Genomic DNA, 72,089 nt, shown 5'->3' with positions numbered 1-72,089 from the left:
CCTGGAAACTATTGCCCCATAAGCCTGACTAGCTTGGTCTGCAAAGCTATGGAAAGGATCATCATGGACCTCATAAATAAAGATATTGGGGACCTACAGACAATGTATCCTACCCAGTTCGGCTTTGTTAAGGGCAGATCCTGCCTCTTAAACCTGGTTGATTTCTTTGAAACAGTCACCAAGGCCATTGACGAGGGGAAGGTGGTCCACACAGCCTACCTGGACCTCGCAAAAGCCTTCAATATAATACCCCACTCGGGCATTATAGATAAGCTCACCAGCTTAAATATAAACCCCTATATCACTAGATGGGTTGCAAACTGGCTGAAGGACAGAACCCACATGGTTAGAATTGCTGGAGCCATGTCAGACTCCAAACCAGTTACAAGTGGCGTCCCACAAGGCTCAGTCCTGGGACCTCTCTTGTTCGGTATATATTTCTCGGAGGTACAGGCCAACATGGAAGGACTGTGGCTGACCAAGTTCGCAGATGACTGCAAACTGGGCGCCATAATCGACTCTCCAGCCGATACAAGCATCCTCCAAAAGGGCCTCATAGAAACAGACAACTGGTGCCAGAGCCATGGCCTCAAGCTAAACGCCAAAAAGTGTATAGTCATCCCCTTTGGCAAAAACAAAGTGCCCACAAATTACCACATAGGTGGTAATCCATTAAGTAGAGAAGAAGTAATTAGGGACCTGGGGACCCAAGTTGATAGCAATCTCTCATTTGACAACCACGTGGCCAAAGTGGTTAGAAAAACATTTTATATAGCCCACCTAATCATGAAGGGATTCACATCTAGATCAGGGGGGGTCATCGTGCCTCTTTACTCATCCCTCATCAGGCCCATAATTGAGTACAATGCCCCTTTTGGGATGTACCTTACCAGACACTTGCAGCAACTGGAAAGACCCCAAAAGTATCTCACCAAGAGGATCAAAGGGCTCAAACAGATGCCATATGCTGCCTGGTTAAAGAATCTCCAGCTCTACTCAGTGGCATACCGCCTGCTCAGAGGCGATCTGTGCCTGACGTATAATGCCATGTCCAACCCGAAATTAATGGACATGCTGCGCCTCAGAAAATCCAAATCCCATCTAGCTACGCTCTCGAAAGACTTGAATCTCAGCACTGAAATAAATAGGACATGCTGGAGGGACAGATTCATAACCCAGAGGCTCCCTTCACTCTGGAATAAAATCCCAGTCCAGGTTAGGCAGAGTCCCTCATTGACTCTCTTCAAGAGGAATCTTGATGAGTGGATGGGAGATCGTAGGTTTACCCCAGGTATCACTTCTGTGTCACTGTTAGACAGAGGCACAGTATACTAACCTCGAAAAAGGGCATAGCAAAATTAATTTAAAATGGGTGGCGAAAGCCAAACACACTCTGGCTAGGCTTATAAATGCCCTAGGGCAGATAGCCTAGTATGAACCTATGAACCTATAATATTGTTAATGGGAGAGCTTTATTAGCTGCTCTAGCATCCCCAGTAAATCCACCACTGACTAACACACACATACTCTTAACCCTACTTTATCTATTCCATAATAAAACTCCCACTCACACAAGATCGCTCTCACTGTCTCTCGATCTCTCACACCCACATTCTCTTCTGCTTTCATACATACATTCACTCACATTAGATTGCTCTCACTCTTTCTCAATCTCTCACACACACATTCTCTTCTGCTTTCATAGATGCATTCACTCACACAAGATTGCTCTCACTCTCTTGCAGTCTCACACACACACACACACACACACACACACACACACACACACGCACTCTCTTCTGCTTTCATACATGCACCAACTCACACAAGATCGTTCACACTCTCGATCTCTCACACACACATTCTCTTCTGTTTTTATACATGTATTCACTCACACATGCAGACAGAAACGTAGACATACATGCACACTTTTTTTGTTTTATTTACTTTTTTTAGCTGCTTAGTGAGTGTAAAATAATAACGTGAACAATCTCACTCTCACTCTCTTACATCTATAGACAGCATAGGACAAGGGCTATGACACAATCTCAGTTTGAGGAATGAAGAAACTGCACTCTTCCTTGCAGTTTTCACCAGGTTTTTTAATAATTAGGACTCTGCTAACTGTCTGCATGCAACGGTCAGTCACCTGATTCAAGAACAACGATTCACTACTATAAACATGTCAAGGGCAGCAAAACATAATCTTGACTTGAAGGGACCACTCAGGATTTCGTGGCACCCTATTATTTCACACCCAAAAAGGGAAATACAGTGGAAGTCGGTACAGTTTAGAGGTACTGGAATGGGTTCCATGGTATCAAGTTCCTTCCATGCCCAGCAAGACATGACATGAGAACTACAAGGTCACCTGCTGGGGGGGTAACCCAAGACATAGATGGGCTAGACCAGAAGGCTTCTAGGAACACTGACTCCTCCTAGAAAGGGGGATTGGAAGACCATCCACCTTTCTTGGTAAGGATGTTTAGGATGTCTCCAAAGGAGACATCTTCAAGTGAAAATCTTGAAGACCCCCTCCCTTTCATCAAAGTTGGTGCCTTCAGTTAAAGATTCCTGAGGGAAATTTATGTGCCCCCTTTTATGCGGCCTCTTCCAGAGGACCTCCTCAGTGGCATGATCTGGAGGGGTATCGGAAGATAGGGAAAGTTCACATGGGAACTGCCTGGAAGCTTATATGGGTCAGCTGTCCCTGAGTGATAGGTAGATAAGGCTCAGAACTTGGATTGTAGGAGGTATGGAGGTAGGATCTGAAGATGCAAGAGTAGAATGAACTCTTGGGTGAGAGAAAGCCCCATCCACTACCTTGAAAACAGAAGGACAGGAAGAAGCAGTTGCTAGCCTCACCGGAGCCAAAACTCCAGGCACTGCCAAGCTCCAACCCTGAATGGGCTCCTATCATGAAGGAGGAGTTGAACCCAAGCTATCCAGCACTTTGGTTCTGAGGGGAAGTGATGGCTCTGAAAACTGCAGAGTCAAAGTCATCCCCCCAGATCCGGCAATGATGCTTCAGCTCTGTGACTCATCCCACTGTACCGTGATCAGCACTGAATGAGTCAGGGATGCAGTCAGAGTCAAAGATGTAACTGTCTTTGGATCCAACACTTCAGCTTTCAGAACTCTTAGATCCAAGGGCTTCAAAATTACTGGACAGATCAGAAAAGAAGAGACAATGGGATGGGATGAAGGCTGGAGGCTCACGGATCTGACGGGAGACAGAGACAGTAAAACCCCGATCTGGATCTAAGCCCTGAAGAACTTCCTCATCATCCTTTCCACTTCTGTTTCAGAAAGACTTAAGGAGGACCTGATAGATAATGACATGGAAGAAGAATGGGACATTCATTTGGGTATTAAATGGAGATTGGAGGCTAGGGGGAAATAGGCTCTGGAGAAAAATGGGGACTTTGATGCTGAGGAGACCTGAGTGTCCCCGTTATTGGAGCCGAAGATGTTGGATCTAATTTCTTAGGTTGTTTAGCAGGCAACTCTACAGCAGGATAAGGTTTTAGAGACCAGACAGGAGACCATTTTTTGTGCTCCTGGACTCCGAAGATGATTTCAGCTTCTTAATGCGTGGGGGAGGGGGGGTGGCAGAATTGTTAACGTATTTGCCTTGCAGACACAAGGTGCAGGGTTTGATTCTCACATGGGGTAATTGGCTAGGCTTAAAATGGCCCACAAGGGCAATTAGCCTAGTATTAATCTATGTACCTATGTACCTATGTATGTAATGGGTGTTTCAGCCCTTGAAATAGAAGCTGAAGGGGAAGGAGAAGAAGTAGGTACCAATTCATTTAGTGCTAATTTATTATGTTGCTCACTTAAAGGGACAATCCCAACATTTAAAATTTGGGTCCACACTACAGCTGACCAAAGTCATGCCCACTTTACTATGTCACTCACATTCCCATCCACGGTGTCCTTTTACTTTTACATATTCTGTAAATATTCAACTCCAATCCTATTTTTGCTCCCATTGCCAACTATGCTTTGTTTTTATGGTTTATGTTCAGATTTTTGCCTCATATTTTTGGTCAATTTTTCATAAAATTGTGGTTTTCTGCCAAATTAGTCGCAAATCATAACCAATTATGTTATAAAATAATGACAGACATTTCAGTTTCCAATTTCATACCCTTCAGAAAATTCATACTAATGCAAAACCTGTTATTCTATAAACTTTCTAACTTTGTAAGTGCAATAATTAAAAAATGTCCAGATTTCTGTATCTCAGAGGCTGAGAGGTATGCTAAGGTTCCTCCTGATTTGCAATTAGTTTAGTTTTTAGAGCGATCTTTCATTGTGATTCATTTCTATAGTAACCGCAATGAACAATCATTGTAAAAAGAAACTTTTACTGTCTGGAGCTGTTGCTTCCACCATTATTTTAGGCTTTGTCCAGATTACTTGCTCTAAGAGGCTGACAGGTATGCTAAGGTTCCCCTGCTTTGCAACTAATTTAGTTTTTAGAGAGATCAGTCATTGTGGTTCATTTCTATAGTACACAATGAAAAACTCTTGCAAGTATGGCAGGTGCATGGCCCCAAAATTACTAAGTCCACAAAAAACATACAGGCCAGCACTCACAGGCAAAAGGTGTACAACAACAAAATGTAATTTATTAAAGCATATAAAAGCAAAACAGACCAGTTTTTGCCCAGTTATTAAGCCTTCCTCAGTATAAAGTAAAATCACAAAAACAAGCCTTTTATGCTTAATAATCATCATATGATAAAAAGACAATCCCCATGGTTGGTTGGCTATAAATGTTCATTAAGTCCTGGGGGAAATAATCCTCCCAGCTTGATTATCTACTTCTTTTCTTTTTTATTAAGGATGTCATGCCAACCAATTTTATTAGCCTGGTCCCCACTTATCCTATCAATAATGGTGAACCTAAAAGATGCAGTAGGATGGGTTGAGTGTTTATATAATGCATTTCTAGGTTTCTTTAATCTAACATCACTAAGATGCTCAGATATCCATATCCTAACAGAGCGAGAAGTCTGTCCTACATAAAAAGCAGAACACTTACAGGTAGCTAGATAAACACCCAATCAGTTCCGCAGTTAGCAAAAAAACTGATATCAAAAACCTGCCCAGTGTTTTTACTAATAAACTGTTTGGACTTGGCCACCCTAACACAGTGTACACAATGTCCACATGGAAAACATCCCTGCAACAAATCCCCAGTTAACATAGTCTGTGCTAGTACTCCCAAAGTTATCCCGTGTTTATAATGGTTAAAGTATGAACCCATGGTTTTGTCCCTACAGCATGAAAAGCAGCATTTATCCTTTAAAAATGCAGATAAATCTATCATCCGCTAATAATATATTCCAATGTTTGTTCACAATATCTTACAAAACATTGGTGTTGTGTCCATAGGTAGTAACCAGTCTGAGTTCAGATGTTCCTGATTCTTGTTTATCTTTATATGTTAGAAGATCATTTCTATTTATAGAAGATGCAAAATTGCTAGCTGTAAGTATCGTGCCTGTCTTATACCCATGGGATTTGAACCTATTAATAATGTCCAGCTTATAGTTTTCATATTTCTGAGGATGGGAACAAATACGTCTAATTCTCAAAAACTGTGATTTTGGAATGTTACGTGTAACATATGGTGGGTGGAATCTGGAAGCGTGTAGTAACGAGTTGTATTGTGGATAATTGCTGAAAACCTGGGTGTCCGGAGTGTGATCCAAATTTCTTGTAACCAAAACATCCAAGAAAGTGATTTGATGAATATCATAACTAACAGTAAACTGGATACCCCACTTATTACCACTGATGTATTCCATAAATTCACACAAGTATTCCTCACGGTAGCGTCTCCACATATTAATTTCCCCAAGGTAAAGATTATGAGGTACATCATATATCAACTGTTCTTCCACATAGGCCATAAATAAATTGGCATATATTGGGGCAAAGGACGCCCCCATGGCTGTGCCCTGAACCTGCCAAAAACATTTTCCCTGATAATAAAAAGTGTTCTTGGTAAGAACATGTTTGGCCAAGCCAATAAGAAAAGTATTAAAGCCTGGTGGATAAAGCTCCGCTTGATAAAGCCAATATTCTAGGGCCAACAGACCTACCTAATGGGGAATATTGGTATATAGAGATGCTACATCAATGGTGCACAACAACCACCCTGGTTCAAGTTGGATATCCAATATCAAAAATTCCACTGTATCCTGAATACGTGCTCTGACATATTTGAGAAGGGGTCGAAGGTGTATGGCTAGAAACTGTGACAAAGTTTCAGAAACTGATCCACACCCAGAAACAACTGGTCTACCTGGGGGTTCCTGTAGATTCTTATGTATTTTTGGTAGCAGATATAGAACTTGATGCCTGGGATCAGGGACAGTAAGGTGATACATGGTAGATTGGGAAATAATCTCTTCATCCTTAGCTAACAAAAGGTACTGATCAATTTCCTGTTTAAATCTTGAACCAGGGTCCAAAGGTATGTACATATAGTACCTCCCATTGTTCAATTGTCTCTTAGTCTCAGCATCATATTTACACCAGTCTATTACTACTATTGCACTCCCTTTATCAGCGGATAGAATAACCAAATCACGATTACGCTGTAAATCATAAATATTGGAAAGATTGTGTGATTTACTTTGAAATTTCCGTGATTGAAAGTGTAGATCTTTGAGAACCTTATGTTGAAATAAATAAACAGAATGGTGCATGGGAGGCATGAATGTGGACTTGCGAAATCGGAAACAATCAGAATCAACAGTATTAGGAGCAGAATCAAAATATAGCCGGAGATTAAGTAAACGATAAAAATCTATGACTTGTGCAAAAGAATCTTCCGAGACATAAAATGCTGGTACAAAGTTGAGTCCTTTATTTAAAAGCTGTATTTAAGCTTGTGTCAGTGACTGTGAAGAAATATTCAAGACATTAGTACAGTTGTTTACTTCTTTGTCATCACTTTCAATAAGGTCTCTACATTTCTGATGCCCATGATGCTTTTTCCCTCTGTACTCTGCCCCTAAAGGAGTTTTAGAATTCCTACGTTGTGGGGCTGGGGGGCACTACAGTATATGATGTTTCAGAATCCGTCATGGAGGATGAGTCCTCGGCCGAGTCCCACTCACAGAACTGGGGCTTCTCTTCAAAATAGACCTAGATCTCTTTCTTTTTGTAAATTTCCTATCCTTATTGGCAAATTTAACATTCTTGTTAGGGCCAAAAGGTTTTCCCTGTTCGTAATCATCCTTATCCTGTTGAAATTTTTTCATCTTCCTATCTCTCAGTTGCTCCTCTAAAGTAAGTAACTCTTTACTGAGCAAATTTAGACAATTAGTATAGCAAGCCTGTCCTTCAAATTGTCAGGTATCTTCACACAAGGCAGCCAGCTCTATGATATTCGCATCAGTCAGACAGTCATAGTGAGCAACCAGGGAATCCACAAAACCCATAGCTGCTTTTTGTTGAAGTTGGGACCACTGTTCTAACAATTGCTCATCTGGATGAGAAACAAGGGGTTGAATACAGACTCTAAGGTCCCTAGGGGAAATGCCTTTTAACTGATATGCTTCGAATAATCTTAGGTGCCACACATTAGTCCACAAAATTCTCATGCTCTTAGTTAATTGTTCAAACAATTTTGAACAGGTATGGTGCGGCTCCACCCTATCCCCCATATCATTTTGGTTCCCACTAGGTCCAAGACCAAAAATCCCCAAGTCATCCCTATCAGCAGACAGCCCCTTTATCAAAGATGTAAGATCCATAATAAAAAATATATTGATGTATCAATATATAATTTACTTGATAATATCCAATGTGTCCGGAACAAGTTATACCAACAAACTCAATATAATAAATCCCTTATTACTGTTATTCACTGGGGCAAAGAAAATAATACCTCAATAGAATGGAAACAAATCAATATGCAAGAAGGCAGGCACATTATATGTAACCCATAATGGGGTTTATATTCTTAATATTAAGTTTGGTTCACTGTCAACTATACCCAAATTGGGACCATCAGCAAGCATAACCAACCATAGAGCAATATATAAGCAACATACAAATTGTTGGGGGGCAATAATAGCCAATGTGTAAACACTGTATACCTAGATTCAAGCACTAGAACATAATAATTACAAACTCAAAAGGCAGTCCCTTAGTATGTCCGGCTAGGATCACCTACATTAATAATTCTATCAATAATCCAACCCATGGTGAACCAATATATCCCTGGCATACAATAAGGCCTATCAAAAAAGCCATCCATCAGTAATTAGGACTTTCCATTGTACACATTACTATCAGTGGTGGCTGGTGACTTCAAATCAAAGGGGGGGGGCTGCAGGAGACAGCTGAAGGGTGGGGTCAATTGGAAGGGGGTGTGACCAATGAGAAAGGGGAGGGGCTATGCTCAAAACCACAAAAACTGTAACTTTAATTAAATACGCTGCCCTGGGTGCCAAACCGTCATTATGAGAGTCCAATCAAGACAAAATGAAATGTAGAAAAAAATATTTCAATGCATTGGCTGCATGACAGCTTACTTAATATCTAGATGGAAACAAAAAGGTTGTGAGGCATGAAAAAATAAATTACTTTTTAAATACATTACTAGAATGCCAGTCAAAATCAAGTATAAGAAAAACAAGCAGCACTCAACTCAAACCACCTTTCCTTGCACTGCAGTTCTAATTATAATTTATATTCAGCTTTATTAAAGTACCAAGTAACATGCTGAAAGTAGCAATATCTGTGATGCCCCCACTTGTAAAAATGTTTCTTATCAAAAAAGACCTGCTGCCTGACAACTATCTACTTGTTTCATGGGGAAAACATGATTATAGTAAAAAATGAAAAGCAAACAAGAAACAAGCGCAAGATACATTGCTTAAAAGATTACTGCACAGGTAATGGACCACACATGCTAGATTGGCATTCTGTTTGGTTTACAGGTAAAGCCTGCAAAGATGACTGCAAGTCTCCACAAATGTAATGAGCTTCTTAAAATAATGTAATCCTGTTCTTTATTATAAATACTGTCATATGCATTTCAATACCCAAGGTTTATACATTATCTAGTTATGTAAGTATTCTCTGCATAGCAACAACAGAAAGGCTTCCAATGCTGGCAGTTCTTTAACAATATGCTTATTAAAGCTTACTTGCATCTTACAATCTCAGACAAGCTTACCTGAAGGTTATTAAATTTTTGCTACTTAAACACAGAGCAACAGGCACTTTCTGAGCAATAATAAGCATAAATCAATAGTATAAAAATATGACAGAAACCAGAACATTCTGCAAAATCAAGGACAGAATAAAAGTAGCACTTGTGTCTACCTTGGATAGGGGGATACTCTGCACATTTACACTGCATAACTGCTCCTTGCCTTGCCTTGCTTGGACACATCTAGCGTCACTACATGGAGGAGTGGGGTGCAACAAGTATGTCACAATTTGAAATGTCTCTGGATGACTGTGATGGCCCCGACACATTTGTCATACCTCTCAACCTCAGAACAAGAAATATGGACAGAGCTATACATAGAAGTGGGACAAAGGCCCAAAAATAAGGACAGTTTTTAAATATTGCTCTTATAAACTTAGAAAGATAATAGAATAGTAGGTCTTGCATTAGTATAAATTTTCTGAAAGGTACGAAATCTGAAACTCAAATGTCTGTCATTATTTTCTACTTCAGTCTTTAATGATTTGCCACTAATTTGCAAAAAAAACCACAATTTTATGAAAAATGGACCAAAAATACGATGCAAAAATATAAAATAGCCACACAATACAGCTGGGAACCTATCAAAGAAGGAACACTTTTTTAATATTAGTACTGCTAACTTGAGCAGCTGACAAAATAAAAGAGTCTACATGCATTTCTGAAATAAAAGTAATCTCTAACTCTGATTATTACAGTTATTTCTTAATTATAAGCCCTCCACGTTTTCTTCCAAAATTGCCATTTTGCGGCAAGATTATTAGGGGAAGAGCAACATTTTGAGCCAAAATTGGGGACAGTTGATAGGTTTGGATAGGCCTAATTCTATAAAGCAATTTATTTGCACGTACCTCTCAACCTGTTAATGCAGGAAATCTGGACAAGGTCAAATATACTGGGGGAACATATAAACAGCACTATAAATTGTTGTATAAACTGAGACAATTGATAGAATAACAGGTCTTGCTTTAGCATGCATTTTTCTGAAGGTTATGAAGTCTGAAACTCAATGTCGGTCATTATTTAGTGACTTAATTCCTAAATAATTTGCCAGAAAACCACACATTTTACAAACCAAAAATAAGAAGCAAAAATCTATTTATTCTGTGAAAATCTGGACAGTTGAGAGGTATAGTTCAGCCAGGGCTGTCTTTGAGTTTGCCGCCTTTCCCCCTCATAAAATCATGGTCGAATGGAGTCTCCGCCCTGCAGCCATTCCAATGAACCATTACTTGGCTATTTCACCCCATTTACCATAAACACTAATGTGCATACTGCTTTACTTCTACAATGATTTGGACTTCATTTGAAAGTTTTATTTTGCATTTTACAGCACAAACACTAAGACATCTGCTAAATAAAGCAATGCAATCTCACAATGAAAACAGACTTAGCATTAAAACTTCTCTGTCCTTGAAACTCACATTCTTTGAAACAGCATTGAAACCCACATTCAAAGAAAATACATTTTGACAGTGGCAGATAAAGATTAACTTTGGGCTGTTTTCAAACATTAGGCCCATTGCACACAAAACATACACGTGGTCTTTGATACACCTTCCTGATTGTATTAAATTATATTCCTTGTACAATATAGTGCACTTGTTAGAGGGCGTTTTAAATTTGTTTTGAACATTTTTCCAGTAAACAATGAAACAAATTGCATGCACCAATAATGACAAAACTGCCCAATTCAGAACATTTCTATCATAAAAGTCTACTAAAACTTCTACAGTCCACCAGTATCAGTAAATATGCACAATCTCTGAAGAAGTAAAAGTCATCTAAATAATTCCACATTAAAGAAATCTGTAGCTAATGAAGAGGTTGCTGCTAGCAAACAACTTTATATTTCATTGTTTCATCTACAAATAAAGTGCCTGTTGCCCCTGAGGAATAAATTGCCTAAGTTGCATTAAAAGAATGATAAACTAGTAATATTGCAATAGGGAATGGATGGCAAACTGATAACAGGTTCATAGTTACTAGGTATCTTCACCAAAAAGGACCGCAGCCTCCACCCCCTTTACAATACAGTACAGTATCAGCAATGCATCTACCTACTGTGGGAGTAAAACCCACAATCTTCTGCATCAAAACAAGTACACTACTTATTGTGCTACTAACAATGCACGCAGACTTGGCATAAGCAGCACTAAACTTTTGTTCCCCTGCAGCTCTCGGCTTCTTGTAAAATCTATTTAACACTCAGCTGTATCTCTGAACTTTGCAGCACAAGAAATCTGGAAAAATCCAAAATTTAGGGGGGGGGCAAAATACCAAAAAACAGGGACACATTTTAAACATTGCTTTTATAATGTTGGAAAGTTGTTAGAATAAAATTCTGTGTTACCACCATACATTTCCCTACCAAGTATTGAACCCAGGACCCTGTGCAAAACAGTCAGTGCAACATACCACTATGCCAAATCATCTATTTTATAAAAGAAAGGAAGACTGAAACTTAAATGGATACCATTTAGTGAATTCAGTTCTCACCATAGCTGTCAACATCTTAGCACAAATCACCTGAACAAAGCCAATAATGGGAAAATACAGCCCCCAAACATATTCAGTGAGTTCAGTTATCACCACAGCTCTCAACCTTGGCACAAAAGACCTGGATGAAGCCAATAAGTAATTCCTGCTGCTGGTTGGATAAAAACATGAGCAATCATTGAAGTGAAAACATATTTGTCAAGTGTTGCAGTATTTCTGGGCTTCTGTATGTGGCTGCAGTTAGAGACACGCAAGTGTTCCGGCTAGTAAGGTTTTCCCTTAAAGTGCAAATTTTACAACTTGCAAATTTAAAGAAATTTGTGTTTTTTTATTATTTTTATACATACCAGGCAATTTATGCTTTAGTCTCTAATCATTCTCCAAATCCTTAGGCAAACTAAGTAAAATATTAAAAAGAAGTTATGTCGTTACCATAACGTTCCATGTAGAGTGTTCATCTCGCCTTTGTTCTTACACATGGGTTTGGAGCCGATCCTCGGCTCCGAGTCGGCTGAATTGCAAAGCTCTGAATCTCAGAGAAGCTCGAGACCAGCCCATATCCCACAATCCCCCCTGCCATTACTCAGATTTAGTTTGCAAGCAAACCAGATGAAAGGATCCAACACCTGCGGTGCTAGAAGCATACACTCTCTTCAGCCATTCAGAGACACTCTCTCACCATAGCAATAACTAATGGTCTAAGCATATATCCGATGTCACACGGGACCATATACCCCGCAAAGGGTCAAGACACGTCGATCAGACTTTAATCCTGCCAATTCTTCCAAACACATGGGGGGGGGGAAGGGAGGGAATGTAAGAACAAAGGCGAGATGAACACTCTACATGGAATGTTATGGTAAGGACATAACTTCTTTATGTAAGAGTGTTCAATCTCGCCGTTTGTTCTTACACATGGGTAGCATCCCTAGCTCCATGACCCCGAGTGACTCATGGAAGAACGTTCCTAAGCACAGTGGAACCAAATGATGTCCTATCCTTGGAGACCTTGTCCACTCTATAATGAGTGATGAAAGTATGTGGTTTAGACCACGTGGTTGCTGCACAAATAGTGTCCAAAGGCAAGCGAGCCGCATGAGCTAAGGAGGTGGAAACGGATCTGGTAGAATGGGCCTTAGGTTTGTTTGGTAAGGATTGGTTTGATTTAGAGTATACAAATGTTATACAGTCAGCAAGCCATTTAGATAGTGTATGTTTAGTAATTGCCATGCCCTTTTTATTGTCTGCAAAAGCGACGAAGAGTTGATCCATTTTTCTGAAAGCTTTGGTCCTGTCTAAATAAAATCTTAGCTGCCTGTGAACATCCAACTTGTGCAACATATACTCCAGTTTGTTAGTATGGTTTTTGAAAAAGGTAGGGAGTTCTATAGACTGGTTAATATTCATAACCTTTTGGAAGGAAAGATGGATTTGTACGCAAAGGAACCCTGTCTGGGTGGAATATCAGGTAAGGTGGTCTGACCGATAATGCCTGCACCTCTGAGACTCTACGAGCTGAGGTCACGGTGATGAGAAACAGCGTCTTCCACGACAAGAACTTTAGGAGGCATGAGGAAGCAGGTTCAAAAGGTGGCAACATGAGTTGTGACAGCAGCAAATTCAGGCTCCATGGAAAGAAAGGTTTTCTGACAGGCGGTCTAAGATGGAAGGTTCCTTTCAAAAAAGCTTTACAAAGCCTGTGAGACATAATGGAAGAACCTCCCTCACCAATATGGAAGTTTGATATGGCCGCCAACTGTACTCTTAGAGTGGAAGTAGAAGCTCCTTCGTGAAAAAGGATGGATAAGAATTCTAAAATTTTATGTAAAGGAGCTACCAAGGGATCTAAGTTTTGACTAGATGCCCAATATACAAAGCGTTTCCACTTACTCGTATAGAGCTTTGTAGTAGAGGCTTTATGAGAAGCAACTAGGATGTGTTGAACTGACAGAAGGAGTAGATGAGACCTGGCTAGGCAGGGAAGCGGAGCAGCCAAGCTGCTAGTTTGAGGGACTGTAGAGACGGGTGAGGAACTCCAGACGAGTGTGTCAGCATCTCTGGCACTGGGTCCAGAATCCACGGTTCCTCTATTTGATGAGCTCGAAGAAAGGGAAACCATATTTGATGAGGCCAGAATGGGGCTATGAGTATTATAGTCCTTTCCAGGCTCTTGGCTTTCTGTAGAAATCTGGGAATCAATGGAGTAGGTGGAAATGCATATAGGAGACCCGGGGGCCAATCGTGTATGAGTGCGTCCCTGGGGACATCCCCCGGAGGGGGTAGAAGGGCAAGGTAGCTTCTGCATTTTCCATTCAATGGGGAAGCAAACAGATCGCAGCAAGGCTGGCCCCATTTGCAGAAGATCTTTTTCGCCGTCTGTGAATTCAGGGACCACTTGTGAGGTAACAGGATGGCTCTGCTCAACCTGTCCGCAATGACACTGGATGACCCCGGGATGTGCGTTGCTATCAAAAAGTGACCCGTGGACTTTGCCCATTGCCAAATTCTCATGGCCTCTCTGCATAACGGGTAAGACCTGGTTCCCCCTTGCTTGTTTATCTACCAGACTACAGACATGTTGTCTGTCTGAACTGCTACTGTCCCTAGAGGTAAGAGGGCTTGGAAGTGTTGCAACACTAGAAACACCGCCCTCAACTCCAGAACATTTATATGTAGAGTGTACTCCGTGCTAGACCATTCTCCTTGGACTGTTCTTCCCTGAAAAAGACCCCCCCACACCCTATCAGGGAAGCGTCCGTGGTTATTGTGGCTGTTGGAATGGATAGAACGAACGGATGACCCACAGTGAGGTTCTGGTCATGCACCCACCATGAGAGGTCCCGTCTGCAAGATTCTGTTATCCTGATCTCGTGCGTTAGGGGTAGGTGTTGGAACGACCACTGCACAAAGAGCAGCCATTGAAGAATCCTCATGTGTAACCTTCCCAAAGGGACTGCAATTAATGCGGCTGCCATCAGTCCCAACACTTTTAACACCAGTTTGGCCGGGGCTTTCTTGCTGACTAGAAGAAGAAGGACCTGCTGTTTGAGCATTGAAGCTCTTACTGGGGGGAGTTTTAGTAGTGTCGATCGTGTATTTAGATCTGCTCTGATGAAAGAAATACACTGTGAGGGCGATAAGCAAAACTTTTTGAAGTTTATGGATATCCCTAAGTGGGAACAAAGGCCGATTGTATAGTCTCTGGCTTGCAATAGTTGACACTCGGTGGTGGCAGTGAGGAGCCAGTCGTCCAGATAGGGAAACACCCGGAATCCTTGTCATCTCAAGTGAGCCGCAACTACTGCTATGCATTTGGTGAATACCCTGGGGGCTGAGGTGAGTCCAAAGGGCAGAGCTCAAAACTGAAAGTGAGTGGCCCCCAGCCAGAAGTGCAGGTGATCTCTGGATGGTCTGGCCATTTTGATGTGGTAGTACGCATCTTTGAGATCTATAGAGCACATCCAATCGTCCTTCTGTAAGTATGGAAGGATCGATTGAAGCGTGACCATCTGGAACTTTTCCTTCTTCATGAAGTTGTTGAGATGGCTGAGATCTAAGATCGGTCTCCAGTCCCCTGTCTTTTTTGGAACTAAAAAGAACCTTGAGTAAGTTCCGAATCCTCTTTGGTCCGCCGGGACTGGTTGGATGACTCTGTTTTCGAGCAGCTTTGAAATTTCTACAGCTGCTAGTTTTCGAAGATGGGGTGGCACATCTGGAAATTTTCTTTGTAGAGGTGGTGTTGAAATGAAGGGGATTTTGTATCCTCTGGTTATAATGCTTTTTACCCAATAATCTGAAGTAATGTTTAGCCAGGCCAGTGGGTATAAAGCTAAGTGACCCCCGACTGCCTCCAGAGCAGGACAGCCGGGCCTCCGTTCAGGAGTGCTGGAAAGGTTTCCCAGGGACGGAATCCCTGTCGCCTTGGTTATGCGGACCCCCTCTGCCGCCGGGGCAGCTTCTTCCATTTCTACCCCCTCCTCTGCCTCTGGAGGGGGTATCATTCTGTGTGGTCTGGAAAGATCCCTGATTCTTACGGAACCACATTTTCCCGCCTCGGTGCCCTTTGGGGTACGGTCTAGTAGGAGCGGAAAAACGGACCCCGACACCAGACAGGGTCTTTCCCTCTTGCTCGCACCGAGGGTTGGGAGGGTGGCCTAATGGTTAAGGTGTTTGCCTTATAAACACAAGGTGCAGGGTTTGAGTCTCACAAGGCATAATTGGCTAGGCTTAAAATGGCTTGCATGGGCAGTTAGCCTAGTACTAATTTATGAACCTATGAACCTATGAGTGAGAGTCTCCTTAACCTTGGGCCCGAAAAGTGTGGCACCATCAAAAGGGGCATTGGCAAAGGAAGACTTGAAGGCTTCTGCAAAGGAGCACAGCCGCATCCATGATTGTCTTCGAAGAGCAATCGCTGAAGCTGCAGCTCTACTCGATCCCTCGGCTGCATACGAGATGAGCCTCATGGATGAGTTTACTATGGATGTGAGGGTGTTAAGTTGTGCTGCTACCTTATCTGAAACAGCAGCATCTGTGTTACCCTGGAGGGTATCTGTCAGCTCCTTGATGAGATCCCTCTGCAAACGTGTGAAATGGGTCAGGTAGTTTAGCGAACACATGGAAAAAGTCGCTGAACTAAAAATGCGCTTCCCATATCTGTCCATAGTCCTAGAATCCTTATTAGGAGGATGAACAGATGAGGAAGACTCAGACATCTCCTATTTCGTGGCTGCCGCCACCACCATAGCGTCAACAGGGACTCCCTTGGTGAGATAAGATTTATCTTGGGGGGCAGTGATGAACATGTTTGGTTTCCTAGGTACTGGTTCCACTGTGTCAGGTGTCTCCCACGCCCTTCGAGCAATCAAATCCATTAATTCATCGAAGGGCGGGGTCACCCTGGAGGTAGAAGGTTGAGCCCTAAAAGCCTTCAGCAGCACCGACTCATCCTCAGAGGGGGCTAGGGACTGCCAATCACCCCTCTGTTTCAAGATCTCCAGGATGTCCGCAAATGACACATCCTCCAAGGGTGATTTGGGGGACCCCTCTGCCTCATCAAAGTCGGTGTTAGACGTTAGAGATTCCTGTGGGGAATCTATGTGCCTCCTCTTGCACAACCGTTTCCTTGGGACCTTATCAGAGGGGGCTTCTGGTGAGGCCTCCAAGGAACAGGGGGAACGCTCTGTGGGTGGCTGAGGCAATTGGGCTCAACGCTTGGGATGGATCGTGGGAGCAGAAACAGAAAGTGGCCCTTTTGGGGAAGGAGAAGATTCCCCTGATGATGTGGTTGTCTGTGCAGACAATACCTTCCTCATAATGTCAAAGGCCCCTGAACCCCTGGCTAAGGGCTCCCCCGGTTCCAAAGAACATGGAAGCATCCCAGAACCAGGTGCCGTGGGCTCCGACCCCGAGGACGGAGCCAAACCAGTCTGTGCTGAGGCCTCGAGAGGGAGAGTCAGCACCGACAGGTCAGTACGACTCTCGGTCCCGGAACCGAGCAAAGACCGTCGGCTCTACGACTCCCCTAACGGTTCCAAAGGAGTCAAAGTCAAAGGTGTCGATCGCACAATGGACGGTTTCGGCACCGAGGGCTCCACTATCATCAGGTCATCTTCTCCCGGCTCCGAGATCTGGATGGGTCTCGAAGGAGGACCCGTTGGAGATATGGGGAGGCCTTCTAGTTTCGACACCAACTGGGAGGAAACTGCAATTTACTTGGAAAGGGCCAAGTTCTCCATGAGTTTCTGCACGACACGATCCACATCTGTGTCAGACAAGGGTCTGGAAGAACGGGTCAAAGGAGCCGAAGATGGCACCGACCGAAGAATGGACGGTGGTGGCAGTTCCAACACCGGTTCCAAGATCTGGGGCTCAGTAAAAGATAAATGTTTGACGCTCGGCCCCGAGATCTGTGGAACCGGCGAATGAACCCGAGAAGATGAACTCGGAGCCGATGACATGGGCTCCAACATCTTCGACCCCTTCGAGGATTTAGAAGCCTGATCTGACTTGTCCAAAGCCTCTTGAAAGGCCAGCTTCAACAATCCTCTGTCAATAAGCTTCCTGCGTCTGTCTGTCATGATCCTCCCACTAAAGGAATGACAAATAGAGCAATCCTTTTGGAGATGGAGAGGGCCAAGACAGTAGACACAGGAAGCATGATTCTCAGTAATGGACATTTTCTGCCCACACTGACATCTTTTAAAGCCAGATTTGGCTTTTTCTGACATTGTACAGTAACAATGACAATAACTATAATAATAGGAAAAAAGTTACTAATCCTAGCAATATATGTATACTAAACAGGTTATATATATAAAACTCTCACAAAAACCACACCCAAGAAAAAAAGGTTAGGCCACAAGGGTGCCTGAAGAAGAAAAATGGGTATATATATATATATATATATATATATATATATATATATATATGTGAGCAAACGTTGTCATTGCGAATGGACTGTGCATTCGCAATTCCAACGTTCGCTCATGGGAGCGGATCGCGGTACAGTGCGGTTAGGGAAATACATCCCTTTCCTCACTGTAGTGTGATCTTGGAGTTGGAATATTAAGTTGGGGGGGTGGGGTGCAGGGGGGCACAGCCCCCCTGCATAACTGTGTGTTTAGGTTAGGTAGATAGGTGCTTATGGGAAGGGTGGGCATGCTGTGTATTGCCGTAAATGTCACGAGCGACATTTTCGACAATACACCCTTGTTTTCGAAGTTAGGTTGATTTGGAAATGTTCATTTCCGATGTAAAAATTTGAAAATACAGACATGATTTTTTCTGATTTTTGAATTAATGATAGTAAACCATATATATATATATATATATATATATATATATATATATATATATATATATATATATATATATATATATATATATATATATCACACACAGCACTTCTACAATAACTACTAACTATAAGGAAGTATCAACAAGAAAAAAATTTGAATTCTTATCTGAAGAAATCAACAACAACTTTTAGTTATGTACTTACCATAACCTTGGATGTATGGGATCCATCTCGCCTACATTCATAACTGATGGGTTCGGAGCCGATCCGTCGGCTCCGACTCGGCCACTATACCTAGAATGAAGTCTCTTATTGGCTGGGCTACCCCTTATCCCATAATGCACCACCCTTACTTCCCCAGATCTTGTTTGTTCGCTTTCATACATACATACAGATACAAAACACATATCGATAAATGTAACCAACTAGAGCCCTTCCAGAGGAGAGCACAGCAGGACCAATGTTTCCTCCAAATCCAAAGGTAGGGGGAAGGAGGGTGGGTATGTATGAATGTAGGCGAGATGGATCCCATACATCCAAAGTTATGGTAAGTACATAACTAAAAGATGTAATGGGATCCTATCTCGCCTACATTCATAACTGATGGGACAGCGTCCCTAGCACCTAAAAACCCCGGGTGGCTCACTGGAACACACTCCTGAGAACTGCGGAACCAAATGAAGCTCTACCTTGGGAAGCCACATCAAGCTTATAATGAGAAATAAATGTGTGCAGAGAAGACCAAGTAGCAGCCGCACAGATGTCATCTATTGATAATTTGGAGTGAAAAGCTACAGAGGTGGCCATAGCCCTGGTAGAATGAGCTTTGATTGGGATAGGCAACTCTTTGCCTGACTGAGAGTAAATGAAAGAGATGCAATCCTTAATCCATTTGGCAATTGTGGCTTTGGCAACTGGAAGGCCTAACCTATTCTCTGCAAAGGACACAAACAGTTGGTCAGATTTTCGAGTCTGAGTGGTCCTATCCAAGTAAAAACGCAGTTGCCTGTGAACATCCAACTGGTGGAAGGTATATTCTGCTCTATCAGAAAAATTTGGGAAGAAAACTGGGAGCTCCAATGATTGCTGAATGCATAAAGGGGATGCTACCTTAGGCAAAAAGGATGGATTCAATCTAAGAGAAACTGTCTCTGTGGAAGATCAAATCAGGAGGGGAAGAACAGAGAGCTTGAAGCTCTGAAACACGCTTAGCAGAGGTTATTGCCACTAAAAAGGCAGTTTTCCAAGAAAGGAATTTTAAATCACAAGTGGCTGCCGGCTCAAAGGGACGGGCAGTTAAGGAGGCCAGAACTAAATTTAAGTCCCAAGGGGGCACAGGATGAACCATAGGGGGCCTGAGGAGCCAGGCTCCTCTAAGAAAGGACTTGCACAGTCTGTTGGCCATTAAAGAAGGCTCTATAGCAACATGAAAATTAGATATAGCAGCAAGTTGAACTTTAAGTGTGGAGACTGATGAGCCAGAATGAAACAATGAAGCTAGAAATTCCAAGACCTGTGGTACTGGGACCGTGAGAGGATCAATGCTTCGCTGCTGGGCCCAGCAAACAAATCTTTTCCATTTGCTGGAATACAGCTTAACGGTAGACGGCTTGTGGGAAGAAGACAAGATGTGCATCACTTCTGAAGAAAGGGAAAGATCCCTAACTAAGGATGGAAGTGGAGTAGCCAAGCAGCCAGTCGGAGCGACCGGAGGGACGGATGAGAGTGCCCTGATGGACTGGATAACAGATCTGGTACTGGGTCCAGAATCCAAGGGCCCTGTACCGTATACTTCTGAAGAAAGGGGAACCAAACCTGATGGGGCCAATGTGGGGCGACCAAAATCATGTGGCACCCAACATGAAGGGCCTTCTGAATCACCCTCGGAAGAAGAGGAATCGGGGGGAAGGCATAAAGCAGACCGGGGGGCCAACTGTGGGCTAGAGCGTCCCTGGGAGAGTGTCCCTGAGAGGGTGTCAGAGTGAAGAACTCTCTGCACTTCGCATTGTTGGGGCTGGCAAACAAGTCGCAACAAGGGAGGCCCCATCTGGTGAAGATCCGTGCAGCCACTCTGTTGTTGAGGGACCACTCGTGGGGTAACAGAAGAGTCCTGCTGAGCCTGTCTGCAATCACATTGGCTTTCCCCGGAATGTGCGTGGCTACTAGGAAACGTCGAGAGGCTATGGCCCAGTGCCATACTCTCATGGCCTCCCTGCAAAGGGGGTAGGACCTGATTCCCCCCTGCTTGTTTATGTGCCAAACTACCGACATGTTGTCGGACAGAATCGCAATAGTACCTTGGGGGAGAGAGTGATGAAGTGCTTGTAAAACCATGAGCACCGCTCTCATTTCCAGGATATTGATGTGAAGGTGCGTTTCACAATCCTGCCACGTGCCTTGGACAGACCTGTCCAGATAATGACACCCCCACCCTATCTGGGAGGCATCTGTGGTCACTGTGGCAGCAGGGGGGCTGAAGGGCAAAAGGACGCCCCCGGTCCAGGTTGGACTGACATAGCCACCAACGGAGGTCCCGACGACAACTGTCCGTAATCAGAACTGGGTGGTTCAGGGGGAGTTCTTGGTATGACCATTGAACTGATAATAGCCATTGGAGCACCTGCATGTGCAACCTGGCTAAAGGTACTAGGAGGATAGTTGCAGCCATCGAACCCAATAACTGAAGAATCTGTCTGGCAGGAACAAATTTTGGACCTGCGATTGTAGAATCTGAATTCTGCCTGATGGCAAAAATGCCCGCATCCTTCTTGTATCTAACTCTGCACCTATAAAAGTAATACGCTGAGATGGCCGCAGCACAGATTTTTTCCAATTGAAAGTGATTCCTAGTGAGAGACCCAAGGTTACTGTGGCCATCAGCGCTCGAATCAGTAGATGCTTTGAGGTGGCAGTGAGGAGCCAGTCATCGAGATAGGGAAACACTTGGAATCCGAGACTTCTCAAGTGAGCTGTCACCACTGCCAGACACTTGGTAAACACCCTGGGGGCTGTGGTGAGACCAAAGGGCAGTGCACGAAACTGGAAATGACTGGTTCCTAGGCGGAAGCGTAGATAACTCCTGGGCTCCTGATGTATCAATATATGATAGTAAGCGTCCTTGAGGTCTATGGAGCACATCCAAACATCCTTCTCCAATAACGGGAGAATGAACTGAAGGGTGACCATCCGGAACTTGGACTTCTTCACAAGCTGATTCAAAAGGCTGAGGTCCAAAATGGGCCTTACATCCCCTGTCTTTTTTGGCACCAAAAATAATCTTGAGTAAGTTCCTGATCCAATCTGGTCGGCGGGGACGGGCTGGATGACCCCTTTGCTTAGCAGCTTTGAAACTTCTATGGCTGCCAGATCCCATTGACTGGGTGGCACGTCCGGGATTCTCCTTGTAGGAGGAGGGGGCTTGAAAAAGGGAATGAGGTAACCTCCGGTTACAATGCAAAGCACCCACTGATCCTTGGTTATCGATTCCCAAGCCTGTGGGTGTTTCGCAAAATGACCCCCGACCAGCTCCGGAGAAGCACAGCCGGGCCACATCCTAGGGACGTTGAGGGTAGGAGGAACCACGAAAGGAATCGCGGTCTCCAGAGTTATGGGGGCCTCTGCCACCTCTAGGGCGGCATCTTCCTGAATCCCCCCCCGCCTCTGGAGGGGGGATCACTCGGTGGAGTAGGGAAAACCTTTTGGGCTTTTTTGAACCACATTTTCCCTCCTCTCTGGCCCTTGGGATAAGGTCTAGAGGGAGCGGAAAAATGGGCCCCAACGGCAGTCAAGGTCTTTCCCTCCTGCTCGCACCGAGTAAGCGTGTCCTTCACCTTGGGTCCAAACAAGGAAGACCCGTCAAAGGGGGCGTCGGCGAAGGAAGACTTAAAGGCCTCCACAAATGGACACAAGCGTAGCCAGGCTTGTCTCCTAAGAGCCACTCCTGTGCCCGCTGCTCTACTCGCCCCCTCGGCTGCATAGGAAATGAGCCTCATGGACGAGTTAACAATGGAATTTAGGGTAGTCATCTGGGCGCCTACAGTCTGCGCTATTGCCTCAGGAAGGTTACCCGCAAGGGACTCTCCTAACTCCTTGAGTAAGTCCCTTTGGAGCCTTGTAAAGTGACAAAGATAATTCAGCGACAGCATGGTAAAGGTCGCTGAAGAAAGGGTACGCTTCCCGTACCTATCCATGCTCCTAGAATCCTTATTAGGAGGATGAATAGATGTCGAAGCCTCTGCCACGTCCTGCTGAGTGGCAGATGCCACCACCATAGCATCAACTGCAACGCCCTTGGTAAGGAATTCCTTCTGGGGGGGAGCTGAAAGGAACTTATTGGGCCTGGCAGGCATGGGTTCCGCCGTGTCAGGATGTTCCCACACCCGCCGAGAGATAAGGTCCAATAGCTCATCGAAAGGTGGAGACACCCAGGAGGAGGAGGGCTGGGCCCCGAAGGCCGTGAGGAAAACTGACTCCTCAGTGGTAGGGGCTTTGGATTGCCAATCGTCTCTCTGTCTCAAAATCTCAAGGATATCGGAGAAAGAGACGTCATCCAAGGACGATTTAGGGGACCCCTCCGCATCATCGAGGTCAGTGTCTGAAGTGATGGATTCATCCTGAGAATCAACGTGCTTCCTCTTACACAGTTTCTTCCTTGGGGGTTCATCCAAGGCAGACTTAGCTGGACCCCCCGGAAGAAGGGAACCCCCCCAAGGGGGTATCCTCAGGCCCTGGGGCCCCACTGTCATGGGAAAGAATGTCTCCAGTGGCACCAGTACCCAGAACTTAGGATGGAGAGGTAGACACCTGCTGAACCGGCAAAGCCATGGCCAGCGCACTCCTCATGGCCTCAAAAACAGGCCCTCCAGACTCCGCGGAGAGCACTTGCTGTGGGACCACGGAGGTACCGGGAATGCCCGCGGCAGATGCTCCAAGGGGAAGACTGGGCATCGAAGAGGTGAGCTCTACAGTGTTGCCCTCGACCCCTGCCGAGGAAGACCCGGTACCAAACCCTGACATCGAGGACAGGGTAGGAATGAAAGTCGGAGCAGAAAAACTTCGAGGGGGTCCCTGCTCCAACTGGACGATTCTGCTCCATTCTACCTGCACCAACTCCAATGGCTCCAAGGAGGTCGGAGGAGGAATCGAGTGTATGGGAGGTGGAATCGGCTCCGAAGCCGCATGGGCTGGAGCCGAGATCATTTTGGTAAAGACTGGGGACTGGAACAGCCTCTGGATAACCCTATCCAAATCCGAATCAGATAACCTAGAGGGTTTGGAGGAAACAGATTGGGGCCGAGAAGACTTCTGCCTCGGCTCCGATAAGGCAGGGGACCGGCTCCGAAAGGGTTCCAGCACTATCGGAGCCGAGACCGGGTCCGGCTGCAACAGTGTCGGCGCCGAAGGAGGCTCCGGAGCCAAGGGGGAAGAGTCTGAGCTGCACACCTGCAACAGCTCCGAGATCAATGGAGCCGAGAAAGGTGATTGGCCTCTCGATGCACTCACCTGCAGCTCCGAAACCAATGGAGCCGAGGGGAGAAACCCCGAGGCAGACCCTTCAACCATCGGCTCCGAAGCCATTGGAGCCGAGGAAGAAGACGTCGAGCCTTGTTTCTTAGTTGTCGGGTCCGACGGACTGGTCGGAGCCAATAATCTATGCTTCTTAGGAGTCGGGTCCGACGGACTGGTCGGAGCCGACGATCTCTTCTTTTTGGGAGCAGGAGAGGAAGCTAAAGCTTCTTCAAAAGAAGGCTTAATAAGACCCCTCAGAATCAATTTGTTTTTCTCTCCTGGAGAACCCTGAAAGAGAAAGCATGACACACACTACAGGTATCTTGTAAATGTTTGGGCCCTAAACAGTACACACAGATAGCATGGCTGTCTGTAATAGATATCTTATAACTACATTTTGCACATTTCTTGAAACCCGACTTTTGTTCCTTAGACATAGTGACAAGAAATACCAGTTATTTACACTAAGGCCAAAAAACAGCAAACAGGACAAATGGGCTAAAGCCCTCTAACTTAAACGGGCTTAGCCTGACACAACAAAGAGAGATAACTACGTGGGCTAAAGCCCTCTAACTTAAACAGGCTTAGCCCGAAACTAATACACTCACACCACAAGAAGAAAAAGCAAGGAATAAGTATACAATAAGGGCAAGAGCCCTCTAACTTAATCGGGCCTTGCCCGATACACAAGTAGCACGAATTAGAGAAAAAAATTTAATTTCACGAACGTTAACACAAACGCTCAGAAAGCTGTGAAAACAGCTGTTTGTTTAAATACTGACTGAACCCCTAGTCAAAAAAGACCCAAAGGTCAAGAAAAAACACTTAGCTCCAGCCAAGTCGAGACCACATCCGGCTTGAAAAGCGGCAAACGAGATCTGGGGAAGTAAGGGTGGTGCATTATGGGATAAGGGGTAGCCCAGCCAATAAGAGACTTCATTCTAGGTATAGTGGCCGAGTCAGAGCTGACGGATCAGCTCCGAACCCATCAGTTATGAATGTAGGCGAGATAGGATCCCATTACATCTCAAGTTTCTATCTGGTCTGAGCTCTCCTCGATCCGATCTGTTGCAGCGGCAAACTAGATCTGAGTAATGGCAGAGGGGATTGTGGGATATGGGCTGGTCTCAAGCTTCTCTGAGATTCAGAGCTTTGCAATTCGGCCAACTCGGAGCCGAGGATCGGCTCCGAACCCGTGTGTAAGAACAAACGGCGAGATTGAACACTCTTACATAATAGCTTTAGAAGTTGGTTGTTCTGGTACCTTGTTTTTTGTTCGCCTGGTCTATGTATAAACAGTTTTTAGTATTTCACTCTTTAATGAAAAATATAATTACTATAATTATTTTAAAGTGGAAGTCACTACCTTTTCTCCAAAAGTCTTTAGTTTTAAGAGTGATTAGGAGGGACAGAGCTCAAATTTGAGTCAAAATCGGGAACATCCATAAAAATCAGGGAAATCAGCTGAGAGAGAAGTGACATGCAGCAACAGTAATGCAACGTGAACAACGGTGCTGCCTAATATACATTCACTTTTTATTTTATTTTAGGGAAGATGTTGCTTTATTTTTGGGAAGCCTGTAAAACGAGGCTTGTAACAGAGGAACCAAAGCTCCTTTCATTTTGTAGAAACTACTGCTTGTATGTTATCAATATACATGGTGGCATGATGATATTGTAAATGGACCTTATAAATCCCAAGTGAGCTAGCTTGGCAGCCCTTACACCTTACTTTGTCAGAAGTCTGTATCCTTTGCTAGTGGGCTTCATTAAATCCCTGCCACAGATTTTTTTTTTTCTAAATTATAGTACACCATTGTTAGAGTATTCTAGCTGAACTAAAATAAAATTAAAAAATATATATATTTTTACTAAAGTTCTGGTGAGAAATTGGTCTGAGGAGGCTCATTGTTGATTTGGTTATTTTGTTACACTTTGTAGTCAGACCTACGGTCATTGGGTCGACGTTTTTTTTTCTGTTATTCTGTCTGATCACAGCATCTGTATATGTTAGTATATATATATATATATATATATATATATATATATATATATATATATATATATATATATATATGTATATAGACACACACACACACACACACACACACACACACACACACACACAGACACACACACACCCTACCTCCAGCAGATCCATGGCAGCTAAGTCCTCTGCAGCAGCTCAATCACCTCCATGGCAGCCCGCACAGGCTTTTCTGCTTCCTCGCGAGTAGCTGGAGCTGGCCCCCCATGAGATGTGAGTAGGCTGGAGCCTCCAGTCTGCGGGCGATGCAGTCCGGTGTTCTTCCGGTCTGTGCAGTCATCACCGCACAGACTTCTGGGCTGGCGGGGCTGAGTTCCCTTCCTTCCCTATTTGGACTGCCTAACAGAGCAGTCTGGAGTTCAGGAACTACACGCATGCATGCGTGGAGGTCTGGACTGCCTAACACAGCAGTCAGGAGCATCTTAGTGATGTTAGATTAAAGAAATCTAGTAATGCATTATATAAACATTCCTTGACCCACCCTACTGCAGCTTTTAGGTTCACCATTATCGATAGGATAAGAGGGGACCGGGCTAAGAACTGTTAATAGCAGCAGTCTGCATTTAAAATGTTGAGAGACAGCCTTACAAGACTATCTGCAAATATATAGAGCTGAGTATATTTTTCTGTATTATTCTGTATTATAGAGCTACATTGTTGCTTAGATATCTGTTGTCTTAGTGTTCTGCAAATATACAGAGATCAGTATATATTTTTTTGGATTTATAATTTGCACTCTGATTCCTCACATCTCTGTTGAAACTTTCTTCCCCACCCCCCCTCATTTTGGTTTCTATTATTTGTGTGTTGTTAACTCAAGGTTCCCTTAATTTGAACTGTTAATAGCAGCAGTCTGCATTTATGTGTTAAGAGGCAGCCTTACAAGACTATCTGCAAATATATATAGAGCTGAGTATATTTTTCTGTATTATTCTGTATTATAGAGCTAAATTGTTGCTTAGATATCTGTTGTCTTAGTGTTCTGCAAATATACAGAGATCAGTATATATTTTTTTGGTTTTATAATTTGCACTCTGATTCCTCACATCTCTGTTGAAACTTTCTTCCCCACCCCACCCCTCATTTTGGTTTCTAATGCTTGTGTGTTGTTAACTCAAGGTTCCCTTAATTTGAACTGTTAATAGCAGCAGTCTGCATTTAAAGTGTTGAGAGACAGCCTTACAAGACCATCTGCAAATATATAGAGCTGAGTATATTTTTCTGTATTATTCTGTATTATAGAGCTAAATTGTTGCTTAGATATCTGTTGTCTTAGTGTTCTGCAAATATACAGAGTTCAGTATATATTTTTTTGGTTTTATAATTTGCACTCTGATTCCTCACATCTCTGTTGAAACTCCCCCCCCCCATTTTGGTTTCTATTGCTTGTGTGTTGTTAACTCAAGGTTCCCTTAATTTGAACGGTTAATAGCAGCAGTCTGCATTTAAAGTGTTGAGAGACAGCCTTACAAGACCATCTGCAAATATATAGAGCTGAGTATATTTTTCTGTATTATTCTGTATTATAGAGCTAAATTGTTGCTTAGATATCTGTTGTCTTAGTGTTCTGCAAATATACAGAGTTCAGTATATATTTTTTGGTTTTATAATTTGCACTCTGATTCCTCACATCTCTGTTGAAACTCCCCATTTTGGTTTCTATTGCTTGTGTGTTGTTAACTCAAGGTTCCCTTAATTTGAACGGTTAATAGCAGCAGTCTGCATTTAAAGTGTTGAGAGACAGCCTTACAAGACTATCTGCAAATATATAGAGCTGAGTATATTTTTCTGTATTATTCTGTATTATAGAGCTAAATTGTTGCTTAGATATCTGTTGTCTTAGTGTTCTGCAAATATACAGAGATCAGTATATATTTTTTTGGTTTTGTAATTTGCACTCTGATTCCTCACATCTCTGTTGAAACTTTCTTCCCCACCCCCACCTCATTTTGGTTTCTATTGCTTGTGTGTTATTAACTCAAGGTTCCCTTAATTTGAACTGTTAATAACAGCCGTCAGCATTTAAAGTGTTGAGAGACAGCCTTACAAGACTATCTGCAAATATATAGAGCTGAGTATATTTTTTTGTATTATTCTGTATTATAGAGCTAAATTGTTGCTTAGATATCTGTTGTCTTAGTGTTCTGCAAATATAGAGAAATCAGTATATATTTTTTTGGTTTTATAATTTGCACTGATTCCTCACATCTCTGTTGAAACTTTTCTTCCCCCCTCTCTGTTCTTGGTTGTAGTTTAAATTTGGTGTTTTTTTCAGTTCCCGCCCCACTGTAGATTTGATCAAGGACACTCCCCAAGTCCCATCTCTTTACCGCATTCTACCTAATAAACCCTTTCTGCACTTGCTTTTAGTCCTTTTTAATTTAATTAAATTTTTTCAAACTGTGTGTGGACTAATATTGCTACATACTCAAGTGTGCCAGCTTGCACTGCATGTGAATTGTTTTTACTACTGTTTTTGCTACTTTTCTGAAAAAAAAATTGTAAGCCTGTTTCCTACCTTTCCTGTAATTAGTGTTCCAGATACAGATTTGCTGTATCCAGGACTATTTGTAAGCTTCTGAGCCCCCAAGCCTTTCTGTGTTGGAGGTAAGCCTTCTAGCTTATCAGTGGGAGTGGCAAGCACTAGGTAACCTGTCTACCACATAAGGAGTGGTTCTGGCCCAGAATTTGTAGTTATTGGCCGTTTGGGTGGTCTTCCAGCTCTCTCAACTTTGTGATTTGAAGGCCTGCATTTGCACTTGTTTCTGTCCTGTAACTCCTGGGCCCATCTCATTTGCTCGCTCAAAAAAAAAAAAAAAAAAAAAAATATCTGCTTATACTGTATTTGTGTTTCTTCCTACTATATTTTGCTTTTGCGTCATCTTAAAAGTACTCAATTGTATTTATTACTGCTTGGTGTAACTCATTCTAAGCCTTTTAGTTTAAGCACTTGGGCTTTAGACCAGTTGTTTTACATTAGGAAGGTTTATGGTCTGCACTGTGGTGGCAGGACAGGTAGTTTACATCCTTCTAAGTTGGGAACTGCTGATTGAGGGCTCAGTGTCTGTTATTCTAAAAGTGTATTAATTCTGTTTTAAGCACTTGGGCTTCAGGCCAGTTATTTTACATTAAAAGGGTTTCTGGTCTGCACTCTTGTGGGAGGAGAGGCTGGACTCTGCCCTTCTAGCTGGGAATTTCTGGTTAAATGTTTATGGTGCTTGCATATCTAAACTGCTTCTTACTGAAATTGGTGCACCTTGTTTGCTGTAGCATAGACTAGATCCAGGCCTGCTGAATCTAGCTTTGCTTGTATAACTTGAGCACTAACCCAGGCATTCTTTAAAGTATTCAATTGTATTTATTACTGCTTGGTAGTAACTTGATTAAAGTGCAGCTATCATTCTAAGTCTTTTAGATTAAGCACTTGGGCTTCAGACCAGTTGTTTTACATTAGGAAGGTTTGTGGCCTGCACTGTGGTGGCAGGACAGGTAGCCTACATCCTTCTAAGTTGTGAACTGCTGATTGAGGGCTCAGTGTCTGTTATTCTAAAAGTGTATTAGTTCTGGTTTAAGCACTTGGGCTTCAGGCCAGTTATTTTACATTAAGAAAGTTCGTGGTCTGCACTCTTGTGGGAGGAGAGGCTGGACTCTGCCCTTCTGAGCTGGGAATTTCTGGTTAAAGGCTTATAGTGCCTGCATATTTGAATTGTTTCTTACTGAAATTGGTACACCTTGTTTGCTGTAGCATAGACTAGATCCAGGCCTGGTGAATCTAGTTTTATTTGTATGCTTGTTGTTTGTTTGCTTGTTATTTCCCTGAAATGCTAATTCCACCTAAAACGTGGCTTTTCAGCACTTCTGTGGATCCCTAGTGATATCTGCATTGCTTACTGTACTTATTTCCTTGTTTCACTTGAAAGAAAGTTACTGTTTGTCGTTTTTGCATTTAAGTTACCTGTAACACATTGCATTTAAGTTACCTGGCACTTGCTCACTAAAGCAATTATATAAGTCAGCACTAAAATATTAAAAGCACTACACCCTCACAAACTCCCCTTAAGTACCTCGTTCCCCATTGGCCCTTTTTTTGCAATTATAAAATAATTCCCAATACTATTCTAGCATGTCCAAAGGTCAGTTGTCAATCTCCTCTCTCCGGTCCAGCTGGTGAATCTGGGAATCTTGAGGCAATGTTACAACTGCCTCATGTACACAGACAACCCTCTCCTCCTCCCAACAAATTCCAACACATGGGAGAGATGCAACCATATAGCCATACTGGAGGCTAAGCTCTCTCAACTCGGTACTGGCAAAACCAGTCAGGAGGAGAAGGAAACCACACTCACTACAATTCCAGTCTCACATAGACCTACCACGACAGCAAACCAAACACATACACACACAAAAACATACTCGGAGGCTCTAAATAAAAATCTGCCTAAGCAGCAGTGACCTCCAAAGCAGACACCCAAGCAACCACTACCCCAAAACAAAACACGTGCAACACATAGCTCACAAAGCCAGTGTGCCGAACAGTCACAGCCCTTAAGGCTAAACAACACACCTGATACACTTGTAATAGGTGACTCTATTGTCAGGCACACTGATGTCCCGCTCACCAGGCTGAACAAGGAGAAGGTCACGGTGAGCTGCCTGTCGGGCGCTAGGATCCGCCACATAACACAAGCACTCAGGTCACTCCAAGGCAAGTACAAATATGACTCAGTCATTGTCCATGCTGGTTTGAATGACCTGAGATGTACCTCCCTGGACTACATGAAAAGAGACATAGAGGAGCTCTCTGAGCATGTAGCCCAGGCTGGTATGACCCTGACCTTGAGTAGCATCTTACCCTCACCAAGAATGATGCCACAATATGAAGACAAGATGATCAGTTTCAACAATTGGCTTAAGCATTGGTGTCATTCAAAGGGGATCCAATGCCTGTCAGCCTGGGATGACATGCTCGACAAGCCACGATGCTTCGCTAGGGACGGCTTGCAACTGTCACCCCTGGGCTTTCGGATATTGACAAAGGCTCTTGCTACCCCCATAGTGCCTTTTTTTAGGCAAGGCTAAAAAGACAAACCTACCTCCATAGGTATCACAAGGGATAAGAAACTAAGAGTAATGCTACTCAACGCCAGAAGTCTAAACCTCAAGATGCACGCACTCGAAACTCTCTTTAGCATGGAGAACATTGATATCTGTGCAGTAACAGATACCTGGTTCAAGGCTCCCGAGAGCACCCCAGCACTACCAGGTTATACCTCATACCATGCTTTTCAGCCCCAAAACTTGGACCGAACCATAAAAGGAGGGGGAGTATCAATATTCGTCAAAGATACCCACACCTCCAGGTTGGTGGCACAGCATGAAGCATCAGAGACTATCCATGTGCAACTAACAGTGGTTAAAACTGCCTTCCAGTTTATAGCCTGCTACAGACCACCCTCCCAAACCCAGGAACCCCACTCGGCCTTCCTGAGAACACTGGAAAATGTGAAGGTCTCTCCAAACACCATTATATTGGGTGACTTCAACTACCCAAACATAGACTGTGAGCATTGCTCTAGCTCCAACACCCTAGCCCAAAGGTTCCTAGAATTTATAAACTCAAATGCTATGGAGCAACTTGTTACCACTCCCACAAGAGGGGAAAACATACTGGACCTGATCATCACCAACACGGGGACTCTATGCTCCAGACCAGAAGTGTATCCCTCACTGGTAAGATCAGACCATAAACTAATCTCACTGGATATTCACATCCCGACTCCACCCCCTACCCTGAAAACCACAGTGAAAAACTTCTCTAATGCAAATTTCACACTCTTCAAAACCGAGGTGGAATCCTTCAAAGCCCCCGGGCCTGTGGAAAATATGGCCCAGACTGCAGAATCCTTTATAAACACATTCTATGAACACCTTCAGGAATGCATGGATCATGCAATCCCAAATAAAACCAAGAACCAATCCTCCAAAGGCAGACGTCTTGTCTGGTGGACCCCAGCCATAAACAAACTATACAATAGAAGGAGGAAGCTACTACATGATAGAGCAAAATCCCAAAAAGGGAAGGCATCTCTGATCATTATTAGCAAAAAACTACGGGCACTCATAAAATCGTCTAAGGCCAGCTTCGAGAGAAAAATTGCACAAGACACTAAGGATAATCACAAGGCTTTCTTTAGTTATGTTAGGAACCTGGGTGGGAATTCCCAGATATGCTCAGAATTAGTCCAAAATGACAAAAAATACACTGAACCCACAGACATTGCCAACACCCTAGCTGACAGGTTCAGCGCAAACCCCCCCCCCAAAAGGGCAAATATCTATCCCAGCAGAGTGCTGCCCCCCTGACATCTCAGATGCTCAGGTAAGAGCTGTCCTCTCCAAAGCAAAAAACACAGCATCAATGGGACCAGACGGTGTCCCGGGCTGCGTCCTACATGAACTCCAAGAAGAGCTAAACCCAAACATAAAACTACTGTTCAATCTCAGCCTTACTACAGGATATGTACCCAAAGAGTGGCGTACAGCAACAGTGGTCCCTCTCCACAAAGGTGGTGCCTCAACGGATCCTGGAAACTATCTCCCCATAAGCCTGACTAGCTTGGTCTGCAAAGCTATGGAAGGGATCATCATGGACCTCACAAGTAAAGATATTGGGGACCTACAGACACTGGATCCTACCCAGTTCGGCTTTGTTAAGGGCAGATCCTGCCTCTTAAACCTGGTTGATTTCTTTGAAACAGTCACCAAGGTCATTGACGAGGGGAAGGTGGTCCACACAGCCTACCTGGACCTCGCAAAAGCCTTTGATACAATACCCCACTCTGCCATTATAGATAAGCTCACCAGCTTAAATATAAACCCCTATATCGCTAAATGGGTTGCAAACTGGCTCAAGGACAGAACCCACATGGTTAGAATTGCTGGAGCCATGTCAGACTCCAAACCAGTTACAAGTGGTGTCCCACAAGGCTCAGTCCTGGGACATCTCTTGTTTGGTATATATTTCTCGGAGATACAGGCCAACACGGAAGGACTGTGGCTGACCAAGTTCGCAGATGACTGCAAACTGGGCGCCATAATCGACTCTCTAGCCGACACAAGCATCCTCCAAAAGGGCCTCATAGAAACAGACAACTGGTGCCAGAGCCATGGGCTCAAGCTAAACGCCAAAAAGTGTATAGTCATCCCCTTTGGCAAAAACAAAGTGCCCACAAATTACCACATAGGTGGTAATCCATTAAGTACAGAAGAAGTAATTAGGGACCTGGGGACCCAGGTTGATAGCAATCTCTCATTTGACAACCACGTGGCCAAAGTGGTTAGAAAAACATTTTATATAGCCCACCTAATCATGAAGGGATTCACATCTAGATCAGGGGAGGTCATCGTGCCTCTTTACTCATCCCTCATCAGGCCCATAATTGAGTACAATGCCCCTTTTGGGATGTACCTTACCAGACACCTGCAGCAACTGGAAAGACCCCAAAAGTACCTCACCAAGAGGATCAAAGGGCTCAAACAGATGCCATATGCTGCCCAGTTAAAGAAACTCCAACTCTACTCAGTGGCATACCGCCTGCTCAGAGGCGATCTGTGCCTGACGTATAAAGCCATCTCCAACCCGGAATTAATGGACATGCTGCACCTCAGAAAAACCAAATCCCATCGAGCTACATGCTCGAGAGACTTGAACCTCAGCACTGAAATAAATAGGACATGCTGGAGGGACAGATTCATAACCCAGAGGCTCTCTTCACTCTGGAATAAAATCTTAGTCCAGGTTAGGCAGAGTCCCTCATTGACTCTCTTCAAGAGGAATCTTGATGAGTGGATGGGAGATCGTAGGTTTACCCCGGGTATCACTTCTGTGTCACTGTTAGACAGAGGCACAGTATACTAAATTCAAAAAAGGGCATAGCAAAATTAATTTAAAATGGGTGGCGAAAGCCAAACACACTCTGGCTAGGCTTATAAATGCCCTAGGGCAGATAGCCTAGTATGAACCTATGAAGCTATGAACCTATGACATCCTTAATAAAAAAGAAAAGTGGATAATCAAGCTGGGAGGATTATTCCCCCCAGGATGTAATGAACACTTATAGCCAACCAACCATGGGGATTCTCTCTCTATCATGTGATGATTATTAAGCATAAAAGGCTTGTTTTTATGATTTGAGTTTACACTAAGGAAGGCTTAATAACTGGGCCAAAACCAGTCTGTTTTGCTTTTATATGCTTTAATAAATTACATTTTGTTGGTGTACACCTTTTGCCTATGAGTGCTGGCCTGTATGTTTTTTTGTCATTTCTATAGTAACCACAATGAACGGCTGATCGTTGTAAAAAGAAAACTGCTACTGTCCAGTGCAGTTGCAAAGAAATCAACCACTGCTTGTTCCTGGGTGATATCATAGCTGCTTTATTTTTCCAGAATACTGTGAAGCACATATTCTACTTTACCTGAAGCTGCTTTTGAACTGATTTTTATATCAAGCCACTCAAATATGGAGATTCCACTTTAAATATTCATGCCATCCCCTGATACAACTCATGCTAAATGCAAACTGCAGAGTACAATGAAAAAAAAAAACTGTGCTTCATCATCCCACCAATAGTAAATATGGATGAACCTTGTTTCTCAGACTAAAACTGCAACGACTTATAAGCCAGCAGGTGGTGCCTTCTAATTATAATTATTTTCTAGACTGTTTCTATAAGATAGGCACAATTATACAATTTTTGTAAATGCCTAAGAATTAGGGAAAATCAGAGTTCACGTTGCAAACAAGTGTGAGTTGCAGTGTTACTTGAGGTCTAATTAACACTAAAGAATAACTGAAACTGCTATTGTTTTATGCAGACTTCTTCACTGTCATTAGTTTGACAAGTCTGATAGAGAAGGTTATGGAAAGAATTTACTTAAGCTGATTCCACCTCCAATGAGTGAAATGCAAGTTCCTCCATGACACAGCTTTGTGAGCAATTTTAAGCCGCGGTGGTGCAGCGGTAGCATTGTTGCCTCACAGCAAAAGGTTCTTCTGTTCGATTCTCGGCTGGAGCGCTTTCTGTGTGGAGTCTGCATGTCCTCCCTGTGGTCAAGTGGCATTCGAAAGACATGCGTAGAATGGGTGTGCCTTCGTTGAAGGTTGGGCATCGAGCTGGCACCCCGGCACCTGTAAAAAAATCTACTACCAATCATTAGCAGACAGGAGTTCCACTGTGGTGACCCCTAACTGGGAAAAGCCGAAAGAAGAAGATTTATACTTTATTTTCCTTGTTAACTGTCATAGAATGCTGATCCCTATGGATTCTTTTCAGATTCAGCTTGGGATTACAAGTAGGAAGATTTAATTTAATAAAGCACATTATGACACATTAACAATAAAAATAAGCAAGCTTATCAGTAATCTGTACATGATAGCATTGTTTTAATATTTAAAGTCTTTTGAGTAAGAAACTTTTGAAGTGATGGAATTTACTGGAGAGTAGTGTAGAGTGTGAGACAGATGTGGAAAGTTGGGGGTATAGACTGAAGGTGATTAGCCAGAATGGAAGGAGAATCAGGAAGAAGACTGGGGGGAGAGAATAAGGAAGAGTCCTAGTGGAAAATTATGTTAGTTTTTCCTTTGGGCAATATAGAATCTTAACAAGTTATGATATACGTGAAAATATGCTTTGAAATTAAGCTCTAGGTAACACATTTAAATAGCTATTACTTAAGCTGCCCTCTGCATTTGTGGTAGAATTCAGTAGCCATAACTGTAGTGGACAGGTATTCCATTTACCACTGACCTGATTCATTTTAAGTGGGTTTACTAGATATTAACCATAGTGTTCTTTCAGTAGACAAGAGTATTTGTAGATTTTAAGATAGTCTTTTATACTGTTCCATATAAAACTGACTTAACAGCCTCAAACCACTCCACATAAAATAATTTTCTGGATTCTTTGCTGGTTAGTTTTAGTCTTTTAGAGAATTGTAGAATTTTTGACGTATTCTACAAGGGTCTGTTTTGAGCCCCTTTTTATTTAACATTTTCTTGACTACTTTAACTTTTTGTTCTCGGGTATTTAAAATTTACTGATGACACTAATGTAGCTCATCTGATGTTGTTGTTGTCTTTCGGCTTTTCCCGGTTAGGGGTCGCCACAGAAGAACTCTGGTCCGCTAATGATTGGCAGTAGATTTTAACAAATGCAGAGGTGCCATCTCGACGTTCAACCTTCAACAAAGGCATGCCCATTTACGCATGTCTTTCGAACGCCCACTCAACTGCAGGGAGGACATGCTGACTCCACACAGAAGGCACTCCCCGCACTCCAGCTGAGAATCGAATGGGAGAACCTCTTGCTGTGATATAATGTTTTTCCATTATATACAGTTAGCCTCGTAATCTTGGTTGAGAAGTGTAATCCAGAACTTAACATTAAAAATTTGTGGTTATGGACATTGGGTGCTTTAAAAATGTTTTCCTTATGGCACTGACTCAAACATTGGGTTTGTTTCCAAAACACTTGTTGTTGGTGCAAGTGACTTGATCCACTGTAAGCCTGCCCTATGGATAGGCTTTACATTGGTATTAGTCAATTATGCTGAGAGGAAGTTTTCTGGAATCAGGGTAGGCTTACACTGGAGTAAGTCACTTACACCAATAGCAAGTCTTTTGAAATGTGGCCAATCAAGCTCACAGTGCATTACAAGGATTTTGGAATAATTATTTCTGCTGACCTCTCTTTTGATGTGCATGTATAGTCAGGTTGTAAGAAAACATATTCCATTTCATATCTGTTACATAGATTAATAACCTCAGGAACAGCTGAGATATGGGTTATGTGTCACAAATTTATTATTCAACTGATTATTGAATATGGCTCTACCTTTTGCTTATATTCTATATACAACTTAAAAAAAATAAAAGTGTATATAAACATTATTCAGAAGGATATTCATCACACTTAAGCAGCTATATCAAATGGGTGCTTTTAAATGCATCAAAATTATTTTTATGGGGACATGAAAGTTAAGATCTTTGCAAGATGATTACAGACTCGTGAATAGCCAAGTCTGGATGATGAGTCTGATTTTGACCTATAAGACAGCATTAAGTTTCAGTTTTCAGTCACAAGTCTAATTGTGATGTATGATGACAGTATAATTCCCACACTACAGGAAGATGCCAAAATTATCCTTTTGTGTTTTTGCAAAAGCCTGGTAAATTTATGCAAAGCCATATATACTCTACTTTGAAAAGCTTCTTAGCTAATATAAGAATTCATCCAGCCAGGCATCCATCTATCCACAACGCATTTTTTCCCATTTTTGCACAAGGGGTCAAGGTGTCACTTCAATAATGACAGTCATCTAGAGTGGCAGGCAAAATAAAAATATGTATGAACACATCTCGTATTTTGGTTGTGACAACCTTATTTAGTCATATTCTGCTATGTGATATTGGTAGCTCTTTTCTAGCTTTTACTGCCTTGTTTCCAAATTCTTACACTATGGTTTGGAGTACCCTACTATTTGTGCCCAGATAGTCGACTGATGCACAGAACATCGAACCTAAAAGATCTCTGGCATCCTATCCAGCTATCTAGCTATCTATCTATCCAGTTCATTGAGGAGGCTTGCTCTCATGTTGAGGAGTGCAAGGGGGGTTGCCCCAACAAAAATACTTTTACTATGGGGTATTGAGTCTTTGTGAGTGTCACTGGTCTGACTATTGACCTCCCAAAGTTTTACTTGGGTTTGAGTAATTGTGTGATGATTAAATAAGGTGAGATTATTCAAAGTGGACCCTATCTCTTGCTATATTACTCTTTTGTGCCTCACATTACCCATGTTACAAATACCCTTTGTCTCTTCACTGTGTTTGTTGCTCACTTCTTCTGCTGAACTGATCTCCCTTCCATTCACCCCTTCTTCTCCTTGTGTATGCTTCCCATTCTATCTTATTTTTGTTTTCTACCTCTCAAGTGCCTTTGCTTTCTCTACTGCTGCCTATGCTATCTATAGATGTGCAGTCTGTTTCTGGTGAAATTATGCAAATGTACATTCCTCAAAAGTCCCAGCCTTATTATATCCATTTAAAACACTTTTCATTTCTTGCTCCCTTTCTTTAAATGCTTACACAATGTGTTTCATTATTATTTTTCCATCTCACGATTTGTTAATTATGAACTGGTCATTTCCTTTTACACTCACTGCCAGTATAATGTAGTACATTTTCCAGGAATTACTGAGAAAGAGGTGCATTCATTGCCTGCAGACATATAATCAATAAATGTTCCACATAAATGCTGCACTTTCTTTTGTATTAAGCAGAAGACCGATAAGTTATAGAAGGCAGAGATTGCTTTATAGATAACCTTACCTGAGGATGGGCGGAATGACCGTTGACAGGCTAGTCACATGTGGCACTGGGTTAAGACGCTGACTTGCCCACATCCCCTGATTCTGAATACATAACACTAGTATTCTGCACACTGACTCATTGACCTCTTTTGGCAACAGATCAGCAGCCTAAAAAATATCCTAGCAATTTCACGCTGACCAGTGTTGACAATGTTAACAGCAGTAAAATAAAAGAGCACAGAGTTACTAAGGAGCTTCTTATAAAATATACCACTTATGCATTTTCTAACCTCTCTTTTATGTAGCTGTAAAGGAGAACAAATGTTCCACTGAGAAAGAAGATCCATTATTACAGGGTAGGACTTGGAGGACATGCAGTGTAGATCATGAGAGGACACGGGTTTGACATTTTTCAAAGGGATCAGCATGTGTAGATGAACTACTGAGTTATTGATTTGGAGTTGTATAATGATCACAAATTATTTCAGCAAACCATTAGAACAAGCATTATTGAAAAGTTTACTCATTCAGCCACCCATTCATAACACTTCATTTGTGTTAACAGTCTTCATTCAGCATATTATAACTATATAATATAAAGCAAGTATTAAACAAAGATGATTATAGCTGCGCATTCTTGCACTGTGGGCTGAAACACATAAAGGAGCTATTTTAAATTAAACATTTATTGCTTCTGCATTTTCAGATGGACAAGTTATGTCATGTAGTAAACCCAGAACTTTATGTGGCTGATATTTTTCATGAATCTGTAATACTTTCATGCTCAGCTGCATACTGAACTGCTTTGCTTTCTGCAGATTATGTGAGCATAAACTGTGCTCTTCTGGGCTGCTTTAAAATGAGCTGGTGTACTCCTGTTTTTGACACTGAACTATCAGGTTAACTTCAAAATCAGGCCAATAACAACTGTGATAAGGCTTTATATATTGTTTGTGCCTGTGATGATTTAAACTCTGTTTTGTGCTTCTAGAACTCAATGTTTTTTTTTTCTTTTTTTTTTAAATAATTTTTGGCTGCTAGGAAGCAGAACATCAACTATAACAGCTGCCTCTGCTCAGTCTAAGTTGGTGTGAGTCACTCCTGATCCCCCAAACTAATTTAAAACTTTCCTGTTATCTGAAAGGAAACTGAGGTGTCTCAATGCAGTCCATACTTGTGTTTATATGGATTTTTTTAATTTATATGCCATACCCATTTCCTCACCCCTACACCCAATACACAAGAAAGACTGCTACAGCCAAAAACATCTGTCATTGCATGCCTGGCAATGGGATATCAACCCCATTGTCTCCCCCAGGGCTGCTGTCCCTGCATATGTCCCATAAACTTGCCCTGGGAAAGTGGGACAGTAAAATACCATTGTCTTTCCAATAACCCCATGGGCTCCTCAAGTGCCAGGCTTGCTAGTTTTACACAGGTTGCCTTGGTTGCAGTCAGATAGTTTTATTTTAGCGACAGTAAAGTTGTTCTTAGTGTCTGATTGCTGGAAGCTATTTAACAGACAGAACTTGTTTCAACTGGTCAGTGTGCCCTTTTGTACTATATTATGTTTTTCTGGGTTGCTATAAGTTGAGCTGGTTTGCTGCTGTTTCTAACCTTGAATAACTGGAATGACTAACACCAGAGCCATAGCAACTGGGGCAATATGTACTACAATCAAAATAATGTGTGTTGGGGGGGCATTACAAGATAGCAAGCATTTTTTTTTCTATTTGGGTTATAGTCTTGCATAAAGCTGTAGATGTCAGCACCTAAAATAATTGTCTTTTCCACCTAGGCTTGCATGATTAACACAGGAGTAACTGTCTGGCCCAGTGCTTCCATTGGTTGTGCACTCCTGCTGTAGTGTGTATGCATAATCGATCCATATAGTACTCAGGTGCTGCTGGGACAGTACATATGCACACAACATATTGCTACATTGTACCTGTTTATTGCCTAACCCATGTAAACTTAGTTTTACAAAGCTGCATTATATCTGTTGCTCCCCAATCAGTTTAAACTTATTTTTCAAACTAACTTACAAATTAGTGTAACATTGTGAGTGACAGCTGTGCCTATTACCATATTGGTGCAATATTGCATGGCATGCATGTCTATCACTAGAAGTGTAGCAAGGGTGGGGGGAAGGGGGCAGCTGCCTTGGGTGTATGTAGTTAGGGGATATGGTCAGGAAGTGCAGTTCCTGTGTTATTTTCTGTACTGGCATTTCTGAATGCCAGTACAGAAAAACACCTCAGCATTTCTTGCGTGGTTATCTGTTGTAGCAAGATGGTTGCTACAGTTTAAATGTAGAAAATGACCTTTTTTTGCTCTTCAACTGAAGAGCTGAAGGTTGGGTGCCAGCCTGGGAATAGACAATGGGCATTAGATGAGCCTATCACCTCTTTGATGTAAAATATTTTGTGGCCTTTGAGGCACCCCCTTCTTTACAGACTATGGACTAGTAATTTTACTGGTTTAATATTGTGCTGTCCTATCCTACACTGTTTTTGAATTATGCTCTTTTTAATGCTACTTTTGTTCACTTGTGTGTACACTCAGTACTGCCTTCCTACTAGAACTTGTACATTTTATATCTTGATATCACCATTTTTTTCCTGTTGGTCCTACATGAACTGTGATCCTACCTGTATTTGAATATCTTGTATATTGTTTTTCACTACTAGAGCATTAAGGTATCAGAAAACTCCTTATACATTGTTTTTGTTACTAGTGCATCAAGGTATCAACAAAGATAAATGAAACCCATTTAACTGTTAAGGTATTAGCTAAGTTAATTAAAACCTACCTTAACCACTGACCTTTTGACATTAACCTACTCAGCCTATTCAGTCAATGTGTTAGTTGGCTTCTTTTACTCTTATTGTAGCCAGCCTTTTAGCACTTAGTGTTATTAGACAGTGAATGAAGTGCCTAATGCTTACTCCTAACTAACTACTAGCGGACCAACATGATATGATTTCTGACAGCTTGTATCAGCACAAAATGGAGACCACACTCTCAAGTAAACAAATGACTGGTAAGCTACACACAACACAATCCTACCTCTATATGTCTGCATTATGCACATATGTTGAGTTGTTTGTCTTAAGAACAAACAAGCCGCAGCAACAAACCAATGATACGTCGCCATCACTCTCACCCAGCACATAGAATATAAAGTCAATTAATACCAGCACACAGCCTATAAAGCCACTTAATCCAGGGAGCTGCAAGGTTGTTGACCCTAAACCATCTACTTCCACTAAGCCTGCACACACAAATGGAAATGTGTTACTCCTTTTTGGCTGCATTGTTAGTCATACAGATTCTACGGTCACCAGGCAGGATAAAATTAAAGAAGTACTGTTGTGTTTCCAGTATTAGGCCCCTTGATGTTTTGAGGACTCTAAAATCCCTTTCCCTGGACAAATACAACAGTAATCTGGTAGTGGCCCATGTAGGAATGAAAGAATGATGAGTATTCAACCGAATGAGACATGCAGAAAGAACATGATAGATTTTGATGTGCATGTGTCTAACACAGGCAAGAATTTCCCAAACTACATTGCAGTACTTCCTCCTCCATACAGCCACATCTGCCACCTATACCTCAGCATTTTACTTTCATTTACTAAGACGGACAGACTATGCAGTCTCAAATACAATGAAATATAATGGGAAATCTCAAACTAAACCACCTTGGTGGTCTACCCACAATAAATAAAGCATCTTACATTGATATCATTAAAAAGTCTCTGGTTAAAGCCTCCAAGGCTTAGTAAATCTACCATCATCTAGAATGACACCCAGATTCAAAGTAAAGATAATTGGCTTTAATAATTGGCTAAGTAGCTGGTGTCACAGGTGTGGGAGACCCAGAAGGTGTCAACATAGAAGAAGATGACTGATAGTCCTACTTGCTTAGAAAGAGATGGTCTGCACCTTCATATCATGGTTTTCACATACAAGCCAAAGCCTTTGTTGTTCCCATATTGTTTTTTTTGGTCAAAGTCTGTCTTCTGGAGTGTCTAACATGGCAAAATAAACATCTCTGAATTCCAGTCCTGGCAGTATCTAGGTTGCCCTATCTAATTTCAGAAGTCTAAATAATAATAAGCTAGCCTGTAACATGAACACATCCATACCGGTGTACTAACAAAAACAAGCCTGGAGATTCAGAAAGAACTCCAATGATGGTGGTATGACCTATGTTCAAAAGAGACTTTTTACACAATGCAGGAATTTGCAATTCATAGCCATGTTAGCTACAATGAGGAAAGCTAATTTGCACATCTCTGAATTGCTCTTAACTACCACTAGACTTCCCTGTGGTAGTTAACACTGGTGGCTCATGCTTTCCATTGGCATAGACACGCTCTCTATTAACTCTCTCTCTCTCACACACACACACACACATTCACACACCAACAAACCCCTTATCTCACCCAGAGTTGACAGAACATCTTAATTGTCTCTTTTTAATCTTTGTCTTTGCCCTTGAAAGAATTATAGATCCTTAAAGTCAGACAATAATGACAGACATTAATATTTCATTCTCCTTGATATTTGTAAAGTGCACTGTAGTGCTAGGCTTATTGTTCTGACTTTTTAAGTGATTCCAAGTCATGTTGAAAAAAATTTTCCCCAGTGTCACCTAGTGTTCCTCCTGACTTTGTCCCGAAGCCTTCCCCCACAAGTATGCATATCCATCCCTCTCACTTATCTCTCTCTCTCTCTTCCTCCCTCTCTGATTTTACAGGCTGCTGCTGTTGACTCTTATAGCTGCCCTGTCCCTCATAAATCATGAACTGAATAATGCCACTGAGTAGAGTTTCTTACTTCATATTATGCAAAAAAAAATCCTTGCTACACTAACATTTGAGAAAGTATAGCAGGTTAATGCAGTTGCTTTCTGTGGAAACGGTGTGGTGTTTGAAGCCTTCCCCCTTTTACTTTACATAACTTTTTAAAAAAGACAAGTAATATTTTTTGTTATATCTGGTGTCTAGTGGTAGTGGTGCAGATGACTAATATCCCCTGTGTAATCTTTTTCTTTTATTGTTTATTGTTATCCCACATCAGTAAACTAGAAAAGAGGAACGAATCCAACTGGGCATTGCTAGACTTGAAGAAAACATATGGCAGGGTCACAAGAGGGCAGTATTGGGCAGTACTGTGGTGGTTTGAAGTCCTAGAAACATTGGTATAATTAGTGTAGGCTGTATACAAAGACCCAATGACCCAAGTATGAACAATGTTTGGTCTTACAGAGGGTTTCCCAGGAGGGAGTGGGTGTGCATTTGTGTTCACCTCTGGGACTGCTACTTTTCATACCGGTGATGGACTATATCAGCAAACAGGTTGGAGGGGACAGATCAATAAAGTGGCAGTACACAGACAATGTGGCATTACAAGCAGATTCTGAACAAGAACTTCAGCAAAGGATGGGGGAATGGAACGTAAAACTGAAAGCACATGAGATGAAACTGAGTATTGATAAGACAGTTTAAAGGTAGCAAATGAGGAAATCAGAAGAAGCTGGTAACTGGGATAGAAGGGAAGATAGCTGAACAAGTCAACAGCTTCAGTTGTCTGGGAGGGGTGGTTTAAAGAGAAGGGAAATCAGAATGAGCAGGTCAATGCTAGATTCAGAGGGGCAGCAGCCAACTGACACAGAGTGTCAAATGTAGTGTGTGACAGAAGACTGCCAAAGAAAATGAAAAGTAAGGTGCATAAAAAGTGGTGCGATCAGTACTACTGTATGGTACAGAAACCCGAGCAGTAAAGGCAGAGCAGTTGAGGAAGCTAGAGGTGATTGAGATGAAGTACCTGAGATGATTGGTAGGATACACACTGTGGGACAGATGAAGAAATGAGGGCATCACAGCATAACCGCATGTAGCTCCAATTGCAGAGAAGGTGAAAGAACAGATTATTGCAGATTGGGCATACATGCAGAAAAGCACAAGACAATCTGCTGTAGAAGATTTTGGACAGACGGAAAGAAGGCAAGAGGAAATGTGGGCATCCAACAAAGAAGTGGAGAGACTGTACAAGAGAAGACCTGCAACAGTCAGACATGACTGTCAGAGAAGGTAGGAGAGTGGTACTGAATTAAGAGAGATGGCAACAGTTGATATGACACCCCAACCCCATGTTGAAAATGGAAAAAAGGGGGTTAATGATGATAATCTCTGGTGTCTAGTGTTTCTCTCTGTCCCATGTCCTTCATGCTGCAAATTGTTTCTTTTATTTTTTAATTATCTCCAGTGTCTAGTGTCCCCCCATCCCACATTATTTATGCTGCAAAACTTTTTTTTTTTAGTTTTTAATAGTTGGCCCTGGTGTCTAGTGTTTTCCCTGTCCAATGTCTTTTGTGCTGCAAAATGTGCATTTAATTTTTTAATAGTTATCCCTTGTGTCTAGTGTCTCCCATCCCACAGCTTTTATGCTGCAAATTTTTTCTTTTATTTTAATATTTATCTCTGGTGTTTAGTGTTCATCCCATCCCACGTTTTTCTTGCTGCAAAAAAATTATTTTATTTTTTTAATAGTCAAGCTGGTGTCTAGTGCCCCATCCCACAAATGTTGCAGGATTTTCTTGTTGGTCTAGGAGAGTGTGGAGGTGTGACAGCATACCCAGACACATTCACACATTCATACATACACACACCCATTGCACTCAAGGACACATTTGTCCATTTACCTATAAACACACACACACACACACACACACACACACACACACACACACACACACACACACACACACACACACACACACACACACACAAACCTACTCTACTCCAAAACTATCCCCTACTGCAACCTTCCAGGCTAACACATACATACTTTCATGCATGCAACCTCACATGTAAACACACACACATGCACACATTAACACAACAGCTACCTGTCCATTAAGCTTCCCAGCACTTACCTCTAATGTGATGGGTGAACATAAGCTTTTGGCCATGCTGATTAACATGAGCAGTTGTGTTACTTTACACAGCTGATTGATTCTGTGAAATGCTCTGCTGCATAACTGCCTTACCATGGGCATTTCAGAGGAACTAATTAGCATAGGCTGCTCACCTGGAATGCCTCATTAACATTTAGCCAGACCACAGAGACAGCCTACCATGATGCTGCACATCTTTGTGGTAAAGCAGCAAGGTAAGGCTGCTTCAGAATTGGAAATCATTACCACAAAGTGTGCATCTTGAGTATACCTCACATTAATCTTTTTGAATCTAGCCCATGGTTTCAATGTAAAAATAACACTCCTAATACACCACAGTTCTACACCACAGTTCTGCACCTATCATAATTTCAGAGTAACTGACAGCTGTGGAGGGGTATTGGTATTTATTAGAGACCTTATTATCTCCAAACAGATTTCTCATGACCCTAAATCAGAACTTAATGAAGACTAGATCACTCTAAAGAAGATACATTATTAATACACAGCCTACTATAGACCGCCTTCCATTCCCCCAATAACCCTATTAAATTATTTCATGTTAGTTGATGGGAGACTTCACTTATCCATTTATTAACTGGAAGACGTACATCATTATACAGCACTAATGGCAAATATGCTCAATGGTCTATTGTCCTAATAAATGCAAATTATCTGGAATGAATGGTCAATATACCCACCAGGAGGCTTAATATTCTGGATCTTGTCCTAGCAAACAAACAAAATCATGTACTGTATTTACATCCACTAAGCAAATCCAATCACAAAGAGGTGGTCTCCTCTGCCAAAACTATAAACTTCTCCTTAGTGAACACTAAGCAAATCCCAAAAAACTCCATGATGATCCTGCAAAATTACATCACAATACTTCCACCCCCACATAGCCCAAACTTCCACCTAAACCTCAGCATTTTATTCATATTTACAAGAGAGTTTAGATTTAGCAGGTTCAAACAGGACTAAATATAATGAGAAATCTAAATTTAAAGAATTTTGCTGCTCTACCCACATAAAACAAACTACAATAAAATTAAAAACAAGTAGTAAATGCTTACAACAAACAGTAATCTGTCCCCTTAAATAACTCCACCAGGAAAATAATGTAGAAAAGCTTTAAATCACCATTAGAAAGGTCTAAGCAAAAAACAACTTAAAAATAGCAGCAGAAACCAAGGTTAATTACAAGATTCCTCCATGGTGAATAAGAAGTTATGTACCTACCATAACGTTCCATGTTAGTTGTCTTCTTCTTGCCTTCTTTCTTGCTGGATGGGTTCGGAGCCAATCCTCAGCTCTGACTCGGCCTATACCAAAGCTCGAGAGCTAATTACCGGCTCGAGGCCCACCCTATATCCCACAATTCCAGGCGTCCAATACCCAGATCTCGTTTGGTAGAGCTAACACCATGGAGACACCTGTGCCAACTATAAGGATTATCTACAGTGGTAACAGAGGGGGACATAACCTAGGAATAGTCCAGTAGAGGAATACAGCCTCAGAAGGATTCTTCTCAGTCTGTCCAGGCTAGGGGGATGGCGGGTGGGACGCAAGAACGAAGGCGAGAAGAAGACAACTAACATGGAACGTTATGGTAGGTACATAATAAGAAGTTATGTACCTACCATAACGTTCCATGTTAGTTGTCTTCTCTCGCCTTCTTTCTTGCTGGATGGGTTCGGAGCCAATCCTCGGCTCTGACTTAGCACTTGCTAAGCTCGAGAGCTAATTTTACCAGCTCAAGGCAACCCTATATCCCATGATGCAAGGCGTGACTACCCAGATCTCGTTTGGTAGCTATAGAAAAACCCTGCCAGTAACCTTCTTCCCAGAAAAGAAGAAGAGGAACTAAATGTGGAAAGAAACAAAGCAAGGTAACCACTAGATACTAGTGACCCTTCCTACTGGGGCCCATAGAAAGAATGGATCGTACCCAGAGAAGAGTACAACTTCAAGGTCTGTCCAGGCTAGGGGGAAGGAGGGAGGGACGCAAGAAAGAAGGCGAGAGAAGACAACTAACATGGAACGTTATGGTAGGTACATGACTTCTTAATGTTAAGTTGTCAAACTCGCCTTCATTCTTGCTGGATGGGACCGCATCCCTAGCACCTCTATCCTGGGTGGCTCAATGGAACAGACTCTTGAGAACTGTGGAACCAAACCTAGCCCTGTCTCTGGAGGCCAAGTCCAATTTGTAATGACAGACAAAGGTGTGGGGAGTGGCCCAAGTGGCTGCCGCACAAATGGTGTCAATAGGTAGCCTATCCTGAAAAGCTGTAGAAGTGGCTAGGCGTCTGGTAGAATGTGCGTTTGGTTTTGAGGGCAGTTGCTTGCTCCTAAGGAGATAAACATGAGAAATGGTAGAAGACAGCCATCTGGATAAGGTTACCTTGGAGACCGGAAGACCCTTCCTGTTTTCTGCATAAGAAAGAAACAGTTGATCAGATTTTCTGAATTGTTTAGTTCTGTCCAAGTAATATCTGAGTTGGCGATGGACATCCAAACAGTGAAGTTTCTGTTCTGCTCTATCAGAATAATTAGGGAAAAAACTGGCAATCCAATAGATTGGTTAATATTCGTCTGGGAAGCAACCTTGGGCAAAAAAGATGGATTAGTTCTTAAAGATACTCTATCTTTGTGGAAAACCAAGTATGGGGGACGGACACAGAGAGCATGAAGTTCAGACACCCTCCTGGCTGAAGTAATAGCAACCAGAAAAATTATCTTCCAGGAAAGAAATTTTAATGAGCATGTAGCAGCCGGTTCAAAGGGGGGCAGAATCAAGGATGCCAGCATTAAATTCAGGTCCCATTGCGGAGGGGGATCTTTGATTGGAGGTTTCAGCAGAAAGATCCCTCTAAGAAAGGCTTTGCAAAGCTTGTGAGACATTATGTTTTGATCCGCTAAGCCAAAATGAAAATTTGAGATCGCTGCCAGCTGGACCTTAACTGTAGAGGAAGAAGAACCCGACTGAAAAATCTCAGCTAGGAAGTCCAAGACTGACTGCACTGGAGCAGTAAAGGGATCTATGTCCCTTGACTTAGCCCAGAAGGAAAAACGCTGCCACTTGCTAGCATAAATCCTTCTGGTACAAGACTTTAGAGAAGCTACTATGATATCTCGCACGGGATTAGAAATCATAGGGAGCCTGGCTAAGGAAGGAAGTGGAGCAACCAAGCAGTGAGGTTGAGAGAATGATTGGCCTGGTGCAGATGACCCGAATGGTGGGTCAGAAGATCTGCAATTGGATCCAGATGCCAAGGCTGAACCAAGAGATGACGATGTTGGGACGGAAACCAAATCTGTTGAGGCCAGTAAGGGGCAATGAGAATCAACTTGGCTCTCAAGACGGTAGCTTTCTGAATCATTTGAGGTATCAGCGGGAATGGAGGAAAGGCATAAAGAAGTCCCCGGGGCCAATCCTGGGTTAGAGCGTCTCTGGGGGGATGGCCTGGTAGTAGAAAGAGGGAGAAGAAGTCTGGGCATTTGCTGTTTTGGGGTGTAGCAAAAAGGTCGCAGCAAGGGAAGCCCGACTTCTGAAAAATCTCGTCCACTATTGATTGTTTGAGAGACCACTCGTGTGGCATGAGAATAACTCTGCTCAGTCTGTCCGCTAAGAGGTTGGATTTCCCAGGGATATGCATTGCTATTAGAAACCGATGAGAGGAGATTGCCCATTGCCAAAGTCTGAGAGCTTCTCGACACAGTGGATAGGACCTGGTCCCGCCCTGTTTGTTGATATACCAGACTACGGACATGTTGTCCGTCTGAACTGCAATAGTCCCTAAAGGAAGAAAGTTGCTGAGGGCTTGCAACGTTAAAAGCACTGCTCTCATCTCTAGGACATTTATGTGCAAATGGTATTCTATGGGTTGCCAAGTCCCATGGACCATCCTGCCCTGATAATGCCCCCCCACCCGATCAGAGAGGCATCCGAAGTGACTGTGGCAACCGGGACTGGGGGAACAAACAGTCGGCCCTGATGGAGTTGTGGAGAAGACATCCACCAGGTTAGGTGACTCTTGCACGATTGCGTCACGAAGATCTCATGGCGCATGGGAAGCTGCTGGAAGGACCACTGGGTGAACAACATCCACTGCAGAAGACGCATGTGGAAGCGAGCTAAAGGAAGCAGTACGATGGCTGCAGCCATGAGACCTAGAACTTTCAGGACAAATCTGGCCCTGATCTTTTTGCTGAGTAGTATGATCCGAACATACTTTTGGATGTCCAGAATTCTTTGGTTTGTGAGTCTTGCTGACATCCCGACAGTGTCTAATTCTGCGCCTATAAAGGTAATAGATTGGCAAGGAGACAATGAAGATTTTTCGAAGTTTATAGAAATCCCCAACTGGTTGCAGTTGTGAAGATTGTAGTCCCTGGCCTTGAGAAGTTGATGCCTGGTGGTGGCAGAGAGGAGCCAGTCGTCTATATACGGAAACACCTGGAATCCTTGACGTCTCAGGTGAGCCGTGACCGCTGCCATACATTTGGTAAACACTTTGGGGGCTATAGTGAGACCAAAGGGCAGGGCTCTGAACTGAAAATGACTGGTCCCCAGCCGAAAGCGGAGAAACCTTCTGGAGCGCCTGTGAATTTTTATGTGATAGTATGCATCCTGAAGGTCTATTGAGCACATCCAGTTGTCCTTGCCCAAAAAAGGTAGAATAGACTGAAGCGTGACCATCCGGAACCTTGCCTTTTTGACAAACTTGTTTAGTTTGCTGAGGTCTAAAATTGGTCTCCACGCTCCCGTCTTTTTGGGAACCAAAAAGAATCTTGAGTAGATTCCGGATCCTACTTGGTCTGCTGGCACTAGTTGGATGGCTCTTTTTGCTTGGAGCTTTGATACCTCCAGCTTTGCCAACTCCCTTAGACCGGGTGAAACGTCCGGGAGGGATTGATGAGGAACAGGATGTCTCACGAAAGGGATATTGTAACCCTCGGATATGATCGACTGTACCCATTTGTCTTGAGAAAGGGAACGCCAGGCTGTTGGGTACAGCGACAATCTTCCCCCGACTGCCTCCAAGGGTGGACAGTCGGGCAACACCTCAGGGGTGCTGGAAGGGTTTATCAGAGAGAGGCTCTATGCTACCCTGATTCTGCGGACCCCCTCTGCCCCTGGGGCGGCGTCTATTGTTATTACCCCCTCTGCCTCTGAGGGTAAACTGACCACGTGCGTCCGGCATGACTCCCTGAGATTTACGGAACCACATTTTCCCTCCCTTCTGACCTTTGGGATAGAGTCTTGAAGGGGTGGAGAAATGGACTCCTACGGCAGAAAGAGTCTTGCCGTCTTGCTCACACCTGGTCAATGTGTCCTTCACCTGAGGTCCGAACAAAGCCGAACCATCGAAGGGAGTATTAGTGAAGGACGCCTTAAAGGGGTCTGCGAAATTACAAAGCCGCATCCAGGACTGACGCCTAAGTGCCACTCCTGTACCTGCGGCTCTACTTGCCCCATCGGCAGCATAAGAAATGAGCCGAATGGAGGAGTAAGTTATAGAATTTAGGATTCTGAGCTGTGAGGCAATCTTTTCTTGAGCCCCAGCAGCTGACGGATCCTGAACCACCTCACCTAGTTCCTTGAGAATATCTCTCTGAAGCCGGGTAAAGTGACAGAGATAGTTCAGCGAGTGCATAGCGAAGGTCGCTGAAGAAAACATCCGCTTACCATACCTATTCATGGTCCTAGAGTCCTTGTTAGGAGGATGGACAGGTAAAGAAGGATCGGCAAGTTCCTTCTTGGTGGCAGCCGCCACCACCATGGCATCAACAGGGACACCCTTGGTGAGAAATTGTTTGTCTGCTGGGGCCATGATGAATTTAGAAGGCCTCCTGGGGACTGGTTCCACAGAATCTGGGGTAGCCCACGCCTTTCGAGCCACCACTTCCATGAGCGGGTCGAAAGGCGGAGACACCCAGGAGGTGGAGGGTCGAGAACCAAAAGCCTCCAGGTATACTGACTCATCCTCGGAGGGGTTAATGGAAGGCCAGTTCCCCCTCTGCTTAAGGAGTTCCAGGATGTCTGAAAAGGAGACATCCTCAGAGGGGGACCGTGGGGAACCCTCCGACTCATCTAAGTCGGTATCTGATGTCGCAGACTCAGGGGAGTCTGTGTGCTTCCTCTTGCACGTCCTCTTACGCGGGGGCTCTCCCAAAGAGTCAGGAGAAACCTCGGAAGAGGAAGTTCTTCCCAATGGGGAAACCTGGGGCGATGGATCTCTGGGTCCTGGAGCAAGAGAATGGGAAGAGACATCGACAGGCACCGAAGAGGGAGGAGCTAATGGAATTGACCGTTGACTCAGCTGCGGGGCTAGAACACTCCTCATCACCTCAAAGGCTCCCCTTCCAGGGAGGCCAGAAGACTCCCACTCAGAAGAAACAGGAATCCCTGGTCCCGCCAAAAGAGAAGGCTCCGAGGCTGATGTCGGTGCCGAGCTCACCAATGCCGAAGCTCCAAGCGGGAGAGCGGGGTCGGACAAGGGTCCGATGCCACTTGCCCCCTCGGAGCCGACAAGGGAGACCCGACGACCGGATCCCTCCAAGGAAGGTCTCATGGAGGAAATCGGAGTCGAAGACGACGGAGCCGACAGGGGAGGTATTGGCTCCGGTGCACCCACGGTCAACGTTCCGAGAAGATCCGGCTCCGAACTCTGAAGGAGAGTCGAAGGAGGAATTTCAGGGGGAAGAGGGATAGCGGTCGTCTGCTGAGATGGGCTATGGAGCATCTGGGCCAGTGCCTGTGACTTCAGCAGTCTACTTTCCACCCTCTCCAAGTCATGGTCTGACAGCCTGGAAGACCTTGAAGATCGGCTCCGATGGCTCCGCTCCGAAAGCAGAGGAGATCCTGGAGCCAAGCGAATTAACTCCAGGGAAGGGGACCGAGATCTCTTCTTGGAAGGAGCCATCGGAGCCAAAGACCCTTCGGTTCTAGCTGGAGCCGACAGCTTATCGGCACCAGTCCTAGTCAAAGATACGTCGGCTCCAGCCGGAGCCGACATTGACATCGGTGCAAGTGTATCGGAGCTGGCCGGCACCGATACCACCACCTCAGAAATAGAAAGATCGGCTCCAGCCGGAGCCGATCTTGACTTCGAAGGAGTCGGAGCCACCGCCGAATGCTTAGGAGCCACAGCCTGGGCTTTAGGTGGCTTAGAGGGCTTTCCCGACCCAGTCTTGGTCGGGGAGCCCTCTGGCTTCAACAAGCCATGTAGGATTAATTTGTTCCTACGTTCCTGCAGGACTCTCTGGCTGAAGGAGTGACAAATAGCACAGGAGTCCTGCAGGTGTAGAGGCCCCAGGCAGTACACACAAGAAGTGTGACCGTCTGTCAGAGACATTTTCTGACAGCACGAGTCACATTTCTTGAATCCTGAGACCTTTACTTCTTTGGACATGGTATGTGCAACACAAAAAACACACACACACACACACACACACACACACACACACCAGTCACACAGTTAGCTAATAAAAAGAGGGAAAACTGATTAATACACCCACACTTCCTGACAGAAAAATAATGGAAGGGAGGCTTAAGGCCTGAAAGGAGAAACTATCCCTATACAAAGGAGAAAGGGTATATAGGACAAGATAGATAGGTATTAGTTAACACTAACTCTTAAGAAAAGAAATAAGGAAAATGGAAAATTTTTTTGACTGACTTTAGTACAAAAATACTAAAAACTCTACCTGAGCTGGTAAAAGGAGACCTCTTCGCGAAGCGGCAAACGAGATCAGGAAAGTCACGCCTTGCATCATGGGATATAGGGTTGCCTCGAGCTGGTAAAATTAGCTCTCGAGCTTAGCAAGTGCCGAGTCGGAGCCGAGGATCGGCTCCGAGCCCATCCAGCAAGAATGACAGCGAGTTTGACATCTTAACATCTTCTTAATGTTAAGTTGTCAATCTCGCCTTCATTCTTGCTGGATGGGACAGCGTCACTAGCACCTTAGTCCTGAGTGGCTCATCGGAACAGACTCTTGAGCACAGTGGAACCAAACTCAGCCCGATTCCTGGAGGCCATATCCAACTTGTAATGAGAAATAAAGGTATGAGGAGTGGCCCACGTGGCTGCAGCACAAATAGATTCCATTGGGAGCCTTGCTTGAAAAGCTACCAACATGGCTAACGCTCTGGTGGAATGAGCTTTTGGTTTTATGGGGAGTTCTTTGTGTCTTAATTGGTAAATGAAGGATATGACTGAAGCCACCCATCTGGATAAAGATACTTCAGAAACTGGCAAGCCCTGCTTGCCCTCAGCATAAGACAGGAAGAGTTGGTCTGACTTCCTAATTTGTTTTGTCCTATCCAAATAAAAACGTAATTGCCTGTGAACATCCAAAAAGTGCAGCTTTTGTTCAGCTCTGTTTGAATAGTTAGGAAAAAAGACAGGAAGCTCAATAGCCTGTTTCAGGTTTGTCTCAGAAGGAACCTTGGGTAAAAAGGAAGGGTTTGTTCTAAGTGAGACTCTATCCTTGTGAAAAACAAGATAGGGAGGATGAATGCAGAGGGCTTGAAGTTCCAACACTCTTCTAGCTGAGGTGATAGCTACTAAGAAGAGAGTCTTCCAGGAGAGTAATTTTAAAGAACAGGAGGCCGCAGGTTCAAAGGGAGAGAGAATCAAGGAAGTTAATATCAGGTTTAAATCCCACGGAGGCGGGGGATCTCTAACCAGGGGCCTAAGTAAAATAGTCCCTTTAAGAAAGGCCTTACAAAGTTTGTGGGACATGATGCTGGTTTCTGACAGGCCAGCGTGGAAATTAGCGATAGCAGCCAATTGGATCCTAATGGTGGCAGACGAGGAACCTGCTTGAAAAAATTCTGCCAAAAAATCCAGAACAGTGTGGACAGGGGCTGTAAAAGGATCTATATTCCTGGTCTCTGCCCAGCAGGAGAAACATTTCCATTTACTAGCATAGGTTTTTCTGGTAGTAGATTTATGCGAAGAAAGGATGATTTCACGTACTGGCTGAGAAATCTGTGGAAGTCTGGCTAAGGTCAGAATTGGAGCAACCAAGCTGTGAGGTTGGAGACTGAAGGGATTGGTGCAGCCCACCCGACTGATGGACCAACAGGTCCGGCACTGGGTCCAGACTCCAGGGCTGCTCCAACAGATGACGATGCAGGAACAGGAACCAAATTTGTCGAGGCCAGAAAGGGGCAATGAGGATCATCCTGGAACCCAAAGCGGTAGCTTTCTGAATCAGTTTGGGAATTAAGGGAAAAGGAGGGAATGCATACAGAAGACCCTGGGGCCAATCGTGGATTAGAGAGTCTCTGGTGGAATGGCCGGGGAGGGGGAATAGAGTGAAGAAGTCTTCGCACTTGCTGTTGAGAGGGGTTGTGAAAAGGTCGCAGCAAGGTTGACCCCATCTGCAGAAAATCTTGTCCGCTACTGACTGATTGAGAGACCACTCGTAAGGCATAAGAATGGCTCTGCTCAGCCTGTCTGCTATGACGTTGGATTTCCCGGGGATGTGCGTTGCTATCAGAAACCCTAGGGAAGAGATCGCCCACTGCCAGAGTGCTTCTCGACATAAGGGGTAGGATCTGGTTCCGCCCTGCTTGTTGATGTACCACACTACAGACATATTGTCTGTTTGAATTGCAATAGTCCCGATGGGTAGAGAGTCCTGAAGAGCTTGCAACACTAAAAGTACCGCTCTCATCTCTAAGACGTTTATATGCAGGTGGTATTCTAGGGGTTGCCAAGTGCCCTGGACAGTCCTGCCCTGAAAATGCCCCCCCCCACCCAATCATGGAGGCATCCGTGGTCACCGTGGCAACAGGAGAAGGAAGAACAAATGGTCTGCCCTGGAGAACTGTAGGGGAGACCATCCACCAAGCCAGGTGGTCTTTGCATGTTTGAATGATCATTATTCTGTGGGACATTGGGAGCTGTTGAAAGGACCATTGGGTAAAAAGCATCCACTAAAAGATCCACATGTGGAAATGAGCCAGGGGGACAAGAATTAATCGCTGCCGCCATAAGACCCAATGTTTTTAGTACAAATCTGGCCTGAATAGTCTTGCACTTTGTAGTACTTGCACATGTCGGCGAATGTCTGATACTCTGTCTGGAGGAAGTTTTGCAGACAGATCTTTTGTGTCTATTTCTGCGCCTATAAATGTTATAGATTGACAAGGCGACAATGCAGACTTTTCAAAATTTATTGATATACCTAGCTCGGAGCTAGTCTGAATGGCATAGTCCCTGGCTCGCAGAAGTTGATGCCTGGTGGAAGCAGTAAGGAGTCAGTCATCAAGATATGGAAACACCTGGAATCCCCGTAGTCTCAGGTGAGCTGTAGCCACTGCCATGCATTTGGTGAACACCCTGGGGGCTGTGGTGAGACCAAAGGGCAGGGCTCTGAATTGATAGTGACTGGCTCCCAGCCGGAAGTGTAGAAACCTTCTGGAGTGCCTGCTCATTTTGATATGGTAGTACGCATCCTGAAGGTCTATAGAGTACATCCAATTGTCCTGACCCAAAAAGGGTACAATGGACTGAAGCGTGACCATCCGGAACTTTGTTCTTTGGATAGACCTGTTCAGTCTGCTGAGATCCAGAATGGGTCTCCAGTCCCCTGTCTTTTTCGGTACCAAAAAGAACTTGGAGTAAATTCCAGATCCTTGCCGTTCTGCTGGGACTGGCTGGATGGCCCTTTTTTTTAGCAGTTTTGAAATTTCTAATATTGCTTGATCCCTTAGCGTGGGTGGGACATCTGGAAGGGATCTGTTTCTTTGTACAGGGGTGTGGACGAAGGGAATTTTGTAACCCTCGGATATGATAGACTGTACCCATTTGTCTTGTGTGAGGAGTTGCCAGGCTTCTGGGTACAGTGACAACCTTCTCCCGACTGCCTCCGAAGGTGGACAGTTGGGCAGCCCCTCAGGGGTGCTGGAAGGGTTTGTCAGAGAAAGATTCCCTGCTACCCTGATTCTGCGGACCCCCTCTGCCCCGCGGGCAGCTATTATTGTTCCCTCCTCTGCCCCTGGAGGGAAACTCGCCACGTGCATCAGGCATGACTCCCTGGGGTTTGCAAAACCACATTTTTCCACCCTTCTGACCTTTCGGGTATGGTCTAGATGGAGTAGAAAAATGGACTCCCATGGCAGAGAGAGTCTTGCCTTCCTGCTCGCACCTGGTAAGTGTATCCTTCACCTGTGGTCCGAACAAAGCCGAACCATCGAAGGGGGTGTTGGTGAAGGATGCCTTAAAAGGGTCAGCAAAGTTGCACAACCGCATCCAGGCATGTCGTCTCAAGGTTACACCTGTGCCTGTGGCCCTACTCGCACCATCGGCTGCATAAGAAATGAGCCGCATGGAGGAGTTAACAATGGAGTTAAGGGTTGCCAGCTGGGAGTTAATCTTTTCCTGAGAATCCGCCGCAGATGGATCCTGAAGGGTATCACCCAATTCCTTAAGGATATCCCTTTGAAGGCGGGTGAAATGGCACAGGTAGTTCAGCGTCCACATGGAAAAGGTCGCTGAAGAAAACATCCGCTTCCCGTACCTGTTCATTGTCCTAAATTCTTTATTAGGTGGATGGACAGGGACAGAAGGATCAGCCAACTCCTTCTTAGTGGCTGCTGCAACCACCATGGCATCAACAGGGACACCCTTCATAAGAAACTGTTTGTCGGACGAGGCTGTAATTAACTTTGTGGGCCTATGGGGAGTTGGTTCCACTGTGTCCAGGGCCGTCCACGCCTTCTAAGCCACCACTTCCAAGAGTGGGTTGAAAGGTGGAGACACCCAGGAGGTGGAGGGGTGAGAACCAAATGCATCCAGGTACACCGACTCATCCTTGGAGGGGTTAAGGGCAGTCCAGTTCCCCCTCTGCCTAAGGATCTCAAGGATGTCTGAAAAGGAGACAGGGACCTTGAGGACCCTTACAAATCCTCCAAATCAGTGTCTGAGGTGACTGACTTGGGGGAGTCAACATGTTTCCTCTTACATTTTCTCTTCCGAGGGGGGCTCCTCTGAATGATCAGGGGGAGGCCTCGGAAGAGGAAGATACACCCAATGGGAAACCTGGAGCGTCTGTTCTCCACGCTTGGGGTCAGGAGGGTGAACAGAGACTGACATAGGCACCATGGGGGAGGAGCTGAAGGAGCCGATCGTGGGTCCAACCCAGGAGTCAGTATGTTCCTCATGACCTCGAAGGCGCCCCTATTGGGCAGAGAGGAAGGCCCCCGCTCCGAAGAGATGAGAACCCCTCCCGGCACCGAGAGTGACGGCTCCGAGGCTGATGTCAGTGCCAAGCTCACCTGCACCGAGGCACCGAGAGGGAGAACGGGGTTGGACAAGGGTCCGATGCCACTCGCCCCCTTGGAGCCGACGAGGGAGTCCCGGCGCCCGGATCCCTCCATGGACGGAACCAATGAAGAGATTGGAGCCGATGAAGGAGCTGAAATGTGTGGTATCAGCTCCGACGTACCGAAGATTCGAGCCCCAACGAGCTCCGGCTCCGAACATAATGGAAGAGTCGGAGGAGGAATTGTTGAAGATGCAGGGATAGCCGCAGTCTGTTGAGAAGGGCTAGACAACATTTGGGCAAGTGCCTGTGACTTTAGGAGTCTACTGACCACCCTCTCGAGGTCATGATCATAAAGCCTGGAAGACCAAGAGGAATGTGAACTATGGCTCCGCTCAGACTGTAGTAACGGAGATCTCGGAGCAAAATGAACAGACTCCAAAGAGGGAGATCTCGAGTGTTTTCAGCTCAGAGAAGGCTCCAATACTACAACAGGAGCTGACTGAGATCTCAAAGTGTCGGTTCCAGCCGGAACCAATGAGGAGGCAGTAGCTCCGCTTGGCGACGGCTCTAAACAGGGAGCCGATGGTTTGGCGGGCTTGGAGGGTTTACCCAATGAAGGCTTAGTCGGGGACCCTTCAGGCTTAAGTAAGCCTCTCAAAATAAGTTTGTTCCTATGCTCCTGCAGGACTCTCGGACTGAAGGCATGACAGACCGAACAAGAGTCCTGCAGGTGTAGGGGGCCCAAACAATACGCACAAGAAGTGTGACCATCTGTCAGAGACATCTTCTGACAGCACGAGTCACTCTTCTTGAAACCTGAGACCTTAGTATCCTTAGACATAATGACACTATAACAGGGTACCAAGGAAATAAGTAACTAGTGCCTAACACACTACAAACACACACACACGCACTAGAACTAACACTACAATAATATAGTAGTAATAAGAGTAATACTACTGCTATAAAAATACAGTTAACAAGACTAGTAGAAATATAAATATACATAAGAAAAAACTAACTCTACCCTAAAGGGTGGGGGAGGGGGGGGAGAAACTCTGAAAACTACTAGCAAAGAGAGTTTCTAAATGGGATTTCTCAAGGGATCAGAAAGGGGATACTAAAAGAAAAATATCTAACAAGAAATTAGATATTTATATATAAATAAACTTAGTAAAAATGTTTTATACGACCTGGAGCCGGTAAAAACGCAACCTCGCAGCTGAAGCGGCAAATGAGATCTGGGTATTGGACGCCTAGCATTGTGGGATATGGGGAGGGCCTCGAACTGCTAAATAGCTCTTGAGTTTGGTATAGGCCGAGTCGGAGCAGAGGATCGGCTCCGAACCCATCCAGCAAGAATGAAGGCGAGATTGACAACTTAACATTTATGCTTAGCATTTAGGTCCAGGAAGGACCCTGTCCTGATTGAATTCTCTCTGTATTATGATTCTGAGCTGAATCCTAGAGTGACCATATGGACAGACAACACTGTCTGTGTAGTTTACTGTGTCTTTCTTCAATATCACACAAGTGCGCGCACACACACACACACACACACACACACACACACACACACACACACACACACACACACACACACACACACACACACACACAGAGTCACACCTACAGACAAGTTAAAGTACCTGATCAAAAATACTGCATGCCTTTGGAAGGCAGAAGCAAAATGGAGAACTCAGAGAAAACCCACACAAATGCTCATACTATGGATTTAAAGTTTCACCAATAAATCAACAGGACATACTGGCATGATAGAGTTCATCTCTCAATGGATACCTATTCATACCCAATCGAGTGAAACCCTTGCCACTTTTAAGGTGACCCCTGATAACTGTATGGGTAACCACAACTTCTTCCTGGGCCTATCTTTTGTCACTTTGTTGGACACAGGAGGTGCCATATGAGGGTGGTTACTGGCAAAATTTTTAAAGGGACAATCCCAGCATTTAAAATTCGGGTCCACACTACAGCTGACCACAGTCACGCCTACTTTACCATGTCACTCACATTCCCACCCACGGTTTCCTTTTTCTTTTACAAATGTTGTAAATATTCAATTCCAATCCTATTTTTGCTCCCAGTGTCAACTATGCTTTATTTTTACAGTCCTATTGCAGAATGCCCAGATTTTTGCCTCATATATTTGGTCCATTTTTCAGAAAATTGTGATTTTCTGCTAAATTAGTCTCAAATCATAACCAATTGACATTAGAAAATTGACAGACATTTCAGTTTCCGATTTCATACCCTTCAGAAAATTCATACTAATGCAAAACATATTATCCTATCAACTTTCAAAGTTTGTAAGAGCAATAATTAAAAAATGTCTAGATTTCTGGATCTAAGAGGTTGAGAGATATGGTAAGGTTCCACCTGCTTTGCAACTACTCCATACATTAATATCGTTCATTGTGGTTCATTTCTATAGTAATCGCAATGAATGATCATTGTAAAAAGAAACTTTTACTGTCTGGATCTGTTGTTCCCCCTATTATTTTAGGCTTTGTCTGGATTACTTGCTCTAAGAGGCTGACAGGTATGCTAAGGTTCTTCCTGCTTTGTAACTGTTCTGTACATTAATAATTTAGTTTTTAGAGTGATTGTTCATTGTGGTTCATTTTTATAGTAATCACAATGAACAATCATCGTAAAAAGAAAACTGTTACTGTCCGGAGCAGTTGCCCCCCCCCCCCCATTATTTTAGGCTTTGTTCTGGTTTCTTGCACTAAGATGTATTGGAAATGGTCCCAATTGCAGTTCTGGGACCAGAAGTCTCTTATGTTCATAGGATCATAGGATCATAAGAGGTTACTAGGCTAGTGGTCCTGTGGCCCGTATAAGCCTAGCCAAGAGTTTAGCCCATGTTTAGACAAGTCAACACCCAAAGCCCCTGTTCAGCATGGACACAGGAGGAATCCCAGGGGTGTATTTTCTGTGTCCCATCCAGTTATCCAGGTTGCACATAAAAAGGGATAATGAGGTACTCTGCTTGACATGGAGAGGGAATCTATTCCACAGATGGGGGCATCTCTAGGACACAAATCTGTCCTGCCAATAAATCCTATTGATATCACAGACCAGGTTGAGATCACACATATGGGTTGCTCGAATGGAGCTTGACTTGTTGATATGCAGCAGTCCCATGAAGGTGGGGTCTGAGATTGCTTTATATGCCAAACAGAGGTCCCCCCTGAGGAGTCTGTATGAAACTGAGTAGAGGGATAGGGCTTTTAACCTATCTGTGTAGGGTAGACGTTTGAGGCCTTTCTGGATTCTCCTGGTGAGGAACCTTTGTGGTCTTTTCAGGTGCTGCATGTGCTTTGTGAGGTACATGCCGAAGGGGGCACTGTACTCAATATTGGCCTTATAAGGGAAGAATACAGGGATGTTATGACTTCTTTGTCCCTGGATGAGATACCCTTACTTATGAGGTGGGCCATATAGAAAGCTTTCTGTACAATGGAAGCAACATGGTGGTCAAAAGTTAGGTTGCTATCAACCTGGGTGCCCAAATCCCTCTCTACTGATTGTGTACTTAGAACATTGTTTTTAATGTGATAATATGTGGGGGGATGATGATACATTTTTTGGCATTCAGCCTGAGGCCATGTTTCTTACACTAGTCATTTGTCTGGGTGAGACCCTCTTGGACGGCGTTCACATCACTTGGGGAATTGATGACTGCACCCAGTTTGCAGTCATCTGCAAACTTGGTCAGCCATAGTTCACTGGTGGTGGCCTGCACCTCAGAGAAGTATATCCCAAATAACAGAGGCCCAACACCAATCCCTGGGGTACGCCACTCACTACAGGTCGACTGCTTGAGGTGGCTTCCCCTATTTTGATTAGGTGGGTTCTATCATTGAGCCAGTCTGTTACCATCAGGTAACATATGGATTGATGCCTAGTTGAGAGAGTTTATCTACTATGCCCAAGTGGAGAATAGTTTCAAAGGCTTTGGCCAGGTCAAGGTAGGGGGTGTGCACCATTTTCCCTCGTCCATAGCTTTGGTGACTGTCTCAAAGAAGTCGACCAGATTTAACAGACATGACCTCCCGTTGACAAAGAAAAAATGTGTGGGGTTGAGTGTTTGGAGGTTGCCAATGTCCCTGTTAATGAGGTCCATGAGAATCCATTCCATGGCCTCGCAGATCAGTCTAGTTAGGTTGATGGTTCTATAATTTCCCGGATCAGTGGATGCTCCACCTTTGTGTAAAGGGATGACAGTGGCTGTCCTCCACTCGGCTGGGAAAAAGCTGGCTTTGGTTGAATAGAGTGCCTAATGGTGCTGCAGGTTCATGCCTGAGTTCATGTAGGATGCAGCCAGGGATGTTATTGGGTCCCATGGAGGCTGTATCTTTTGCCTTTGAGAGGGCAGTGATGACCTGTTTCTTAGAGATAAGGGGTAGGGGGCAGATATTGGGGATCTCCTGATTTACTGATGGGGGTGACAGAGGGAAGAAGTTTTTGCTGAATCTGTCAGCGAGTAGATTGGCTATATCTACAGCATTTGTTTATGTGGTGTCCTTGACCACCAGTTCTGAACAGATCTGGGTGCTTCCTTTGAGATTTTGGACATATGTGAAGAAGGCCTTATGACTGTCTCTAGCAGATGTGGCCAATTTGGACTCGAAGTTGGCTTTAGAGGATTTCACTAGTGATCTTATTTGCTTGCTCAGGGTAAGGAGAGATTGCTTCCAATTGGGCACCTGCCCCTTCTTGGGCCTAGACAGTAATTTTTTTCCTTTTGTTATAGAGTTTACTTATTGCAGATGTCCACCAGTCAGGTTTACTCTTCCTTGAGGAGGATGACTTTTGTACTATCTTGTATTCCTGATTCAATGCATCTATATAACTTCTCATATAGTACTTTGGTGTAGATTTGAACATTGCTGCCAGTTCCTAGAGTGGGGGAGGGGTAAGTGAAACTGTTTATACCATCCCTCAGGAAGCTGTAATCAGCTTTAGAGACTTTGTTTGTTTGACCCTAGCTAGAGGGAAGTCAGGGGAGATGGTGACTTTGAAAGCTTGAAAGCTTTATGCTCTGCTCTTACCAGGGAGGATGATACAGTAGGGGTACTGCAGTGGTTACTCAAGTTGGTTAATACCAAGTCCAAGATATTATCACCTCTTGTGAAGGTATTGACTAGCTGTTCCAAGGCATTTGCACTGATAAAATTGAGGAATCTCTCCGCATTTGTGTTCTGGCATGAATATTTTTTCCAATCTATGGTTGGGTAATTAAAGTCACCCAGGATCAAGGTAAAGGCTTGAATCTTGATATATTTGAAAAGGTCCAGATAGGTGGAGTTTGCATCTTGAGTCAAATTTGGGGGCCTGTAGCTAGGTATAATTTGAATAGGGGTCTTGTCAATGGTTAACTGCACCCGGAGTGTCTCCTGTGCATCATACTGTTTGACCAGCCTGGAGGTGTATGTGTCTTTAATCTATATTGAAACTCCACCTCCTTTGGCTTTGCTGCTAACAGTTTGGGATCCGCATGTGTGATAGGATGAGTAATCAGCTAAGGGTGGGGTATTCTCTGCAGCTTTGAACCAGGTTTCTGTGACTGCACAAATGTCAGCATCTTCCAGGATTAAGAATGCTTGCAATGAGTGCAGTTTCATGTTTAGACTCTTAGCATTAATCAGCATGACATTAATTTGCATTTTGTTGAAATGTTTATGTTGGTAGTACTGACCTCATGATGTTTCCTAAAAAAGGCACTATGGGGAGCCAAGGCCCTTTGACAGAAGCCTGAAGCCCAAGTGAGACAGATGCAGGCCATCTCTAGCAAAGCATCATGGTCTGTTGATCATATCTTCCCAGGCTGCCAGGTACTGGATCCCCCTGGAATGACACCAGAAACTAAGCCAATTGTTAAAGTCAATAATTTTCTGTTTGTATTGAGGCATCATTCTGGGTGATGGTAGAATGCTGCTTATGGCTAGGGACATACCTGCCCGGGACACATATTCAGTGAGCTCAATCATGTCTCTCTTCCTATAGTCAAGGGAGGTATGCCTCAAGTAATTCACACCAACATGGACTATAACAATGTCATAACTACCTGTTGTTGAGAGACTTGAGTGCATGTGTGATATGTGGTTTCTGGCATCTGACAAACAACTAATCTTGACTTTCCCCTTATCCAGCCTAGTGAGAGGCACATCTGTGTGTCTCACAATGGAGTCTCCTATGACTAATATGTCGGGTTTATGGTTAGGTGGTTCCGAGACACTGGTGTTTGGACTATGCATGGTATGTGGTCTGGAGGGTTGTGGAGTTCTCATGTGTTTTTGCCTCTGAGATCTCCTTTGTTTGGGTTTGTTTTTGTTGAGGACCTCCGCATATGGGTGTGTGTTGTGTAGTTGTAGGTGGTGTTTGAGGTGTAGTGATTGTGTTGACAACCTTCTCAGTGCCAGGTGTACTGGCTTGTGAGGGAGAGAGCATAGACACTAGCTTCTCTATGTAATTGCACTCTTCACAAATTATGTTCCTAGGTGGTAGTAGTAGATGGTTGTCCGTGTACTAGAGGCAGTTGCTACACTGTCTCAGGATGCCCATATTGACCAGGCTGTCAGGAGAAATTATAGGAAACTGTCCATCCATATTTGTCAGAATTTGAGGAAGAGAGGCCAGGGAGAGCTAAGGGGTAGGCCTAAAGCCCAAGTGCTTAAACCGAAACTAAGAGGCTTAGAATAACACTTAAAATTTAAATAGGCTAAAAACAGCAGTATAAACTGCAGCAGAGAAGATGCATTTGAACACTTTAGGGAACAAGTTCGTTTGTGTCTTTTGGCTTTTCCCGATTAGGGGTCGCCACAGCGGAACTCCGGTCCGCTAATGATTGGCAGTTGATTTTTACGTACCGGCTTGCCAGGCCTGACGCACAAACTTCAACAAAGGTATGCCCATTCACGCATGTCTCCATGCAGAAGCCGCTCTAGCTGAGAATCGAACCGGACAGCGTCTTACTGTGAGGCGACAACGCTAAGTAGCAGAAAAAAACAAGATGAAGTAATAGAGTTGGAGGAAACACAAATATTGTAAAAGCAGCAAGCAGCTGAATAATTTTTTTTAAGGTAAAGTGGAAAGGGAGAAAGGAGGAACAGAAGATAATTCAAGGTAAAGAAACTAAGGGATTTGGTCTTCTCAAATGTTCTCTCTGTGTTAGGTAGAATGAGCTAATGACACTAGACTGTGAGGAGTGTCCCAGATCAAATTTACAGTAGGGAGGGCAACTGCAAAACCACCAAGTATAAGAACATGACACCAATAGGGATGGAGGGTGGAAAACTATACTGCAGCTACTAGCTAAATTATTTTAGGCATTAAACACTACAGAAATGTTTATCACAGCAGAAAAACAGCAGTGAGCCACTAAATGAAAGTTTTAAACAAATAAAAGAGCAAGGAGACTCTAGATAATGCTTTTAGCTGCAAACAAATCAGTTATATGATACACTCCTTGGCAAACAGATGCTTAACAAATGGAGAAAATTTCCTGTTAATACATTTCATGCAGTGAAACTAGCTAAAAAAACGTTACAAACAGTGTGACAGTAACAAACGTGATTTAACAGGCCCTGTAAGACAGGCAATTTTAGTACAACTGTGCAGATTAGTTTATAGCAATAAAATGGAGTTAAAAAATATATATTTGTGGTAAAAATGAGGGGCATCATTAAATAGGTTTGGTCTGATATGTGGAAAGTATAGGGAGGAAGCAGGAACACGTGGATGGGACACAGTTGGAGATGTGTTGAGAGCTATTACAGAATCATAGTAGGATTATAAATGGCCTAGTAGGAGCAGAAGAATAGAGGATAAGCTGATAGCATGATTACGTGAAGGGATCTATGTGTTATAGTTGGCAGGTAGTGGAAAAGTAGAGAGAAGGAAGGAAAAATAAGTTACCGGGTAAAATGATATTTAGTGGTGGTGGAGTCTGAAACCTTATAGAAGTTAGGTAGGAAATAAGTACTTTCTGTGAAGGAAGAGAGTTATGTTCTCCTAGTATCTTCACTGGGATGTAAGGAATAGAGAGGTTTAAATGGCTGGAGTATAAAAATGAAGTTAAAATTGGAAGAAATGAGGGTTTGTTTGGGAAAAGTTGAAGATACAATGTAGAATAGGTACTAATACTATTAAGGAGGGTTGTGACTATGAATGAATATAGTGCAAAGCAGTATGAGATGGAGAAAAGTAGCTGGGACTGGTATTAAAAGATTAAATGGAAGCTGTAAATTAGGTTAAAAGAAACAGAATTGTTTGTATGACTCTAGTAAGGTTGTTTGGGAGGGCAATCGAATAGGAGTCACAAGTGTAATGTGTGTGTGTAGACAGTATAATAGCAGAATAACAGGCTTGGCTGTGAACTGGGGATAGGAATGGATATTGTAGTGATGCTAACTGTAGCAAGCTTCCAGCCTCATGTCAATAATCATGTTTACAGCCAATACAAAGCAATTAGCAGTGTGATACAAAGTAGAAGTTTTCATTTGTTTCCTGGTTGTAGAAACCTGTCAGCCAGGAATGCTAAGTAACTGGCATATACAGTGTAAGCTGCTGGTCAAGAGAAAGGAGAGTGACCAACTTTATAATTGGTCCTTACAGTGCAAGCACTACTGTTTTGGAGAGGAGGTGTTAAAGCCAATTTCAAGCACAGATAGTGTTTGATTAGTTGAAGTTTATACACAGCAAGGTTCTTCAAGCTAATTTTGCTTACATTATACAAATACAAATTTGTCAGTGAAAATGTTTAGGAGTTGACCCTTATGGCAAAGCTCCAGCAGTATCAAGATCAGATGTAGTCACCACAGGCTATTATACAAAGACAAAATTCTCAGTGAAAACATTTCTGGGAGTTTGACCTTATGTCAAAGCTTCTACAGCATCAGGGACAGATGTAGTGACTACATGCAATTATACAAATACAAAAGAGATGGAAGCAAGCAATTGAAAGCTGGGCATAACTATTTAGAAGCCTGATCATGAGAGGTTTTAGGATAGGGGATAGAGAAGACACAATAAGATAGGAAAAATAAGACCTGACTAGTAGAATATTGTTAGCATTTGTTCCATAAACAATAATTGCAAGTGATTTGGGGAATGGTGCATGGGCTAAAATGGGAAGTTTGCATACCAAAAATTAAAAAAAATGATCAGAAAGGTCAAACATTATTATAAATTGAATGTGATACAGAAATGAACTAAAAGTCTGAATAAGGCTGACACATTTTTATTGGCATTTGAATAACAGTAAGAAGCTACAAGTTGAACTGGACACTAGATAAGAAAAGCAGTATAGAATAATGAATGGATTTTCTGGAAGACAATAAACATCATGGTAATTTTTAAGGGTCTGTATTACACCATGTAATGCTTAAAAAAGTAAATGATGATTAATCTATCCCATGTAAGTGAAAGCTTACAATACTGAAACCTCAAAACAGCGATTATTTTGCCAAGGGAAAGAAAATCGCTGTTCATAAAAAAAAAAACTTTAGAACATTACATAAAGTGGGGGGCTTCACTCCCCACACCACCCTACTTAAATATACCAACTCTGAGATCCCACTACAGTGCTGAAAATGGCAAAGTAATGGCAGCGGCCAAGTGAATTCTTTCCCAGGGAAAGAATTCACTTAAAAGCCGCATCGCTATTTTGCCTTTTCATTCTTTTATGTTCGATCAAGACGCATTCGACAGAATGTATCTGTGATTACATAATAGGAACCCTCTTCTTAAATATGTAGGATAAGTTGCTCTCATTATAAAAGTGTGTACACAATGAATGAAGATTGCTACTGCTGCTTTTTAATATTGTTATATATCCTTTATTCTTAATGTATTTATGGTTGTTTCAAAAATCAATAATGTATATTAAAATATTTATTTGGTGGTTTTCTACCCATATTTCTCCTCTCCTTTTGGCATCTTTAAGGATATATATTTTGATCTGATCTCATGAAACTAGGAGACCACATGCTTTGGGTTTTTCTTGCTCCTCTAAACCTTCTGTCATTATGTTTCCTAGACACCCATAAAATTATTTCATCTGGTAGGTCTTCAGGTTTTGACTTTATCTGCTCAATTCCTGCAATTCTGTCTTGGTAATGGTGACAGAGATAAGAATATAGTAAATATTTTGGGCACAATAACAAAAGACTTGTTCTCAGTGTAAGTGACAACTTACACTGAAAACAGGCTCAGTGAAGGTCTTTTGAAATCTCTCCCCAGGTGTAAGCCAGATAGGACTTACACTGAAGTAAGTCACTGACATTGAGAGTCTGAATGGAGAGGTGATCAATCAGCAAGCAAAGAAGACTGGTATTGCTGGAATTGAATTTATCCTCAAGTCTTGGTAAGTACCTTCACGGGGTGACCCTGTTTTTCACAAAATCTCACCAAGATGACACTGATATAGACTGTAATTTACATAGCATATATCATGGACAGAAGTAGGTTAAAAATAAAAAAAATAGCTATGTGCACAACACCCAGGATAAAAAAGTGCCTAATCCTGGTAGGCACACTGGTGCCAGGACTGGAAAAAAATGACAGTATAGAATCCTCAAGACATGGAAACAGTCCTGCAATGGGGCTAGTCCAGGCCCAGGGGAAGATGCCCCCCCCCCCCGTAGAAAGAAGTAGCAGTCCACAAAAATCACAATAACTGATAGGCCAAAAAAGTGTGATACAGATGGTAGCGTGGACAACTGAGTATAAGAAAAAAATTATGTATTGTTACTATTATGCCAGAAGCCCAGAATTTCCAAATAGAAGATGTACAAAAAGATTTAGAGAAATTAGAGGAAAGAAAAACAATTACACATGAGAAACTGTCAGATGCTTCAAATGCAGATTTGTGTTCATTAATACAACAGATCCATGAAAAACACTATATAGACCAGAAACCTTGGGCTGTAAGGGGAAAAGAAGCAACTGATGAAGTGCAAAAATATAACAAACAAAATCTAGAGACTTTTGAAAGGTATAAAAAAGAAATATGGACATGGAAAAGAAAGAGAGATCTGAATCTGATATGGTACAAAATTTATGCAAGGGCTAAATCCAAATTAATTCATAGGAGGTTCATAGGAGGGTACTAGGCTATTGGCCCTAGGGCCTATATAAGCCTAGCCAAAAATGTACCCTGGCTTTCGCCACCCAAGAAAATTATTTTCCTGTGCCCCTGTCGAGCAGAGCCACAGAAGTGATCCCCGGGGTGAATTTCCTATCTCCCATCCAATCATGAATATTTTTCTTGAAGAGTGCTAATGAGGACCTCTGTTTGACATAGATAGGTAGTTTGTTCCAGAGTATGGGAAGTCTCTGGGACAGGAATCTATCCCTCCAGTATGTTCTGTTTATTGTGGTGATAAGGTATAGGTCCCTAGAGTGTGTAGCTCGGAGGGATTGGGATTTCTTTAAGTGGAGCATGTCCAACAGCTCTGGGTTTGACATAGCTTTGTATGTTAGGCAGAGGTCGCCTCTGAGTAGGCGATATGTGATGGAGTAAAGCTGGAATTTTTTGAAATGGTCTGCGTAGGGCATCTGTTTGAGGCCAGTAATCCTCTTTGTGAGTTATTTCTGTGGCCTTTCCAGTTGTTGTTGTAGATGTCTTGTGAGGTACATACCAAAAGGAGCATTGCACTTTATAATGGGTCTAATGAGTGATGAGCAGAGGGGAACAATGACCTCTTTTTTTATGGATGAGAAACCTTTTGTGATGAGGTGAGCCATGTAGAAGGATTTCCTGACCACTGTGGCGATGTGATTATCAAAGGAGAGACTACTGTGCACCTGTGTCCCAAGGTCTCTTATCTAATTTTCAGCATTAAGTAGACTACCAGCTTTGTGGTAGTCCATGGGTGCAGAGTTTTTACCAAAGGGGATGACAATACACTTTTTGGCATTGAGCTTCAGGCCATGGCTCATGGCTTTGACACCAGGCATCTGTCTCAGTGAGGCCCTTTTGCAGTATGTCCACATCGTTAGGAGTTTCGATTATGGCTCCTAGTTTGCAGTCATCTGCAAACTTTGTTAGCCAAAGACCTTCTGTGTTAGCCTGTACTTCAGAGAAGTAGATACCAAACAGGAGAGGACCCAGGACTGAACCCTGGGGTACTCCACTTGTCACTGGTCTGAAGTTGGATTTGGAGTCTGCTACTTTCACAGTGTAGGTTCTGTCCATGAGCCAGTTGGCAACCCATCTTGTGACATAGGGATTTATACTTAGTTTAGTGAGCTTATCTATAATTCCAGAGTGGGGAATGGTGTCGAAAGCCTTGGCAAGATCTAGATAAGCTGTGTGAACCACCTTACCCTCATCTATGGCTTTGCTGACTGCTTCAAAGAAGTCAATCAGGTTTGGGAGACATGATCTGCCTTTTACAAATCCGAACTGGGTAAGGTCCAGAGTTTGGAGATTACCAATGTCTTTGTTTATGAGTTCCATGATGATACATTGCATGGCCTTGCAGACCAGGCTCATCAGGCTAATGGGGCGGTAGTTCCCGGGGTCTGTTGTGGCTCCCCCTTTGTGGAGTGGGATAACCGTCGCAGTGCACCATTCAGTGAGCACAAAGCCTGAGCTGAGGCAATGACTGAACATGGTACTTAGGTAGGGTGCCAGTTCATTCTGTAGTTCATGTAGAACGCAGCCTGGGATATTGTCAGGTCCCATGGATGCTGTGTTATTGGCTTTGAAGAGTGTGTTTTTTACCTGTGCAGCCATGATTACAGGAACTTTGCATTCTTCCAGTATAGAGATGGGCCCACTAGGGGGTGAGAGGGGGATAAAGTTAGCACTGAACCTATCTTCCAGGATGTTGGCAATATCAGTTGGTTCTGTATATTTAGTGCCATTGTGCTGTAACTCAGAGCAGATCTGAGTGTTGCCATTGAGATTCTTGACATAGCTATAGAATGCTTTGTGGTTGTATTTAGAGACAGTGGCAATTTTGTTTTCCTAACTAGCTTTGGAGGATTTTATGAAGGATTTCAGCTTCTTACTGAGGTTGACCAGGGCGATCCTCCAGTCATGGGATTTTACTCTTTTTTGCAACAGTTTCTTTCTTCTGTTGTAGAGTTGGTTTATGGCAGAGGACCACCAGATCTGCTTCCTTTTTCTGGAGGATAGCATCTTGGTTCTATTAGGGATAGCATGATCCATGCACTCGTGTAAGTGCTTATAAAGTGCATTTGTGTAGGATTCAGTAGTCGTAACTCTATTGTCTGTCTGCATGGGTGTCATGAAGTTTGCCACTTCTGTCTTAAGAAGTGTGAAGTTGGCTTTGGAGAAGTTTTTTATGGTGGTTTCCCTAATTGGGGGTGGGGGCGCAATGTGGATGTCTAGGGTGATTAGCTTGTGGTCGGATCTGACCAACGAGGAATTGACCTCTGGTGTAGAACACCGGTTGCCCATGTTGGTAATGACCAGGTCTGGGATATTACTGCCCCTGGTGGGGGTGTGAATAAGTTGATCCAAGGTGTTGGAATTTATGAATTCCAGAAAACGTTGAGCAAAAGAGTTGGTACATGAGTAGTTTTCCCACTTATTGGTGGGGTAGTTGAAATTGCCCATTATTAGGGTGTTAGGTTGTACCCTAATACTTCTCAGTGTATCAAGAAATGAGGAGTGGGAATCCTGGGGCATGGTGGGGGGTCTGTAGCAAGCTACAATTTGGACTGCGGTCTTGCCCAGAGTTAGTTGTACTTGGATAATCTCGGATGCATTATGCTGTTCAACTAGCCTGGAGGTGTGGATAGCCTTAATGAATATGGACACGCCTCCACCTTTAGTGCTTCATTCTGGGTTAGCTGGCCAAAAGGTGTGGTATGAATTATAGCCTGGTAATGCAGGGGTGCTCTCTGGAGCTTTGAACCAGGTCTCTGTCACTGCACAGATGTCGATGTTCTCCATTTTAAGAAGTGCCTCAAGTGAGTGCATTTTGAGGTTTAGACTTCTAGCATAGAGTAGCATTACCCTCAGATTTTGCTTGCTTGCACCTCTTATGGTGGTGAAGCTGTCATTTGAAACTTGCCTAAAAAAGGCACTATAGGGGTGGCAAGAGCCTTAGCCAGTATCCGGAATCCCAAGGGTGACAGGTGCAAGCCATCTCTGGCAAAGCATCATGGTCTGTCAATCATGTCATCCCAGGCAGACAAATACTGGATCCCCTTAGAATGACACCAGATGCTTAGCCAATTGTTGACATAAATCATTTTGTCCTTGTACTGTAGCATCATTCTGGGTGATGGCAGGATGCTACTCAGGGCCAGGGTCATACCTGCCTGGGCTACAAGATCAGAGAGCTCCTCCGT

The sequence above is a fragment of the Protopterus annectens genome, chromosome 1.part1 (assembly GCF_019279795.1).
Source record: "Protopterus annectens isolate FY-2018-M chromosome 1.part1, PAN1.0, whole genome shotgun sequence".
NCBI classification, from domain to species: domain Eukaryota; kingdom Metazoa; phylum Chordata; order Ceratodontiformes; family Protopteridae; genus Protopterus; species Protopterus annectens.
The sequence above is the reverse complement of the archived record's forward strand: the minus strand, read 5'-3'. Positions refer to the sequence as shown.